Here is a 72089-nt window from a genome sequence, read left to right as displayed (position 1 = left end):
CCAGATAGGACTTTAGAGCCCCCTCATCAGCCAGACGGTCTAGTAGCCGCCTAAGGCTGTAGCAGCCATTGGTGTCATAGCCGATGTCCTCATGGAATTGATAGTACTTGCTCTTGTCCCAGCTGTTGATGGGACTCTTCATTGCTGCCGGTTTTTCAACGGTCAACCGGTCTTTGATCTCCATGAGGATGGAGGAGGAGTCCTTGTTAAACTCGTACGAATTCAACTCTCTCTTTTTCTTCTAAGACGGTTGACCAGAATGGTCCGCCGCCCAGACCTCTTTTCATTTCTTTTCTTGCTCTCTTCTTTTTTGGCCGGCTGAGCAGACCGACTCTCTTTCTTGTCGGACCTTTTAGGGTCCGACGAGTGCTTGATGGAGCAGAGCTCCGTCGCATGTATGTAGGCTTCGACTTCCATCATCGCCTCTTGGAGGGTAGAAACCCTCTTTCTGACCAGGTCAAACTTAAAGGTCGACCCGTCTTTCAGACCCTTGAAGAAGTCTGTATAGCAAAACTTCGTCAGACAACCCTTGGATCTGTATTCTCATTAGATTGAACCGCCTGACATAGGACCTTAGTCCCTCCTTGTCTCCCTGCTGAATAGCCCCTAAGTCGGGACTTGTCTTTTTGGCAGGGATGTTCATGGAGAAGTTGGACGCAAACAGGTATGCTAGCGTCTTAAAGTTGTTGATGCATCCGGTTGGAAGATTTCCAAAGCATTGTTGGGCTATGCCCTTCAATGTTGCCGGGAAGCATCGGTACCAGGCGGCGTCATCCAACCCATGTAAGTACATGAGGTTGGTGTAAGCCATTAGGTGGTCTTCCGGGTTGGTGGTACCGTCATAGGTACCGACCAACACATTCTTAACCTTAGTCGGCTAAGCCGCCTCGGTTATCTCCCTAGAGAACACTAACGGTTGTTCCCCAAGGTTCAGCAGCCGGAGTTGCCAGTCCATGGGCTGGACTTGCTGTGCCGCCTGACCCCCAAAGAGGGTCAGTTGCATGTATGGTGATCCATACGGCATGTATGGCTGTTGGGGCACATACGGAGCCGACTGGATAATCTGAGGGCCAGTACGTGCGGACATGTCGCGTGACTGACTTTCTCGATTTGTCTCCGAATACTTCATTGAAGTATTACGGAAACTGTCTGGGTAAGTCGACGTTGAGGCCAACTATACATTTATTGACTTCTCTTCTCCTAGATGAACATCCGGGCGTCAGAGTAAGTCTCTTTTGACCCATCCGGCTGAACTTGCCGGATAGCCTTCCTTTTCCCTAATTCAGGAAAACGAAGTCTGGATAGGTCGATTAGGGGCTCGTCCGCCCCCTTTGGCTTAGGGTGAGGAGTAGGCACCTGATCTTTGAGATGCTTCTTCCCGGAGGGAGAATGCTTCTTGGCCGACTAACCCTTGTTGGAGCCAGTTGACTTCTTTATTATGTCTTTGATTTCCCCTTTGAAACTCGTCATGAATTTCATGAGTTCGTCTCTAGTGACGGGGGCGGTACCCTCCGCCGCCTGGGGTTGCCCAGCCAGCTTGCCGGTTGGGTTGCTGGGACCAGCTTTGTCTTCATCCCGTTCCCTTGTTTCCTTGGAACGGGTGCGTCTAGTTCGGAATGACCCGTCTGGGGCCACATAGGTGTCGACCTCAAAGTCGTTACCACTATCTTGGTCCGTATGGACCTCAGGGTCAGCCATAGGTCGTTTGCCCTCACTAGGCGGTGCAGAATCGAATGCCATCTCGGAAGTACTCTCCCCACTGACGACGCCAAATGTTTCGGGGTTTTTGGAGTCCTTCGGGAGAGTTACAATTCCGGGAATGCGCGCCAACCGTTTGTACCTGCAAAACCACGAAACTCCGTTGGGTGGAGTTCCGCCTCTGACGATCAAGTTAGAACGTTTCCAGATGTATAAATGTGCGGAAAGTAAAGGATTTTCTCTCTGATTCAGAGAAAATTATGCAATTAATATTTCTCGGTTTCTGTGTTTGTATTTATGAATGTTAATAAATGAGGATTTTCCTCTATTTATAGTGGAAGAGGACCAGTTCCCCTTTTAGGGTTAGGATGCCACGTGTCAACAGGGGATTGGATCCCATTAGGCCTCTCTGAAGCTGACACGTGTTAGCATGCCATTGGGCCACGTGGCATAGGGTAATTTTACCCTAAACATAAATCACATCAAGAAACTCCTTCTCTGTAGTAGCATAGTTGACTTGAGCTTCATCCAAAGTTTTACTTGCATAATAAATAGTATGCAGAACTTTGTCCTTTCTTTGTCCTATCACGGCTCCTACTGCAAAATCACTAGCATCACACATAATCTCGAAGGGGATATCCCAATCAGGAGCACATATGATAGGTGCCGATATCAAAGCCTGCTCAATCCTATTAAAAGCCTCAAGACACTTGCCAGTAAAATCAAATGGGGCATCCTTGAGTAAAAGCTGAGTCAGTGGTTTAACAATTTTAGAAAAGTCCTTCATAAAGCGACAATAAAACCTCGCATGACCTAGGAAACTCCTAACCCCCTTAACATTAACTGGTGGAGGTAATTGCTCAATCACATAAACTTTAGCTTTATCTACCTATATACCCTTATCAGAAACAATATGACCTAAGACCACACCTTCTGTCACCATAAAGTGACACTTTTTCCGATTTAAGTCCAAGTTGCATTCTTCACATCTTCTCAAAATTTTAGTGAGATTAGATAAACATGCATCAAATGAAGACCCATACACACTAAAATCATCCATAAAGACTTCCATAATAGACTCTATACATTTAGAAAAAATTCTCATCATACAACGTTGAAAAGTAACAGGGGCATTACATAGTCCAAAGGGCATCCTACGATATGCAAAAGTACCATAAGGGTATGTAAATGTTGTCTTCTCCTGATCTTCAGGGTGAATCGGAATTTAGAAAAATCCCGAGTACCCATCCAAATAGCAGAAGAATTTATGATTAGCTAACCTTTCCAACATTTAATCAATAAAAGGGAGAGCGAAGTGATCTTTTTTTGTTGCAATATTTAATCTACGATAATCAATGCACATACGCCACCTTGTTACAGTTCTAGTGGGAATCAATTCATTTTTACCATTTTTAATCACTATTATCCCACCCTATTTAGGAACTACCTGCACGGGACTTACCCACTTCGAGTCAGAAATTGGATAGATAATACGTGCATCAAGTAATTTCATAACTTCCTTCTTGACTACTTCCTACATGTTAGGATTCAACCTTCTCTGGGATTGAATACATGGCTTGTGATTTTCCTCTAAATGTATCCTGTGCATGCAAAAGTCAGGGCTAATACCCTTGAGATCATCAATACTGTACCCAATTGCCCTTATGTGGGTTCGAAGAACCTCTAGAAGTTGTGAAATTTGGAAATCATCAAGTGCAATACTAATGATCATTGGGTGCAGTTCCTGCTCATCAAGAAATACATATTCTAAATGAGAAGGAAGAGGTTTTAGCTCAGGTTTCCTTACCTCTACAGGTTTTGATTCCTAAACTAAATTTTTCGACCTTCTTACTCTCCTTAGGATCAAGCTGTTCAATTGCGAGAGCTTTTTCAATAACATCCACCTCGCTGCTCCTAATACTAGCATCACCTGCTGTAAAATCGCCATAAAGCACTTCCTCCAAGGGATCCCTTGCAAGGACCTGTGATAAGCTATCATTGCAAATAACATCAATCACATCAATACTATAACAGTTTTCCTTTAACATAGGACCTTTCAAAACTCTCCTTAAATTAAAGGTGATATTATCATCCCCAATAGAGAGAGTGAGTTTTCCATTTTTAAATCAATAATGGCCCCTGGAGTGTGGAGGAAAGGTCTACCTAGTATTATAGGAATTTGCGTATCCTCAGCCATGTCTTAAACAACAAAATCAACAGGGATAAAAAATTTACCAACTCAAACAGGAACAGCCTCTAGAATACCTAAGGGGTATTTAACAGAACAGTCTTCCATTTGCAAGGTAATATTCGTAACTTTTAAATCACCCATATTAAGCTTTGAACTTACAGACGATGGCATTACACTAACACTAGCACCCAAATCACATAATGCTTTATCAATGAAAAGATTTCCAATATGACAAGGTATAGAAAAACTACTAGGATCCTTTAATTTTGGTGGAGATTTATTTTGCAATAAAACACTACATTCCTCTGTAAAAGCTACAGTCGTCTCTACCTCATTAAAGGCTCTCTTCTTAGTTAATATATCTTTCATAAATTTAGCATATGTAGGAACCTGTGTAATTAATTCTGTGAAAGGAACCTGTTACCTGCACATTCTTAACAACCTCCAGGAACTTACCAAATTGCTTATCCAACTTACTCTTTAAAAGTCTATTAGGAAATGGAAGTTTGATAGCTGGTCTCCACACATCTTCGTTCTTATCTTGAGTTTTATCCTGCAAAGAATTATCAGAAGAGTTAATTTTATCCTGGGGTCTTGTAGGTATAGTAGCAACATCATTTTGATATAACAGATCAGGATTAGCAATTTTTGTAATGATAGGTTTATCATCTTTGGGTATAGAAGGCCCATTATAATGTGAACCACTTCTCAGGGTAATTGTATTTGCGTAATCTGTAGGTTGTACTGGCTGCGATAGTAGCGCTCCCTGCTAGCGAGTTTGTAGAGTAGAGGAAAGTTGAGCAATTTGAGTATCTATGATTTTATTATGTGCTAGCATCGCGTCAATTTGCGCATCCTTACTCTGCATCTGCTTCTGCATATTGGCTAACATCGTTTTAATTTATGACAGGGCAGGGTCGGTAGATGGAGGTGGAGTTTGTGGTTGGGTTCTCTAGTTAGGGGGTTTGTAATATTTCTATTGTGGTTGTTGTGGTGCTTGTTATTGTGGAGGTGGAGGATTTAGCACATTAGTACTCCGGTAAGAAAGGTTTGGGTGATTCCGGAGACCAAGATTATAAGTGTTAGAGTATGGGTTATTTTACTTATAAGCTTGGAAGGCATTAACTTGATCCACGGGGCTCCTACAATCCTGTGCCCAATGACCTACAATTCCACAATTTTCACAAAAAACATCAGTGATAGTATTATTAACAGCAGAAACATTAGCTACGGAAGATGGAATAGCAGTACTAATACTATCTAATTTCTGGAAAATAGAGGTTAATTGAGCTTGCACAAACGATACGGAGTCGACATGATGTTTTCCATTGTTTGCAAAACCTCTAAAATTCCCATATTGGGAATTATGAATTTCCATCTCTTTAATAATTGTGTCTGCTACATCCTCTTGAAGATTCATAAATCTTCCGTTAGCCGTAGAGTCTAGGATTGATCTTGAAGAATTTCCAAGCCCGTTGTAGAAGGCTTGGACCAACTGCTATTACAATCCCATGATGAGGACATTCTCTCTACAAATCCTTAAATCTTTCCCAAACTTCATATAAAGATTCATCAGCTTTTTAGGAAAAATTTAGGATCGAACTTCGTAATAAAGCGGTCTTCTCTGCAGGATAATATTTATTATAAAAATTCAAAGCAAGAGAATTCTAGTCAGTAATACCAAGAGCAGTTTTATTCAATCCATTAGACCACAGTTTAGCTTTACCACATAAAGAAAAGGGTAAAAGAATCTCCCTGATTTGGTCTTGCGTGACTCCATCTTGTCTGATGGTATTGCAATATTGATAGAAATCCAAAATATGAAGATTAGGGTCTTCATTCTTAGCTCCACCAAATTGCTTCCTTTCGATCATAGTAATAAACTGGGGTTTAATCTCAAACTGTACTCCCTCGAGATCTGGTGGAGGAGCAAGATGTGGAAGATCCGTCAGGGAAAGCTGCGAATAATCGCTGAGCTTGTGAGGTGGTTAAGCAGTCATCTCTGATTCTTCTTCTAAATATATTTCTATGTCACTAGAATCAGATGGAGGGTCCAAAGGAATGTTACTCCCGGAACCTGCCAGTATTTGTTTGTAGAGATTCTTTTGTCTATGAAAAGAGTGCTCGATCTCAAGATCGAATGGAATATACCCTGATTTTGAACACCTGGGCATAAACAAAGAACTAAACAACATATATGAGAAATTGTCCCAAAGAACTTACGTTCTTAGAGATGAGGGAAAATAATCTAGACTACAAAAATAATTAGAAATAAAAATAAATTTGTTTCCCCGAAAACGGCGCCAAATTTTGATAGGTTCTAGTCGTATCACCAAATCAAAAGTAATTCCTAAGTCCTCTAAGTAAATAACTAATATGATCTAAATAATTAATATAATCTAAGTACACAGGAAAATTATGTCTTTCTATTCCTAAAAATTAATATAATCTAAATTAGCATGTAACCAAATTGTTTTTGTGAGAATTAAACTAAGGAGAATAAATAAACTAATGCGAATAAAAATAAGGGGAATAACAATAAATCAAAGCCTAGGGTATAGGTTCACCAATAAATAATATTCTAGGGTAAAACACAACAACCAATTATCAATGTATCAATTAATCAGATCATAAAGGGCTTTCGCTACGTATTACAATAACAGAATTAATCTAGCGGTATTAAATCGCATCTCTCAAATCTTGACTTAACCATTTATAAATTAACCTGCCTATTGAAACTAAGCCTAAATATCAGTTCCCATCTGTCGAATCTCGAATCAATATTGCATAACTTATCCAATTAAACCAGGCCTAATCTAGTTGCATAACATTAAATCAATCAATACAAAATTAATCAAGTATTGTCAATCAACAATAATAAATTACCCCTTCATATTATTTATGGATCCCCACAAACCCTAGAAATAAACTAATCACACATATTGAAATCTTAACTAAGAAAAACAATAAAACAAGACATGATTAATCAAAGCAATTAAATTACTGAAAATTAAAGGGAAAGAAATCGTTACCAAAATAAACAGAAATAATGAATTGCATAAACCAAAAGTGTTGAGAGAACAAAAATACTAATGTAAGCTTAAAACTAAAATCTAGAAATTAACTAATGAATGGTGTCCCTTGTTTCGCTTAACAAAAGCGTATTCATACTAAGCTAGAAAATCCTAAACTGAAACGAAGTTTAATCGTCGCAAAACTCCTCTTCAATACACGCGCCCTATCGGGCGCTTGACTGCCTGGCCAGGCCCGCCTTCGGTGGTACTCCTCTCTCTCACTCGCTCGGCAGGGCGTGCCTCTGGGTTAGCAGCTGTTGTTCTTCTTTCTTCCTCGCCCGGCCAGGCGCGCCTCAAGGCAAGGGCACTCCCCGATCGAGCGAGCCTCCGGGCAACATGGACTTCTTCGATTAGGCTCCTTCTTGGCCCAATCCGGATCTCCTCCTTAGGTCTTCATGACTCAGTCCATTGCCTCGGTCTCTTCTTCTTCGTCGAGCCCTTGATCATCGATTTGATTAATCTAACGTGGTCTTAGGCTACGAGAACGGTCATATCAATGCGAACCAAATCCAATGCTCGTAGTGGCTCAAATAAGTCCGGAAAAATGCTCCAAATCTGCAATTTCCTATAAAGCAATACCAAAGCTACGAAACACTAGAAAATGCATATTAGTGATAAAAATAGCTCCGTAGAGCCAAAATCTACTCCTAAATATGACTAAGGGACGTGGTAAATCACTATATAAAATGGACATATCACTCATCATAAATCGTAAACTAAACAGCACCAAATCGTGTTATTTCGGTTTGGTTTGGTCCGATTTCAATACTAATATGGTTTGGTTTGGTTTGAAAAATTGACCAAACCGTATTTTGCAGTTTGGTTTGGTTTGGATTCAAACCGCACCAAATAGACTATGTTCATCCCTATTGAAGACGGGTCAATATCATATTATCTCAAAAGATGTATAAAAAATTAGTGGGAAGAAGACGAGTCAATATTATATCATCTTAAAAGATGTATAAAAAATTAGTGGGAAGTTGAGATACTATCTGGGCATCCACTCCTTTAACTATACCAAATTAATCCTAATGATGAAATAGACAGCTACATGTTCCCAAATATCTTAAGCTTTGGAGAACTTATGTGTGACTGTGTCCGTTTAAGTAATGCAATAGCATGCGTCTCTAATTTTCTTATTGAAGAAAAGGAGAAGGGTAGAATACTAAATCTGATTGCCACACACTTAGTCTGATACTAGACACATTTATGATGTGCCGCATCAATTACAGCATGATGACCAGGCACAAAGTCCGACATCCCCGATTGTGTCATGGGCGATGACCCAGTCAGGTCAACACACTCATCAAGCCCCCCATCCCATGAGTAAAGTGAGAGGAGGTTTGTACTACCCACCACACAACTCAATATCAACTTCTTTACTTGGTAAAATCTTAGACCAGTAGCAATCATTTACAAGGATGTCATGAAAGAATTATGTCGATGTTTAATACCAACAACACTAGCACATTATACATCATGGTATCCATAGATCTCCAAAAAAATCCTGGTGCAAGAAGAGCACGACTTTGATACGAAAAATAAGAGGACACCTATAGACACCTAAAAATGTCTCCCCGATCGAAACCCGATGATCAGTAAAACCTTTCATCTCCATTTGGTTCAAGTAAAGTATTGAAATAAAGGAACACTTGATTATTGCTAATAAATCCATATCATTTCCAATTATCATTTCATAAACCATTATAACCATTTCAATATCCCAAACACTTTTCTTAGCCCAAAATCCACATATCTTATCCCATTTTCATCTTATAATTACTTTAGTTCTAAATTCGAGTAAATCTAAAATCCTTACATGGTTGGATAGCCCTTGAAATAAGCTTTCCAATGATATATCATAAGCCCAATTCCGAGCTATAAAGAAAATGATATGATCAAAATACCAAACTATATCCAAAACCAACACTCTTGCACTATATGGACCATATCTTTTGATATAGATAAGATGTTGACTTAATTCCAATTGGGTTGGAAAGTAGACTTGCAGAGTTTTCCAACGATATATTATTGCTTTAATTTGACTTTAGGATCAAAAGTTATGATAAAAACAAATACCGCAAAAACTGGAAATCTGCCACGGGGCGCCATAAGTGCCACGACGCGACGGATTTTGTCGCCTAGCGACACGACAATGGCTAACATGGCGCGATGGTTCTCTCATTTTGGACGATGTAATTTTTATTTTTCCCGTTATTTTTTTCTATAAATGATGTGGCCTTTCGTGGGTTACGGGAACGGTTTCCTACTCATCTTCTCTCTAAAAGTCTTGTTTTATTAATCTTCCATCCTTTTAAAACTTTCAAAACTCCTCCTTTAAGTGCTCTTAGACTAAGGGTTTCAATCTAAAATCAATTTAATTTGTTTTCTTTAATTGAATTTATTTCTTTTGATTTAATTATTTAATTGAATAATAAACTAGCCGTTTATTCATGATGTAGTTGCAAGGTTTTGCAATCAAAGTAAGTAGATTTAATTAATCCTTCGTTTAATTAATTCTATAATATTTGTTCTTTCTAGATATCATCATGTTTAGGGATCATTATTTTTAATTATTAGTATCATGCTTAGGCATTATATTAGTATCATGCTTAGGATTTTATTTATAATTAATTAGTATCATGTTTAGGATGCTTTAATTCGTTTCTTTAACTATTATGATCTAGTTGCTTTCAATATTTTTATGCATGCTTATTATTTAATATATTTGATTTATTCTATTTGTGTTGATCACCTATATTGCATGTTTAATTGCTTGGGAATATGTAATTATAAATAACGCCTAATAAGATAATTTCGACAACCGTTTTAGGGGTCCAGTAATCTTATTGCTTAATTCAAGTTATCACAATAATTAGATTTATGTGTGCATTAAATATTCAACCAACTTAGCTTAATTAGTTTGGAGCGAATTGAATCTTGTTTGTATGTCTTTTAGGTTGCAATTAATACATGTCACTATAAGAATCGAGTAGCGGCCAATACGGGCGACATTGGGTTCATGACTCAATCCGTATAATCATCCCCGAATATCCAGTTATGGTTCAGGGACCACTATAGAGTGTAAAGAGTATAATCTCATGGATTGTGATGGGGTGTAACCTTCATGGATCAAATTGTTGTTGCCTTTCGGTTTGTCCCTTTTCGAGGTTGTCTTTAATGATCCATAAACGGTTAAAAAGTTCCTTAAAAACTTGTTGGCGGCTTCCTACTTTTTTGTCCCTATTGTTATATGTCAAATCTGACTTCCTGTGATTGCCAAGCATATTCACCTAGGCTTCACGTAGGCGCACTTCGAGCGACGCCTACTACACCCAACCGGAAACATAGCACACAAGCAACGATAAGTCTTACTGTTCATCGTCTAACCTAAACCTTATATCGGAACTGCCGTAAGCTAATCAGAGGTGCGATCTTCCTGCTGAGATTTCAATAAAGTCATCTGCCGTGTGGATCATGAAAACGCGGATTTGGTTGTTTTTGTAACTTGTGTGAAATATATATATATATGTGTGTGTGTGTGTGTGTGTACATATATATATATATGTGTGTGTGTGTGTGTGTGTATGTATGTATGTATATATATATGTGTGTGTGTGTGTGTGTTTCTTCATGAGTTTGGGGGCAGCGATCTCACTTGAAATACTCAAAATGTCAGTCTCCATAGTTTTATAAAATTGAATCAATGCACCATCAAAGGTAGGTCTAAAAGCAACAACACCAGGCTGCCGAAGAAGCGTAGTCTGCAAACTAGCAAATTGCAACCACTATACAAGAAAAGCATAATTCCTAATATCACCTGTAGAATAAACACTAAGCTCCCCACACTACAAGAAAACAGCTGGATTCCGACGGAATTTTTCCGTCGGAAACATAACAAAATCCGTCGGAATCACCACTTCCGACGGAATTCCGTCGGAAAAGGTCTGTCGCAGCACCCCTTGTCGGAAAAGGTTTGTCGCAGCACTCTTGAAGCTCTCTTTTACAAAGTTAATCTCAATGCTTAGAGACTTTACTAATGATAATCTCTTACAAATAAAGCATGTACATGCTTTCAATTGAGATTTTTACTTTGGTGTAGTATGTTTAATGTAGCTTTCAATAGTTTTTATCTAAAAAAAATAATGATTTTGAGGTTACATCATAATCCGTGCTTACTTTCGTTTATTTTTGTAGTACAAACACTAAAAGATGCAGGAAACCCGGCCCTAAAATCATGAAAAACAAAAAAAAAAGAAAAAAATCAAGACACTTCAACGTACCACATAGCAATCGTGAAACAATGTTCGTAATATCATCAATTTACTTAACAATTGTTTTGACAAACCTTTCCCAATTCCAAAACCCATCAAAAGATACCCCAATCCAAGACTTTAAGTATTAACCCATTTAAAAAAAAAATTAAGCTAGATAGATTTTTCGTTACAAAAATACCCAAAGAATTGAACCCATAAGATCTGATCTGAACTTATTTTTTTAAAAATAAGTAAAAATAAGTTGAACTAAACAAGGTCTTAGTAGGAAAAACTCCATTGATAGCTTAATCTTATTTGAACGCATGTACATTTTCAATACACATTGTGTTACATCATCATCGTCTTAATTCAAATATTTAACGAAGATAGGCTACATTTGATTACAATACCATAAAAAAAAATGATGTTATAGAAAAAGATTATCCCTTTTATTATTTAAGATGAATTTAACATAACTATAATTAAATTAGATAACGTTTGACAATATTCTAGGGCTAGTTTGAATGGAAAATAGGATTGGGTAACAATTAACAAGTTAGTAGTACTTTTAGACTGTACTTTGCAATTTTTTGAAAGATCTACCATTGACAAAATATATATACTTTAAATGGATGTAATTGACAAAATTTTCAGGAAAAAAAAAAAAGAATTGATGTTAGGTCTTACGTTCAATTGTTCAAAATTGACTTTGTTATAGTCACGCGTCATGAATACAATTATACAACCAACAATCACGGGAGCGCTGCGGTACAGCTTTTTTCAGCATTACATTTTTATATTTTGTGAACAAGTAAATGGAAATAAGTGGAAGAATTGGAGAATTGCTTAACAATCATCATTATTATACATGTATTTCGATATTAAAATCATTTATAAACTCATTTGCATGGTCTCACAGATATGATTTTGTTTTAGCTTTGCTGTTAAAGTTTTACCTAAAGAAAATTATTGAACTATCATAACACTAGAATTCCAGAAAGTTGCATTGTAATGCATTTTAATAAACAATAACGTACTTTTGGATGATTTTAACTTATAAGGAAGGAATATTTGATAAGAATAAACTTTAAATCTCTGTTATCTACATGCACCTTAAGTCTTGAAACTTCTATAAAACAAAGCATTTTAATCCATTTTTTTCTCCATCTTCATCAAAAGGGATGAAACAGATGTTAGTCTTCACTTCAAAACCTCAGAAACCAACGTAAATTAGCACCAACGTAACAACCAAACATAAATAGAGGCTAAAATTAGCAAAGTAGTACTTCCTCCGTTTTCTTTTAATTCCTACACTTTTCACTCACCAATATCTTATATTATTAATGTGTAGAAATTATAAAAATTGATATTAATAGAGTAAACCGAGACAAATTTAACAACATGACTAAAACTATAAATCATCAAATATAGTCAAAGTAAAGTATATAAATAGTGTAAAAATCAAAGTGTTACATTTAGAAGAAAGAGATGGTATTGGGTGCGTACGGTCGGACCCAAATTATGCATGCGACAGACTTGGCTGATATGTTTCATCTGTTGGCTGATATGTTTCATTTGTTGGCTAATATATTTCATTTGTTGGCTGATACGTTTTTTGTGTTGCTTGACATAAGTTGACTGATATGTTTCTTTAGTCGGCTGATATCTTTATTTTATTGGCTAATATGTATATTTTAGTTGTTGGCTTATATGTTTCATTTTGTTGGCTGATGTGTTTATTTTGTTGGCTTTGCTGATTTCATCCTTTTGTTGGCTGATATGTTCCTTCGGTTGCTTGATATGCATCTTTTGTTGGATGATATGTTTCTTTTGTTGGCTGATATATTCCTTATGTTGACTGATACATTTTTATTGATGTCTGATATGTCCCTAATATTGACTGATACAGACATCAATTGACTGATATGTTCTTTTAATTGGCTGATATTGGTATTTTGTTGGCTGATATACATAATTAACCATTTCATCCAACAAGAACCAATTTCATGCGAGTTTGTTAAAAGTTAATGAACTTACCACTAACATTAAACAAACACTAACATGGAACAACATCATTGCTCTCCCCACCACCACTAGCAGCCTCAATTCAACCACAACCACAACCACCACCACCACCATCACCACCACTTATTTTTTTTTTTGAAAAATTGGGGAAACCGTGACTGAGCTGCTGCCCAGCCACGTCACTGTCGCTGCCGCAGCCAGACTTACATCCCAGCCACCACAACAGCCTGCCACAACAGCCTGGCACAAGCCTAGCCATTGCAGCGCCGGCTGGCGCAGCCAGGCCACAAGCTCAGCCACGCAACCAGCAGGGTAGCAGCTAGGACGTGCAACGTTTGCACCGTCCAGCCACCACCCCTCCCCTAAACACACCTACTACCTCTGTGCATGAGCACCCTTCCCAGCCACACCGCAGCTCCTGCCGTAGCCACGCCGAAGCCCAACCACACTTCAGCTCCTGCCGCAGCCATGCCGAAGCCCAGCTGCATCCACGACCAGCCGCGTAGCTAGGCGGAGTGCCCATCCATGCAAACCAGCAGCGAACCACGCAAACCAAGCATCGAACGTAACAAAGGAGATTGCAACAACAATTTCGATTCAATAGCAATTTCGATTCAATCATCAATTTCGATTCAATAGCAATTTTGAAACAATATCCCCTTTGGATTAATTATGATTGGATTAATTCAGATTTTCATCGTCATCGTCGTCATCCACCATTTTTGTCGTTATCGTTGTCTTCATCGTCTCCTCCGCCGCCGCACGAAACATATTGGGTGCGGACCGCACCTAATAGTTTGTGTAAAAGAAAACGGAGAAAGTATTAAACTACTCCCTCCGTTTCGTAATAATCGCAACATTTTCCTTTTACATTTGTTTCATAATAGTTACAATATTTCCTAATTTGGTAAAAACCCACTACTATTTATTATTTCTCTCCTACAAGCCTCACTTATACTAGTTTTTTATTATTTCTCTCTCTTACAAACAATTAAATATATCTTCACTAACTATACTTTATATTATAAAATTTACCCTATCATCCTTACCCTATAAAATTCCTAAAACTTTGTGCAAGACCTATTATTGCGATTAATATGAAATGGAGGGAGTATAAATTAAACGGCATATATAGGTGTATAGTTTATTCATAAGCTCTTTGACAATTAATAATTAATTAATTATCACGTACGGAGTATTAAATTCCTTTCTCAAAAAAAACATAAAGGCCTAAAAAAGACATTATTACCCTTGGGGTCCCAGTGAATAGTAGCGTAAGTTGAGGAAGGATCAAATCACAACTTATCTAAATGCAACGGTGGCCTCGGCGCAGGTGCCGTATGCGCACATGATGGATCATGCTGGAAGAGTAGTTGTTGTGAATTGTGTGCATCTACTACTTGTCTACTTTCCCTATTATCATTATTTGTTCATGTCTTAATATTTAATTTCATATCCTGGAATAATTTTTATAATTATTTAATGAGTTATCTAAACTTTTTCTTCCATTATTGTATGCTGCATTATTTTACCTAATTAGCCATTATTATAAGATTTTATTTGAGATGATATATTATTAACTATTAGATTTAAACTTGTACGTAATTAGTGGAAAATTTATTTGAATTTGTGGCTTATATTTGGAGAACAATTAAACAATAAAGTTAAGATCTTATTTCAGCAGCACCAATCAAAAGAAGCTAATAGCATCTCTAATAATAGGCTAATTGTAAAATAGGCTTGCCATGCCACTTAGAATTTTAAGCTTTTTTTTTTTTTTTTTTTTTGGTAGCTATTTTGTGTCCCAATGGTTAGTAATTGGCTAGCTATTAAAATGAGCTTAACTTTCTCAATTATCTTTATAAATTTAATTATTAGTATATTAATCTCTAAACTTTGAAAAGTTTTTCTCCTTAGCAAATTAGCTTGTTAAGACTAATTTGCTTGGGTGAAAATACAAGTTTATCTCCTTGATAAACAATGGCAAAATTGTAAATAAATCAACAATTTTTTGTTAAAAATGAACCCCACACTAGTTGATTTACTTACAAATATGCCATGATGAATAGAAAATAGATCCCACAATAGTTAATTTATTTAGAGAAGGTATTGGGTGCGGCAAGCCGCACCAAAGAATTCGTGCAGCAAGTATATATGATATATTGATATGTAGTATTTGGTGGAGGATATGTATTATTTGATATAGGATATATACAACTTGTGGAGGATATGTGTTATTTGATAGAGGATACGTACAGTTTCTTGGGGGATATATATTATTTGTTGGAGGATATGTACAATTTATCTTTGATAGAGGATACATACAGTTTGTTAGAGGATACGATGTAGTATTTGGTGGAGGATATGTGTTATTTGATAGAGGATACGTATAGTTTGTTAGAGGATATGTAGTATATGGTGGAGGATATGTATTATTTGATAGAGGATATGTACATCTTGTTAGAGGATATATGTTATATGTTATTTGATAAAGGATACGTACAGTTTGTAGGAGGACATACATTATTTGTTGGAAGATACGTACAGTTTGTTGCCGCAAGAATTCTTTGGTGCGGCTTGCCACACTCAATACTTTGTGTATTTACAAATATGTCATGATGACTAGGCAAAATTGTTGACTTATTTACAATTTTGTCATTTGATAAACAAATTTTATTTATCAAAGAGATAAATTGAGGCTTCCTCCTTGGCCAAACTAATTTTATTTTTTAGCTCCAGTGGTCAAACTAATAGCTAGAGACTTTTGGGAATTGCAAGTAAGTCCCTAGTTATAACCACTAGAGTTCCTCTAATAGAGCTAAGGATTATGTAGCCTCACTAGGTCATTAGATAGTCATCAACAAATAGAACCTTATTTTTAGACAGTAAAATTTTCTATACCTTAATTCTGATAGATTTGGTATGAGTTTTGAGAGAAGAGGGACTTAATTGTAATTGTATATATATATATATATTTTTTTAAATGTGATTTAAGTTTTTCTAAGTTATTTTTAAAGGGAAAACCGGGAGAGGGGAGCTTTCATTAAGGGTGTTGTTAAACGTCGTTCGCAAATTACATAGCGTCGCTCGCATTTTTTACTTGAATTTTCTAATTTGCCCCTCGTATATAAATACTCGCGAAACTAACTTACGAAACTTACAAGTCATTTCACTACTAACAAATTCTCTCTCTAAGATTTTATCGCTCTAAAACCTTATTTACTGTCCAAAAAAAAAAAATCAGAAATTTTGAAAAAAAAAATCTGAAAAAAAAAAACAGAAAATTTGAAAACCATACAAACACCAACGAACACCATCCATCCAAGGTTGATTCCGGCAATGGCGGACCAGCGCCGCATAAGGCTCACTTACGGTGGTCATGGGGGCGGCGAGCAGGTAAGATTTGTTTTTTGTGGTTTTTAAATTGAAAAAAAAAGAAACGTGTTTTCTGGGGACTTTCGCCGGAAAATTCCGGATGTTGGGTGGAACATTCGGAAATTTCAGGCGGATCTGGGTACTTCCACCTGAAATTTCCGAAAGTGTAAACCCCCATATTTTTCTTAGTAAATAATAATTATATATTTTTATGTATACAAATATTTTATAATAATTTTATACTTGTATAAATATTTTGGAAAGATTTGACAGAATAAAAACAATAACTTATATTTCAATAGCATTTTACTCACTTTGGGCTATGATTATCATTCTAATTCTAAAAAAAAAAAAAAAAAAAAAAAAAAAAAAGAGCTCAAACCCTCATTTTTTTTTAATTAAGTAAACTTCTCCCAAAACCCTCATATTGCTTCCCCTTCTCCTTGCCGCCACTGCCCAGCCTCATTGCCGCCTGCACACCGTCGCCGCTCCACCACCGGCGACCCCTCGCTGCTATCCCGATCCACCACAGCCGGTTCCCTTCATCTCCCCTTCTTTCCTATCTTTCTTTCCTTGTTTAATTTCCTTAAAGTTTCAAGCTTTATATGAATTTTTCAATGATTTATAGTTATTATGGTTTGATTATGCTTATGAGTTTTAAGAGATTGTAAATTTACGAATTATACTTTATTTGAATTATGGAATTAAATTTCAGATTTAATCTATGCGAGAATTGGGGGTTTTAAATGTTGATTTTTCGTGATTTGTGGGTTTAGAACGTGAAAATTGAATTATCTAATTATAATATGTGCAAATTATGTTTGAATTCAAATATCTAGATTAAAAATGAAATTTCAGATTTGGATTATGTATGTTTTAGAGTTTGAAATCGTGATTTTTTGTAAGTTTTGGGCTTGAAACATGAATAATCAATTTAACTACTTACTTTGTGTTTAAATATAATTTTATCTTTAATTTTTGATGGTGGTAAATAATTTTCAGATTTTTAGAAAATTGATTTTTGGGTTTAAAGCAGGAAAATTAATTATAGTATGTGTAAAATTATGTTTAAATACGATTATTTTGATTGTAGATTAAATTTCAGATTTTGAATTATGTATATTTTAGAGTTTAAATCGTGAAATTTGAAAGTTTAATCGAGCATTTGTGAACCTAATTGAACCCTAATTACATATTCCAAGTTTAAATATTTGCATCCCTATATTCTACTACTAAACTGAAATTTCAAATTTTAATCTTAACTTTAAAAAGCTTTAAATCATGGTTTTATGATGGATTTTTAAGTTCTCAACACACTAACGTATTGTATAATGATTGTTTCAAGTGGAAATGTTTATGAAATTGTTTTGCATGCTTAAAATGAATTTTCAGATTTATAACACTACTTTAAAGTTGCTGAAATTTTGCTATAAGCCATATTTTTTATGATTTTAGCATATAAACTCATAGTTGAAGTACTAAATTATTAACTGTGGCTATTGGGAATAATTTAAGAGAATTATTTCAATATTTTAAAGGATTTTTAAATAGTTTGGTATTGCTGTAAAATAGTTTGCTTGGGTATTAATTGAGCTATTGTTGTTTTGTTTAGGAGAGGACTTCATAGAAGGTGACTTCTAGCCTTAAAGTGGCCACCCAATTTGTGTACTCAAGGTACGTACAAGAATACGAAGAACCTTGATTTTAGGAGCATGCTTAGGACTTGGAAAAACCTAGAATCATGCTAGGGAACTTGTGGATTGGTTGAAATTGTTTGGTAATGAGTTGATTGATGATCAATGTGATGATTGCTTTAATTCATGTATGAGAGATTGCATTGATTTTTCCTTATGAGTATTATTTATGCAATACTTTGCAAGGAGAGCTTAGAAGTAAAGCTACAAGTATACATATGGAATGAATCATTTTAATTACTTATTCATCTGTATTGAAATGGAATGAGTAAAGGAAGAGTTAAAGTCTTATAAGACAAGATTGTGGATATGAGGTGCCTTATGCACTTAAGGTGTTTATACACCGAGGTAGTTAAAGGATTCAATAATAAATGTTGTTTGTCACTAATAAATTAGAATTAAATTGGAAACTTGAATGATTTGAATGATCGATGTATGATTGGTTGTGTTGTTTTCATATGAGTCATCACCAAATTTAAACTGGTAAATCACGTAAAGTGCAAGAAGGATGAGCAATAAAACTCTGGATTTGTGCACATCTAGAGTAATGACAAACAGGGGTTGGGGTTCACGGGGTATTAGTCGTGCACTTTTCAGAGGCCGTCTGATCTACGAGTCTCTTGTTTTAAATTCTTTTAAAATTATAATGAGTTAGATGAGATCTCATACTAACTATGGCCACAAAGTCGCGCCCGTCTGCCATTGGATGTTTATTAATGTCTTCCGAAAGGAGGCATAGGGTTTTCTTATTTAATGTTCCGGAATGGAGCACAGGGGGACAACCCGGTCTATTGCTTAATCCAATTAATTAATGAAGTGATCAATGCTACTTAAATAAAAATTTAGTAATGAGTAACTATTGAGTCATGTGTTCGAGTCAATGATAATTTTATGAGTGTATGGAATGCTTGATTGTATCATGCTAAGACTCTTTACTATATTTCGTAGCTTGTACGTACTCAGCGTTGCTGATTGCGTGCTTTTGTGTGTTTCTCTTGGTCATGGCCTTCGCCTTCAATGACCTTGTAATGATCCAATTCTTACACTTGTAATATTGGGGAGCAGATTAATCACAGGTTTTTGCATAAACTGATTTGCATCAGGGTGATGGGATTTGAGCGGCGCATTGGTTAATCACTTAGCTTATTTTATATCATAGATTGAATTTTATTTTAGTTCTAATTCCATTTACTTCCTATTATACTTGATTTTGAATAAGGGTCGTTATGGTTCCAACTTGTAAGACTAAATTGAGTTTTGACTTTTAGTTTTGAAACTTATATTCCTTTTTAAAACTAAGTTAGTTTTTCGCTGATGATTTCTGAAACTAGCCTTAACGTTTGAACACGTGGTGGTAGCACGCCAGTAATTCTCTCTCACAGGTTATTAAAAGTATTTACAGGTTACTACAGATTATACAGGTTATTACAGGTTAATACAGGTTTTAAAGAGAGAATTATTAGGGTGTTACAAAGTGGTATTAGAGCCAGGTTAGATTTAATTACCACTAAAGCCAATTAGTATGTCTTAGGCGCCTAACTAATCGATTAATGATTTTGTATTTAAATGTAAAAAAAAAATGATTTTAAGTTTAACTATGTTTGAACTAATCGTTTTAAATTTTATAAAATAATTTTGAAACTTGAATTATTTATGTGGTGAGATTTGGGTAGAATTAGAAAGGGCATGCATGCATATTGATTACTTTTCATTTATTTAATTGTTGCAAGTTTCTTAGTTAATAAATTGTGTGATAGTGTTCTAATTAACTTTCTTGATGTGTTCATGTTATGCCTTTCGAATGCTTGTTATGTTGGGATAACGTAGAGAGATGGATAAAAATATAGTGAAGGTGACTCAGCTTAAGCAAGAAGAGGAGACCGATTACAACACAGACTCTTGGGATAAGTGGACTTTGCATCCAAATCAAAATGATGAAAGAGAGGTAACATACCAACGTTGGTATGAGTCCAGGATGACTAAGAAGAAAGACAGAAGAAGGTATTCAGAGAATCCTTAATGAGTTGTCAGATGAAGAGGAGAACTTAGAACCACCAAAACCACAAGTTGGGAAGAGGACTACTAGGAATCTGAATCCGCTTTACAAAGCTGTTATTGAGGACTCCGAAGATGAGAATGACCCTATTTTTGATACTAATACTTATGAGGAAGAGAAAGACAAGAACTCTAATATGGCCCCTTAAATATTAGGCTTATTAGAGTATAGCTAGTATTAGTAAGGTTTTGCTATCAATAATGGTTATTAGAACCTCACTTAGTTTTGACTTTGACTATTGAATTTTAATTAGTAGCTAGAGCTACAGAGTTATGGATTGAGATTAATACTTTTATTGGAGATATACTAAGAGTTATTATTCTATTATTAGGATTCCATTTCTGATAATATGTTTGATTCAAGACCAATATAAGTTCTGTGATTACATATAATTTTGAGGAAATTTCTTGTTTATGATTAAGTTGAGTAAAAGTAGCGCGGGATGGGGATTACTTTTCTTAACTTTATTTATTCCTGCGTGTGTATTGTGCTATTATTGTTCGATTTTGCTTGGGACGAAGGGGTGCAAAGTCCAAAGTACCCTTTTGAACCAATTTATGTGATAAAACGTCATATTGTGATTGAATGAATATATGCGCACGATTTTTGAATTCTGTTTAAGCTAGAGTATACGTTTACCTTCTTTCAGGCGTAGAACTAGAATGGAAAATAATGCTGCATTAGCTGAGGCCATCCGCATGTTGGCTGAAAATTTGAATCAGAATCGAGCTGACCAACTTGATCCCCATGCTGAGATGTTCAAGAAGTTGGCCCAAGTTAGGCCACCAGTTTTCAAGGGAGGTGCCGATCCTACCTTCTTGGAAAACTGGGTTCGAGAGTTTGATAAGCTATTTGTGGCACTGAATTGTCCTGAGGGTATGAAAGTTGACCAAGCTGCTATATACCTTAAGGATGAGGTCGATATATGGTGGAGAGGTAATGCTGAAATAATTAGGGACAAACCAAACTTTGGGTGGGAAGTGTTTAAAACTGAATTGAGGGATAAGTTTACCCCCCATCTTTGAAGAAGCAGAAGGCTCAAGAGTTCATTAACTTAGAGATGGGCCGAATGTCGATTTTAGAATACTATAATAGGTTTATGACCCTTGCTAGGTTTGCCCCTGAGGTTGTCCCGACTGAGGAATTGAAGGCACAGAGGTTTGAGCAAGGTTTGACTAAACAGTTGCAGAAAGACCTAGCTGGGAAAGTCTTCAAGACCCTAGATAAGGTGTATGAGAGAGCTGCACACATGTACCGTTTGAATTCTAGGGATGTGGAGGAGAGTACTAAGGTCGGAGAGAAGAGGAAGGACTTTAGGAACTCTAAAAACCAGGGTCACTTCAAAAGGTTTAAGAATGGGGGCTCATCTGAGAGGAATAACCAGAACGTTAGCAGATTTGCTAACAATGGGGAGAGGAAGTTCAACTGCAAAGGTGTAGGAGAAACCACCCTGGAAGAGACTGTGAAGGAAATTTGGTGACTTGTAGGTTTTGCAATAAGAAGGGGCATAGGGAGTATGAGTGTTACACCAAGCAGAACCAACAAGGAAACGGTGGGAATGGTGGGAGCACCCAGTAGAGGCCCAACAACTTTCATAACCAGGGAGGTAGAGGCAATGGTCAGACTGGGAAGTTCGGGAATGGTAACAGTAATGGCAGCAACAGACCTGGAAATGGCAACAAAAACTCAGGCAATGGCAACAATGGTCACCAAGGAAAGAGCAACACTCCCGGGTGTTTGTCTATGATGAGCAAAGGACAGGCTGAAAGGTCCTCAGATGTAGTCACTGGTACTTTTTCTATTCACTCTGTTTCTGTCAAAGCCTTGTTTGATTCTGGAGCAACTTACTATTTCATCTCTACTTCTGTTGTGCGCAAATTAAACTTATCTGAGTCGAGTCATGTCGATATGTTGGTCAGTCTGCCTACTGGCAAACTTGTTCATTGCAATAGATTATTCAAAGGCTTGCCTTTGAAAATAGGAGAAGCTGTTTTTCCACCAAATCTTATTGAGTTCAACTTGGGGGACTTAGATGTCATTCTGGGAATGGACTGGCTAAGTTTATACAAGGCTAAGATAGACTGTGAGATACAGAAAGTGCACCTGAGTGATACTTTGGGTAAGACGGTGTCCCATAGACGTTTTGGGGAGCCGAAAGGCATTGGGATCATTTCTGCTCTAAAGGTTAAGAAGTTGGTAAGTAAGGGGTATCCATTGTACTTCTGTTGTGTCCAAGATTTGAGTAAGGGTGAGAATAGGCGGATTGAGGATGTGCCCATTGTGAACGAATTTTTAGATGTCTTTCCGGATGAGATTTCAGGGTTGCCACCTAAAAGGGAAGTTGAGTTTACCATTGACTTAATTCCAGGAGCTGCACCTATTTCTAAAGCGCCCTATAAAATGGCACCAGCTGAGATGAGTGAGCTGAAAGTTCAATTGCAGGAGTTATTGGATAAGGGGTTTATTAGGCCTAGTGCATCACCTTGGGGAGCACCAGTCTTGTTTGTGAGAAAGAAGGATGGGAGTTTGAGGCTATGTATTGATTACAGAGAGTTAAATAATGTGACCGTGAAGAATAAGTACCTTTTACTGAGGATAGATGACTTATTTGATCAGCTGAAGGGGGCGAGTGTGTTTTCAAAGATCGATCTGAGGTCGAGGTACCACCAGTTGAAGGTTGCAGATAAGGACATTCCAAAGACAACCTTTGGAACTCGTTATGGGCATACGAGTTTAAAGTCGTGCCATTTGGGTTAACCAATGCACTTGCCATATTCATGGACCTGATGAACCGAGTATTTCATAAATACTTAGATAAGTTTGTGGTTGTGTTCATTGACGGCATATTGGTGTATTCGAGGAATGAGGAGGAACATGCTCAACATTTGAGAACCATTCTGGAAACTCTTAGAAGTAACAAGTTGTATGCCAAGTTTTCAAAGTGTGAGTTCTGGTTGGAAAAGGTTGCATTTCTAGGGCACTACATTTCTAAGGAGGGTGTATCGGTGGATCCTGCCAAGATCAAGGAAGTAAGTGAGTGGCCTACTCCTAAGAATGTGACTGATGTCCGTAGTTTCTTAGGATTAGCTGGGTATTATAGAAGGTTTTTTAAAGACTTTTCGAGAATAGCCAGACCCATGACTGCTCTTATGAAGATGCAAACTAAGTTTGAGTGGAACGAAAGTTGTGAAGTAGCTTTTCAAACCCTGAAAGAGCGACTAACCACTGCACCAGTACTAGTGTTGCCCGATGGGAGAGACGGATTCGAGGTATACCATTCTTCAAAGCATGGTCTGGGATGTGTTCTGCAGCAGAATAGGAGAGTGATTGCCTATGCATCGAGACAATTGAAGACACATGAGGTTAAATATCCTACACACGACCTGGAGCTTGAAGCTGTTGTGTTCGCCTTGAAAATTTGGAGACATTATCTTTATGGTGTCACCTGTAGGATTTTTACAGATCATAAAAGCTTGAAATACAATTTTCACCCAGGATCACTTGAATATGCGACAACGTAGATGGTTAGAGTTCCTCACAGACTACAATGTACACATCCAGTATCATGAGGGAAAGGCGTATGTTGTTGCAGATGCTCTTAGTAGGAAGTCGAGTCATAATGTTAATGCTTTGATTGTGGATGATGAATTGTGTGAGGAGATGATGAGATTGAACCTTGAAGTCGTTCGTCAAGGAGAGTTAGAAGAAATATTGAGTGCTTTGAAGATTCAACCATCCATATTCGAGGAGATTAAGGAAAAACAAAGGGAGGATGAGTCATTTCAGTGGATTAGGGATAGAGTGACTAGCGGCGCAGAGACCGAATTCAAGATTCATTAGGATGGGAGTCTGAGATACAAGGAGAGATGGTGCATACCGTAGAAGTGTGAGGATATAAAAAGAAGAATCATGGAGGAGTGCCATAACACACCTTACTCAGTTCACCCTGGGGGAGATAAGCTGTATAAGGATTTGAAAGAGTTCTACTAGTGGCCGAATATGAAGAGAGAAGTTGCTGAGTTCGTGTCTAAGTGTTTGACATGCCAGAAGGTGAAGATAGATCACAAGAGACCCATGGGGAAAGTGCAACCATTGGAGGTACCAGGATGGAAATGGGATTCTATTTCCATGGACTTTGTAACAGGATTACCAAAGACTCGGAGTGGGAATGACACAATTTGGGTGATTGTAGATAGACTTACTAAGTCAGCGATGTTCATTCCAATCAAGGAGACCTGGAAAAAGAAGCAATTGGCAAGTACTTATGTGAAGAATGTGGTTCGTTTGCACGGAATTCCCAAGGACATTGTGTCGGACAGGGATTCGAGATTCCTGTCTAAGTTTTGGCAGAAGGTGCAAGAAAACCTTGGGACTACCTTGAAGATGAGCACTGCCTTTCATCCTGCGACGGATGGCCAGACTGAGAGAACCAACCAAACCATGGAAGATATGTTGCGAGCTTGTGCCTTGGATTTTCAAGGGAGTTGGGAAGATAACCTTCCCTTGATTGAATTCTCCTATAACAACAGTTATCACACGAGTATCAAGATGGCACCTTTTGAAGCATTGTATGGAAGAAAGTGCAGAAGCCCAGTGTGCTGGAATGATTGCAGTGAGCGTGTAACTTTGGGAACAGATTTCATTGAGGATATGGTGAGCAAGGTGAGATTGATTTAGTCAAGAATTAAAGCAGCACAAGATAGGCAAAAGAGTTATGCCGACCTGAAGAGAAGAGATGATGAGTTTAATGTTGGGGATAAGGTCTTTCTAAAGGTCTCACCAACAAAAGGCGTGATGCGGTTTGGCAAAAGGGGAAACTAAGTGCTAAGTATGTGGGGCCATATGCAATTCTTCAACGTGTGGGAAAAGTGGCTTATAAGTTGGCTTTGCCAATGGAGTTCGAGAAAATGCATGATGTGTTCCACATTTCTCAATTGAAGAAGTATGTGCTAGTGAAACCCATGTGTTGCAACCAAAGACGATCCAACTAGATGAGTCTTTGACATATGAAGAAAGACCAGTGAAAATCCTAGATCACAAAGTGCAAAGTACTAGGAACAAAGATGTGAAGATAGTGAAGGTCCTTTGGTCTAAGCATGAGTACGAAGAGGGCACTTGGGAGGCCGAAGAAGAGATGAGAAGGAAATACCCCGAGTTATTTGATGAGGTGAGTTACGAGGGCGTAACTCTTTTCTTTTAAGAGGGGTAGAATACAGTGTGATTTCGCGTTTTACCTCATTTATGCCATTTATTGTTTTAAGTTTACATGATCTTGCTTATTATTGCCAAGTATTGTTGTGTTTGCATGCTAATAAAGTACATATGACTAAGTACGAGTTTGTTAGGTATATATGATTGAGAAACAAGCAATTTACAGCAATACAAAACGTAATAGTTTTAAGAAATTATGGATTTTGGGTTAAGTTTCGAGGACGAAACTTCTTTTAAGAGGGGTAGATTGTAAGCCCCCATATTTTTCTTAGTAAATAATAATTATATATTTTTATGCATACAAATATTTTATAATAATTTTATACTTGTATAAATATTTTGGAAAGATTTGACAGAATAAAAACAATAACTTATATTTCAATAGCATTTTACTCACTTTCGGCTATGATTATCATTCTAATTCTAAAAAAAAAAAAAAGCCCAAACCCTCATTTTTTTTTACAGGAAGTTCCCCTAGACATCTGGATTTTTCAGGTGGAAGTCTGGGTTTTTCGAATTTTTTTAACTTTTTTTTTTCTTTTTTTTTTTTTTTGTGTGTTTTTCGTGATTAATATGTGTTCAAATATGGTTTTTATTAATTTTGGAATTTTTTTTCTCGTGATTATTGATATGTATTTTTTTTTTGAGTAATATAATTTTATTTTTTTTATTGTTATTGTTATGTATTATTGTTATGTATATGTTTTTTTATTAATTTTTGAATTTTTTTTTCCCTCGTAATTATTGATATGTATTTTTTTTTACTAATCTAATTTTTTTTATTGTTATTGTTATGTATTATTGTTATGTATTTTTTCGTGATTAAAATTTTATAAAAAAATTGATTGAAATTATTATTGTTAGTACTATTATTATTATTATTATTATCGTTGTTGGGAATATTATTATTATTGTTGTTGTTATTAGTATTATTACCATTGTTATTATTGTTGTTGTTGTTGTTGTTGTGTTGTAATGTTGCCAATTTTGTGGTTTATTATTGATTTGATTTGGTTCCTGGAAACACTTCTCTCAATGTCGCACATAGCCCAAGCTCACGGTCTGTCAGAAATACCGACGGTTCCTTATCATACCCAATCAACTCTCTCAGTCTCTGCAAAACCCAGCGATAGCTTGCTGTGCACTCGTTGCGCATGAACACATAACCGACGAGGAAATTCTGATTTGTCGGTGTCACACCAACTATCTCAAAGAACGGCATCCCGTATCGGTTGGTCTTGTAAGTGGAATCCATATCGATCACATATGGGTACGTCCGTAGTATGTCTACCTTGACTGGGTGCAATATAAAGGCATGTTGTAGAACGCTGAGATCATCAGACATGACCCAGTAAAGATGCTGACTCTGTCTCGCCAAATGAAGAAATTGCTTAACTCCTCTCCCATCAGACATCTCCGTTCTCAAGTCATTCCGGCAGTTGTAAATGTGTCTGATGTTTGGATGATCATCAGGAAATTGCTCTGCAATAGTCGCCATGATGTTACGTGGTGCAACCTTGGACTTCGTCATGTCACGCACAACCTTCTTCGCATCCGGGCTCAACTTACTAATTTTACGATGACCCTCCTGATACACAATCATTGGATGGTTATGGGTCTCAGTTGCATCATTTTTTGCCCGGATCTTCCAACTATCGGTGACAAACTCGTAGTATATCTTGATGTAGAAAGGACAACCATTAGCTTTGGTCTTTGTGTCCTTTCGAATAGCGCCCTCCAAATCTCTCGGCTTGCTCTTTCGTCCCCGATCTTATCTCAAATACCGATAAGGCCTCCCATCTCTAGTTTTGTTGTACGACGACTTAACCAAAACAAATCCAAGATTTATGGAAACAGCATCCGCCCATCTCACTGCATCTTTAAACATTGAAAAATGCGTGTCCGTCACAAAATGAGCACTATAATTCACACCGTCACAGCCGTCTTCAAATTCCGCATCCTATAAACATAAAAGAAAACAAACAAAACACTCCATTATTAGTATTTTAATTACAATATTAATAACAATTTTTTTGAAACAACAACAATAATAATAATAATTACAATATTAATAACAATATTTATAAAACAATAATAATAATAATAATAATAATAATAATAATAATTACAATATTAATAACAATATATATATAAAACAACAACAATAATAACAATAGTAATAATAATAATAACAATAACAATAATAATAATAATAATAATAATAATAACTACTATTAACTAATATTAACTAACATCAACTAACATCAACTAACACTAACATTAACTAATTTCACAACATTAACTAAAATTAACTGACACTAACATTAACTAATATCACAACATTAACTAATATTAACTAACACTAACATTAACTAATATTAACATAAACTAATACTAACAAAAATAACTAATAATAACAATAACAATAACAAATAATAACAATATTAATAACAATTGCAAACCACATTTTTTTCGCAACCCAATTTATGCTCACCAATAATAATACAAAACAACAACAACAACAATAATAATAATCAATAACATTAAAAAAAAAAAAAAAATGAAAAAGGGACATCCGCCCAAAAAATCGGTGGATACGGAAATTTTAGGCGGATCCTTCATGGAAGATCCGGATTTTTTGTTCGGATGTCCCTTTTTCAAAAAAAAAAAAAATTTCTACGACTTACAGATTCTTCCGAAAATGCCTCCGGTGTACGATCGTCGCCGTCGTTCATCGTCCAAAACCCGTCAGTAAACCTTGATAATTTTTGTTTTTTTAGAAAATTTAATATTTTTGGTGGTGGGCCTAGGAATTTTCGGACTCGGGATTTTTTTAAGGCAAGTGGTGGGTCAAAGTGCTCGGGAATAATATTCAAATGCTCGGGAAACTATGTGACAAAGTGGTAGAGCCTTATAAAACCCAAATTCGCACAAGGAAAAAACGGTAACTTCACATTAAAATGAAAGCGTCGCCTTGTATAATGGGAGCGACGAATAGCAATTCACTTCGTTAACTAGTAAATTGAGTTATGACTAGATTATGATACCTTGGTTAAAAAGAGTTCACATATACATGCTCGCTCCACTCTATTAGAGAAATAAACTAGTATATAATCTCACTGCTAAGTGTGAAAGGAAATTCCTACTCTATTCACATAAGAACAAGAAAAGGAATTAAAGCATAAACTACAGAGTAATACACGAGAAGTTAGTTACAGTAAGAAGGAAAAAAAAAAAAGGTGTATAAATTGTTAAACAGTATTATGTAAGGAAGATAATAATTAAGGAACCCGTTCATATTACTACCCACTTCACGTTATATTCGAACAACATTTCTACCGTTGTTGACAATTACAATATTCTTTAATAACATGTTATGCGTTAATGTCTTAACGAGGATCGGTGAACTGTAAATTGTAATCCCTCCGTTCCCTTTTATCAACACTTTTGCCATTTTCGACGCTCCTAAATGTTTGTCACATTTTATGTTTTCATATTTATTAAAATACATAAAAAAAGACTTTTATATCCTCATTGTCCTTATTAAATTCTCTTCCTAATTTACCCTAACATTTGGTATAAAAATTGTGCCAACTATTGACTAATTTAATGTTTTACACTCTTGAATCTTTCAATTTTCCTTTCCCATGTACTTTAATTATTTTTATTACTTTATTGGTTGGGAATTTCACTTTCCCATATACTTTTATTATTTCACATTCTCCATCTTAATTCCCGTGATTTTCCTTCAAAAGTGACAACATTTAAAGGAACGGAGGGAGTAAATCATTTGAAGGATGTTCGCTATATGTGAACATGGGTTGTACGGTTATGGTTTTAGGGTTAAGGACTTAAGGGGTTAAGTAGAGCATAATTTTCCTATAATGTAAAACAAATTTCATTTATATATAATTTGGCATACTTTTTAATAACATTAGTATAGTACCTGTTATTTGACCAAGAATCAAGATTGTACAAGTTTGTTGGAAGACGTGAAATCATAGACTCTCCTTTCACCTCTGTGATATACTGAGAGGGGTTTAATTTTCACCCCAAATATTCTTGTTACAAAGCTTTTTTCATAGGCAAATATAAAGATAAAATTAATATTCTTGTGGTAGACCCTATTCTTAGGCAAACATAAAGAAATTATTTTTCTGTATTCCTGAAAGATTTTAACACTAAATTGCACATGCTCAAATACAAAACTTTATGTATTAATGTAAAAGAAAAACATCAAACTCAGGATCAACTACAAAAACGCAGCTAAAAAAATCTTAAAATTATTTGGTCCCAACATAAAACATAACAAATGATCTAAAGATATTCAGGACCCAGCACCAAACACATGGAATCGGTTCTTGAAGTATCTGGAACGTAGAAAAAAATTCATTAGAGATTGTCGGCTCAACTCCCAAGCTTACTTTTTCCGAAATATTTTTATTTTCTTCATGTACTTTTAAATTTATAAGACCAACCTCCCCGTCAAAAAAAAAAAAAAAAACACCAAAACGAAAAAGAATTATAAGACCAACCTTTTTCATTGAATTACAACACTTTCATTGAAATTAAATCAATTCTCAATTTCTCATTAATTATTACTAAAAGAAAAAAAATTAAAATAAAGTTGAAAATTGTAAAAATTATGTTCCTTTATTCTTTTTCACAAAGTTTCATAGATTGGCCACACCTGGGTTACTTGGTCCCATTTATTGGTTACATTTCAACTCTTTTTATTTCCATTAATATTTTTTTAACACATTTTTCGTCATATGTACATACTTCATATGTAACTATTCTTATTTTCAATAATATCTAAACTATTACTACTACATTTCTTATTATCTGCAACAAAGCGAATTTTTTTGTATAACAAATAATACTCTTTTGTTGCAAATAATAAGAAACAGAAGTAATATTTCTTTTTACCAAGAGTACAATATTAACTTACAAAGCAAATATTCCCATTTTCCTCCATTGACTTAATATTTGATATATATGACATCTAATTATTAGTTTTTAATTTTTTTTTCTTTAATAATCTTGTAATATCATCAAACGTAAGTGCGTAACTAGAGTTGTCAAAAGTTGACCCGAATTGAAAATTTTACCTGAATCCGATTATGAACTGACCTGTTTGAATCCGGAAAAATGGTGACCCAAAACCTGAGTATTTGAGACTTGAACCCGAACATGAACTGACCTGGAGATAACCCGACCTGAATATAACCTATAAAGACCTGAACCTAACCCGACATGAACCGAAATTGACCCAAACCTGTTTTAACCAGTCAAAACCCGAATGTAACCCGACTTATTACTAACCTGACCCGAATTCAACTTGACTTGTTATTGACCCAACCCAAATTAAAACCCGACATATTCTTGACTCATCTCGGACTCAACTTGACCTGTTATTGACCTGAACCGATTTCAAATTTAATTTATACCACCTATTAATATATAGTTACATACTCCTTTCTAAATTATTTCTATTAAGAGTAAGATGTTCGCTGCGCAAATAAGAATATAAGATAATATTATATGAAATAAATGACAAGATGTGTCATTTGTGTGCTTGTGCAAACGAGTTATTATGACTCTATGGAAAGTTCAATAGTCAATAGTTCAATACATACTACTTCTTAATCCTTACTCAGACAAATTATAGCTATTTGCTCATTTATAAGTGTTAGAATATATTAAGCATATGTTCCCTAATTATTGTACACAAAGTGTATCTTTATTTAGCTAGTTAATATTTGATTACCATAGTTCTAGACTTCTAGTAATCAGTTCGCTATTTTAGTTAGTCAATATTTGTTACCATACATTTAGCAATTAGTTACCAGCTAACTGATTGCTAGAACTATGGTAATCAAATATTGACCTGACAAGATATGACTCAACATAAAACCAACCTGAGACCTGTAACCCATGGTTTTGGGACCTGAACCCGAAGACTTGAATAAAACTTGCAAATTATTAAATTGCACCAAACTCAACCCGAACCTGAGAATGACCCTAACCCGTTATAATCCGTTGAAACCCGAATTTAACCTCACATGTTATCAATCCGACCTAAATTCAACCTGACCTGTTATAGAACCGACCTGAACCCGACCCAAACCCAATAGGATGCATGACCCAAACGTGACCCGATCCGAACATGACCCGAATCTAACCCGACCCGCATAGGTAATGCTATTAACCCGAATTAACCCAATATAAACTAACCCGACCCACATTGGCCCAACTCAAACCTGACCTGAATACCCGAATTGACACAAGTATTAGTAACCATCATGCATAGCTTGCACATTAAACCAGAATTTAGAGATGACAAGATCACAAGACAAAAATGTCCAATATGATGTAACCAACAGGTGTTTATTGGACAAAATATTTCCATGTCAATGAAAATCTTAATTTAACAGCTCATTTGATTGAATCTAACTTTCTAAGTTGCTAACAAAGTTTTGATCTTAATTAATACGAGTCTACTCTGTTGGCCCATCACTAATTAAAGTAATTATTCCAAATAACTCACTAGTCAAAGTACATGTGCAAAGCTGCTCAGTTATCAAATTCAATTCGAGTTGAAACCGACTTGATCCTTACTAGGAAAACGTCCAATACGAATCTGTTTTAAATAATCTGAATCCGAATTCGAGTAAATAGATTCAAAACCCAATAGGAGGTAGATCGGACTTGGATCTTGCACAAACTCGACTTTGAATTCGACTAATATGATGTAAGAAATGAAATTTATTAGAGAAAATACTAGCAATTATTAGTATATCACACAAACGGAGCGAATTTTATCTGATGTTCAAATAAACGGACCATATTCGAATGCTAAACATTACTCAAATTGGACTCGGACTCAATTCAAGCAGATTCGGATTCGAGTCCATGATCCGATTATCAAGCGGACCGAATTAGGATTTAGCCCCATCCGACACAAATTTGATCCATTGCGGTTCATAGTTACACCTCAACTCTTCAACTACTTTGATTTTAATTATTACCCTTCAATTCCACGATAAAAGTAGTGTTAGAGGTGTCAAAACTCACCCTACTTAAACTAATGTGACCCAATTTAAAAGTTACCCGATTTAGAATTTAATGCATAATGATTTAGCCTGACTCAACTTCAAACTACCCCTGGCCTAACCTGACGCTATTGAACTCAACCTAAACTTCCGAATTGACACCTCTATGTTGTATAACATTTGAATACTTGACTGCTTGACTGGTACAAAGTTTTGGTATAGAATTTTAATACTTCCTTTGTTCTTTTTTTATCGCATCACTTACTATTTTAGGAAGTTTATTTATTATTGCATCATTTCCTTTTTAGGATAAAAAATATCTACGTTCATACTGCAAATACCCAACATACCCTTACTTTTTCACACTTACTTTTTATTTTATCTTACATTACATGGACAATTTTGTATTTTTACGTTTCTCTCTCTTACTTTTTCCACTATCAAATTTTGCCTCCAAAACCCCTACGATGCAATATAAAAAAACGGAGGAAGTAAGTTAATATGATAAATGTATCATTTTGATATATATAAAAAAGGAATCAAAACTGTTTTCTCTTTTCATTTCAATTGTCAGCTCTAAAAGACAAACTAATTAACTAAATAATACTCCGTACCATATATACGCTGTATGGTACTGTACAAAGGAACACTATGAGGAAAAAAACAAAAGAAAAAAAACCAGACTAACAAAATTTCTTGCTAACGTTGCTACAATGGCGAGACATAACTCTGTAATGAACCAAAAAAACCATACGTTACACTGATTTCCGGGACAATGAAGCAGCAGATTTGATTTGGATGTCCTTGGTGTATATATTTGTCAATGCAAAGAGCAAAAGCACAAACACGACTTGTGCGCTCATTATACCAAAGTGGCTGATGCTGTTCCCGATTTCCATCCAACTTCCAGTATTTCGAACCTGCTCCATCGAAAAGTTTTGTCATCAGTGAAGTTTTGGCCATTCAGAATAGTGGTAAACATCATTCTTTTAGCAACTTTTAGAAATCAAGATATAATAGCAAAATCAAAGTTGCATATTACCAACAGTTCTCACAATTAGTACTATAAGACTAATACTTGACAGCTGCTTGACAATCAGTCAATCAAGGGAGAGATTCAAATTTATCAACCAAGTGATGAAGGCTTAAGGCAGACAGCTAATTTTAGCATAGTTAACAGTTGAATGGCCAAGCAAGCATGTCGCCAATGCAGCACCATGTAAAGAACATTCAATTAGTCACATCAGCCACTAAAAAGATTGTAGCGTGGTTGACAAGTTGAAAAGGATTAAACTTTAGGGTATTGCTGATATCAAATATGGCTTTTGGGAGCCTTCAAACTATTATGAACGCTTTATTATGTACTACAAGATTCACAAAACCTTCAAAATTAAACTTAAAAAGTAATAATTTGGTGGTAAAGCAAGGAAACAAGTATCAACCGCAGTTTTAGGGTTACTAAGGGTAAGAGCAAACAGTATGACAAATAAAATAGGAGAGAAGGGTCAACGGGTGACATACCAGGAAGAAGAAATGAATAGTCATAATGTCCGAAAACAGTATCACAAGAAAATACAATCCCAGACGTGGGACTCGAATCAGTTTGGTTATGGCGCTGAAGGCACAGCTGTGTACAAGATAAGAATTATCAGTGCCTGAGCAGAATACTAGACAACAGTAAAGCAACAATATAAACTTTATTTCAGTATTTACAGCTCCAGCATGGAAGGATAAAGCTAATTATGCAATCCCAAAGTCTTCACCACATGCAAAGGTTCATTTCGATACATGTATCAGAAGACAAAGTCCAAGAGGCTTCTCTTCTTCCATGAAAATTTCAATCATACTGAGCACACATTATAGTTGGCAAGATCAATTTACAAAAGGTTCACTATTTACCATTGCTGCTTGATAATGACCAGGTCAAATGTTCAAAATAAATGTTCATTTGAAGAGAACGAATACTACCATCACAAGGAAAAATGTGTTGTCATGTGGCACCATTTAGAAAATAAGAAAGTGCAACCAAAGCATGATGCCCTAACTCTAAGATAGATGGGCCAAGTTTTAACAAGTTAATACATAAGCCTAATTCAATCCATAGAACAAAATCAAAAACATTTACTATGATACTACTATAAATAAATTTGTGGCCTTGTACCCTGCACACTCTAACAAGAACAACAATAACACAGCAACTAAACTACCTTCACCTTTTTTTTTTTCACATCTCAAAAGAGTTGGCACATATGCAACACTGTCATGAGTCATCACAACCAACAAAAAAAAGTAGGAAGGCAGCAAGACGTATTGCACATAGAGCTTATGGAAGAATGACTTACATTACAAGCATGAAGGGAATAAATAGCTTGAATATCAGAAGGGCTGCCATCAAGAAAGGCTGCAACACATCAACGTTAGAACAGTTTGAAAAGCAAAGTCAAGCAATTTTAAGGGTTCATTCCTTCACTTACACTGAAGACGGTGATGAAGCGGTACACAGATGATATCTCAAAACTAGCGATACTTGCAAAGTTACCCGTGCCAAAAAATGCAACATTGAACAAGACCATCTGGATAGCAATCATTGCTCATGTTACTAATGGTAGAAAAATCCAAATAGAATGTAAACTTCACCAAAAAAACTGATAGGTCATATAATGAAGGCACTCCAGCAAACATACATACTAAGCCATAAAAACCTATCTTACTGCTTTAATCAGGCACACATATAAACTAGGGCAAGCAACCAAGACAATGTTACTTAGTTCACCTGACATGTCAGGTTAGCTAGAAATGCTGCCAGAAGTTGAGGGATTGCCAGTCACAACTCACAAGTATCTGATACAGGGAACTAAACAAACAGAGAGCTTCAGCGTTATAAGAGTGATGCTGAGCATTAAGGGCAAGGTGATATTATCTTCCAAAAGTTTAGTCAACACATGAATTTGTGAAGCCAATATATCTTTACTTGAAGGTTCTCTAATTTGGCTGGATAACCCAACTGTTCTCTTTTTGAACTAATAAACTACTCAACATGAATGTTGCGATTTAGAAAATAGGAGCAATTAACTGAAAGTGTTCCTTCTCTTGCCTATCATTGGCACTAGGAAAGTGGATCTACTTTGTCTACAAATGCTAGCTTGTCAAGTCATTTCTTCTTGTATACACCAGAAAAATGAGGCCTCTAATTCTACAAATAAATTGCATAGTCGTAGCCAAATTTAAGGAGCAACAATGAATTTATACCAATGGCGGATATCAACCAAATGCAAGACTCAATATTAAAAATTTACAATTTAGGATTTTCGGGAAAAGTAAGGAAACGATAACACAAATAGTATTAATTTACGTATAACTTAAAGAATGGCCATTAATTCATATTTATTTCAAAAATCTGAGCTAGAACAAGATTTAATGAAGCTTATAAAAACTAAAATAATGGTTATTAATTTATATCTTTATTTTAAGAATCCGAGCTAGAACAAAATTCAATAAAGCTTATAAACAAATTTGTAGATTACCAGAAACAAGTTGTTCACAAGCATATACAAATAGAGCACTTAGTTATTTGAGCTAGACTACTTATTAATCAAGTTCCGCATTCAATCATTAGGATGTCTCCTCCATTGAAAATTCTTATGGACAATTTGTACCCAACTTACATTAAACACAAGACAATAGCATAAATCCTCTTACATTTAATGCAAGACAGTAGCATAAAAAAAGGGTATAGATGAGAACATACAGCTAAAAGGTAAGTCTCAAAGTCCATGTGAAATTTTTGTTTTTAAAAAAAAATACCATACCCTTCATCAAACTTTATCTGGGGAAAAGGAAAATAAAGTGAATAAAGGTGTTGAATCCTGAATGCACATCATCCATTAGGCTTTGTTTTCATAGTCAGCTTCCAAAGCTCCTACCCATCTGGAAATGAATACTAGAGGGGCAACACACAATCAAAAGACAAACCCCTCAACCTTGGTATTACAATCTAATTTAATAACAATGGACCCCTTTTCCATCCCTATACTCGATAAGAGAACTCCCAACCACCCCCCCCCCCCACCCCTCCCCCCGGCCACCCCCTCCTCCCCCAACCCCCTAACATAGTTATCGTGTCCAAAATTGTAGACAACCATGTAAGCATATCTAATAATCATGTTTTTTCATTATCAGTTGTTTTATCTAGATTTGAAACACTGTAGGAGTGGACACTTTTTCTTGTAATAAAAACTACTATATATGGACTCATCTCCTTTCGACCAGTAAGAAAAGCATAAAAACAAACTAAATAATACTTCCTCTGTTCTTTTTTACTTGACCTATTTCTTTTATCACGCTTGCCAATGCAAAACTTTAACAATCAATAATTTTAATTCTCCAGAAGTAAAAATTGTAAAAGTTATATATTATGATATTACTTATTGAGAGGAATTCAAAAAGATCTCACATGAATATGTTTTTCCTTATATATTATTCACAAAAGACGGTCAAAGGAGGGGTGGTGACTAGTGTAAAAGTCAAAGCGGGTCAAGTAAAAAAGAACGGAGGAAGTAGCACATAATGATGGTTTGGTCCTATAATTCTATTATAGTAGTAAATATTATCATATACTAACTACTACTCCCTTCGTTCCTAAAATTTCTTCTCATTTTGACTGTGCGCATTTGTCAATGCATTACTTTGATTATAAATATCGTTAGTTTCATTAGTAACATATATGACAATGCAATATTAATAAATTACTCAATGAGACATACATAAAAATATTTAACATGAAAATATTATGTTGTATATTAGTACATATTGTAAGTAATTTAGAAGATTCCCTCATATTTTGAATAATGTCAAGATTCCAAATAGGAAGAAAAAAAAAGGAACGAAGAGAGTAGCAACTGATTAGGGGATTTTTCCCCACCAATCACCATCTGACAAGTGGACCAATCAGGTTCCGCCATGTGTCCGTCACATGGGCCAATAGGAGTCTGCCACGTGTCAAGCAATGATCCGTCTACTATGGACCAATTACGAAACGACACGTGTCCTTCCCATGACACCTGGGATAACCGGTCACCTAGGCCCAACTTCCGAGGGAAGCCCAATCAGCCCAAGGTTAACCTAAACCTAGATTGACACGTTTCCCGAGGTTATAAATACCTCCCTTAATCCTCATTAAGGGAGAGAACACTAAAAACGCAGATTACACACATTAAACACTCTCACCTAGAGAGACCCAATCACTTTAATTTCCGCATTAATTACTCCTTAATCAAGTACTAACTTGACCGTCGGAGGCGGATCTCCAATCATCCGGAGCATCCGTTTGTTTTGCAGGTACAGGCGTCCGGTTCCAGTCTCGGAATTGTAACTCTCCCGCAGGACATCAGAAAACCCCGAAACATCTTGGCGCCGTCTGTGGGGAGAGTACTTCTGAGATGGCATCCACGTTTGTACCGGCTCCTGAAGAGAGACGTCCCCTGGACGACCCTCTAGTTCAGTCGGACCACGATACTGAGAATGAATTTGAAGTTGAAGCTCACACAGCTTCAGACGGGACCCTAAGGGCCTGACGTGCCCGTCATACCGAAAGGAGGGAACGGGAACATCTTCAAACTGGAAGCGAGCCAGCAGGCGCACCGCCTGTTCGGCAGCAGCCGACTGATGGGTCTGCTCCCATCACAAGGAACGAACTCATGACCTTCATGAGGGACTTCAAGGGAGAAATTCAAGAGTTGATCAACAAGAAGCCGCCTGCTCTGGACAAGGAGCAGTCGGCTAAGAAACCCTCCACTTCACAGAAGAGGAAACCAGTTCAAGGGCGAGAGGCGACCCCTCATCCTAAATCTAGGAAGTGGGAGCCACCTGCCCTTGATTTCACAAAATACCGTTTTCCTACTCTAGGAAATAGGAAACCTGTTCGTCATATTCAGGCGGACGGGTCGAGGAAAACATACACAGACGCTCGGCTACTGCTAGAGCAGAAGAAGAGTGACCGATTGTCAGAGTCGGCCTCTACTTCAAACTTCCAAGACAGTCTGCGAAATACCTCGATGAGGCATACTCAGTCGTATCATGAGAGTCAGTCAGGCGGCACCTCCCGTCAGTCCGGCTTTCATAGCGACCAGGCGGTACCAAACTTACCGTTTGTACCGCAACAACAGTATTTTTTACAGCCACCTCCGTTTGGTGGACATGCAGCAAAAAATGTCCAACCTATGGACTGGCAGCTACGGTTGCTTAGACTTGGTGAACAGCCGTCGGCCTTCTCCAAGGAAATTACTGAAGCCGCTCAGCCGGCCAAAGTGAAAAATGTATTAGTAGGCGCCTATGAAGGCACTACTAACCCAGAAGACCATCTGATGGCATTCACCAACCTGATGTACCTTCAAGGGTTGGATGATCCCACTTGGTGCAAGTGTTTCCCAGCGACTCTCAAAGGAATCGCACAACAATGGTTCGGCAACCTGCCGACTGGTTGTGTAAATAACTTCAAGACGCTTGCTTACTTATTCACCTCCAACTTCGCCATGAACATCCCTGCGAAGAAGACGACCCTTGATTTAGGAACAATTCAGCAGGGCGAGAAGGAGGGGCTTCGTTCTTACATCAGGCGGTTTAACCTGATGAGAATACAGATTCAAGGGTTACCGGATGAAGTAGCCTATACTGACTTTTTCAGAGGTCTCAAAGACGGGTCGACCGTCAAATTTGATTTGGTCCGAAAGAGGGTGGCGACTCTTCAAGAGGCCTTGATTGAAGCGGAAGCCTATATAAAAGCGACTGATCTTTGTAGTACGGTAAAACAGTCAGACGGGAAAAGGTCCGACAAAAGAGAAGGACGACAGAAGCAGTCGTCAAACAAAGACGAGAAGAGAAAAGAGGTCTGGGCGGCTGATTCCTCTAAACAGCCGGCCCAGAAAAAGAAAAAAGAATTCAAACCATACTCCCCAAAGTATGCGTTTAACAAGGATAGTCAATTTATCCTAAAGGAAATCAAGGGACGGATCTCAATTGAGAAGTCGGTCCCCATGAAGGGTTCTGCAAACAACCGGAACCAAGAAAAATAGACGCCTGTTCCGATTCACAATTGATAGTGAGTCAGTACAATGGCGAATACGAAGCAACCCATCCGGCCATGATTAAGTATTTACAGGCGGTCCGACAAGCAGTCGGCTCCCTTGAGGATTTCCATCTGACCCAAGTGCCGAGATCAGAAAACCCCGAAACATCTTGGCTACTTTTGGCCTACTTTAGAAGCAGATGCGATGGTGATGGTGAAAAAATGTGACAAGTGCCAAAGGTTTGGCAAACTAATTCACCGTCCGGCTACTGACCTCACTACCATTCATAGCCCACTACCGTTTGCTAAGTGGGGCATGGATATTCTGGGTCCATATACGCCTGCTACAGGCGGAAGGAGGTACATACTTGTTGCCGTCGACTACTTCACTAAATGGGTAGAGGCGGAGGCTGTAAAGGGAATCAAGACGAAGGATGTAATTTCATTCATTTGGAAAAATGTCATCACTCGGTTCGGGGTTCCCATGTCTATGGTTTTTGATAATGGTCCCCAATTTGAGACGTCTGTTCTCAAAAGCTGGTTGGGTGACCAAGGAATTGCACACTACTTTGCATCTGTCGGCCGTCCACAAGCAAACGGCCAGGTAGAAGCCTTTAATAAAATCATCTCAGACGGTCTCAAGAAAAAGATTGAACGAGCAGGCGGCCTATGGGCGGATGAATTACCACATGTTCTCTGGGCCATTAGGAAGACTGAAAAAGGGGCGACTGGAGAAACTCCATTCCTCCTAACTTATGGTGCGGAAGCTGTTCTTCCAATAGAACACTACGAGCCGACTCTTCGAGTAATGCTATATGACGAAGAGGCAAACTGGGAAGCCATGCGCCTGGCATTAGACTCACTTCCTGAAAGGAGGGGCAATGCTGTCTTGCGCCATGCAATTTACCGCCTGAGAATGACTAGATCATACAACAAAAAAGTACACAGGCGTCCACTCAAAGTGGGGGACTTTGTACTTAGAAAAATGGAAGCAGTTGGTAGGGCTAATGAGTCTGGCAAACTAACTCCCAACTGGGAAGGACCCTACCGAATCTGTGAAGAGGTCAGAGACGGTACCTACCGTCTGGGAACACCAGACGGACAACCGTTGCCTCGAACTTGGAATGTAGATAATCTTAATAAATATTTCTTTCGAATGATGTAAATAGTCAAGGGCTACTTAATAAAAGTTTGCATACTTAATATTCAATTTTGTACTAAGAGGGGCACGCCTACTAACAAACAGTCGGCTACTCTCTATACTCAGTTTTTATTCTATCTTAAGAGGGCCATGCCTGTTGACAAACAGTCGGCTACTCTCCATTGAGTATTTTACTCTATCTTCAGAGGGGCATGCCGTCTGTACCTTTACAGTCGGCTACTCTCCATTGAGTATTTTACTCTATCTTCAGAGGGGCATGCCGTCTGTACCTTTACAGTCGGCTACTCTCCATTGAGTATTTTACTCTATCTTCAGAGGGGCATGCCGCCTGTACCTTTACAGTCGGCTACTCTCCATTGAATATTTTACTCTATCACCATAGGGGCATGCCGTCTGGACATATAGTCGGCTACTCTCCATAGAAGAGGGCCGACTGGTTCCAAACACACAGCCACCCCCCTTATACTTAACTAAAAATGATCAGGGCCTGGCCGACCCTGTGCCTAAACAGGCGGCTACCCTCCTTTTACTTAGCACCTACGTTCACCAAGAACTAACCAAGGCCACAGGCCGAATGATCAGTCCAGGCGCCAAGCCAACTGATCCAATCTTCAAAACTAATACGACCTGTCCCAACATCATAGCAGGCGTCCGGCGGCATCCCTCCGGATGAAATTCGTCGCAGAGAGCAGCTCCCTTTTGGGTGGAACATTGCTCTATAAACTAATTACACGGCACCTATACGACTGTCCCCAAGGGCAACCACGTAGCCGTTTTTGAGACAAGGATAACTCTATCACTAACCAAACCAGTGGTAGCAGTTGACATCTGAGTCAGATGACCGCCTGTATTACTTGGGATAAATGCAGGGGGTACCTCTTGGGTTAATAGCCAACAAACATTGGCGAATCAAAAGGTTCAGCCGGCCTCCGCCGCCTGGTACCTTTACTACTCAAGCAGGAGTGACGGCGACTGAGTAACTCCAAAGTTAACTCATAGTCACTCTCTCAAACTTTGTATGGAGCCTAAAAGGTATGAGTCGTCCGCCTGTTTTTAGCAAACAGGGGCTCTCAACCACTACTCCTGCTAGGTTAACAACTTATGAGTTAAAAGCCAACAAACATTGGCGAATAAAGGGGAACAACCGATATCCACCGCTTGATACCTCTACTACTCAGTTACTTGGCGACTAGGTAACAATCATGTTTACTTGGTCACTCCTTAAAAATTTTAGTATGAAACTAAAAAGGTGTTCATACAACACCTGTTCACACTAGATTAAATATGGCGGGAAACAGTCGGCCTAGACGGCCTAAAGTCTCTAGCCTAAAAGCATGACAAGTAGGAAACAACTTTCCTACTTGGTTAATTTTACAAATGACAGGACCGCCTGCCTAAAGGGGATCTAGTCTTTAAAATGGTTCGAATACCGATTGGATAAATGGCCGACTGATCGTCTAGCCTGGAAACAGACAACCAGTCGTCCAGGGGCATAGGCGGCGTGACTAACTATCCGTACCTGTCTGCAACTATCGGCCATGTAAAACAGTCGGTATAGTGTAAATATTCAATACTTAAACAAATTTGAAGCAAAACAAAAAAATTCATTAAAAAGAAGCCGGTCATTAAAGACCGGCAAAATATTCAGAGCCCCGGCCCCCTGGCCGGGTAAATACAAACAAACGGCACGCAGGCCGTGGAAAGAAGACATAAAGCTTAAGAAGGGGGCAGATCTTCAATATTAGCAGCTGCCGCCTGGTCAGCACTCTTCCTGCTGGACTCGGCTTCAGCTGCATCCTTCTTTGATGCATTACCCCCAAGCGGCACAAGCGCCATTACCGGCTGCTCCTCCTCCTCCTCCAACGCCTCTTCCTCAGCTGCCGCCAGGATCTCTTGATTATATCTATCAGAACACTGGCGGTACGTTTTTTCCCATGAGGCAAAGTCAGCATTGGGGAAGAGGCGGCCCCAAGTCATGCGCTGGATTTGAGCAGAGTCTTCCATCATCTCCCGGACCAGCTCTTTCTTTTCTTGCTCGGCCTTTTCCGAGAGCTCCTGAGTAAGACTCTTCTCCTGGGACACCAGGCGTACCTTTACGCTCGCCAAGGATTTCTCCAAGGTTTCGTATGAGGACATCTTTTGGCGAAGAGGTCTTAGCTCGGCCTTGAGGTTGTTGATGGTCGCCTCCAGCTCGCTATTCCTCTTCTGAGCCGCCTCTAACTGAGCCCGGATAGCGGCGGTAGCCTGCGCCTGATAATAAAGAATATCAATGGTCAGAACTTCATTTTGGGCAATTTGAAACATTGCCTTATCACAGTCAGAGGCGGCCATAGCTTTTGCAGCCTTTACCTCTTTGTTCTTCCGGTCAAGCGGCTTGCGAAGGCCGTTCACTCGGAGCAGGGCCTAAGTAAAAAGGGGAACAGGCGTCAGTTTCCAAACAAAAAGAAAACAGGCGTCCTGGAATTCAAATACTCAAAAATATGCTAAGTATACCTCAGCAAGGACCCCTGCAATCCCGTCTAGGTCAAGGGTGCCGACACCCCTGACCGCCTCCCTTTCAGCTGGAGGAACGGCCTTGATCATAGACTTGGCCACCTCGACCAAGTCAGGCTCCTGAGGGCCGGCTGCATCAAGCATAAACAAACGGATTAGACCTAGTAAAGAAGGGAGCAAGTCTAAAATTTACAAGAACAATTTCATACTTCTAGGTGGCCCAGCTGGAGTTTTAGAAGAAGTGGCCGGTTGTTTCTCAGCCCTGGCAGAACCAGGAGAGCTCGCAACAGTCGTCCTCCGGGCCTTGGGGTCCGGCTGTTGGGAAGAAGAAGCTCTTGGAGCGCCCGTCTAAAAAAAAAAAAAAAGAAAAGAGTCAGTATATGCATAAACACAACTCCAAAAAGAGGGTGAAAGGTTCGAAGCCCACCAAGGGTGCCCCCTTGTTGGGGGAGTCGGTTGAAGACTGTTGCATGATGGAGGCCCGCAACATGGCCGCCGCAGTCTTGGAGGCGGTAATTTTGCTCATGGCGTCCGCTGCAAAAACAAATAACAAAGTTAATAAAAGTCATAACAAGAAATGCACGGCACAGAGTATTCGACAGGCCGGCTACCTCTTGAGCACAGACTGCTGAGGACACAGGCGGCCAAAAAGTACTCGTCGTAGAGCCATTTGAAGCTCGGGACGCAGTGCAGGGGTACTTGCTCTCGTACCCCTGAAGTAGAGTTCACCTTCGACTCTACTTTGAAGAGTCCTTTATCTAGGATCTCTTTCTTAGCCTTGGGGGGAACAGGCGGCATGCTGCGGCCGCCTGCAAGAAGGGGCGGATTTCTGTTCCACCTGTTGAAGCGCTTGTTCAGCTCTGTGTCTGAACTCTCAATGATGAGGAAGGTGCTCCGCCAGTCCTTCCATTTGTTTGCTTTACCTCTCGTCATGAGGTAGCCCCTGTGGCTCGTCAATTGATACCAGCCGGTACCGCCTGCCTTAGGGGTCCGGCTGAGGTAGTTCATGTGGGCGAAAGCCTCGAAGCTCGGCTCCACCCCGTGCAGTTCGCACCCGGCCACATAGCCGAGTACGTTGACCCAGGAGTTCGGGGCTAACTGCCATAACCCCAACTCATACCCATCCAAGATCCGCTGAACAGCTGGATGTAGTGGGAAGCGCAGCCCAGCCTTGATGGCCGCCTCGTAGCAGCCAAAGCAGGCGCCATCATAACTGGTACCAGCCGGCCATACGACTGTGTCTTCTGGATCCGGCACGAACACTAAAAAGTCGGGGCCCATTGTGTGGTTTGCGATAAAGCTCTCCACTTTCTCTTGCATGGCCGTGATCCGGCCCCGAGGTACCGTGCAGTAGTAGGGGGTATTTTGCTCTCGGTGAGAGGCGGATGGCTCCGCCCAATCATCCCCCTTCTCAACTGCGTGAGAAAGCCTCGCCTCTTGTAGGCGACTGTTTTTCTCTTCTGTGTGCAGGGAAGCATGGCCAGTAGAGCTAGACTCGGAATCGTCCTCTGACGAGTCCGAAGAGGACGACTCTTCCCCTCTCCCGGAGGGGCCCGCCTCCTCTCCTTTAAAAGGAGCAGGAGAGAATGTAGAATTGTCAACTGTAAAATGGGAAGGGGTCACTTTGACTCCTCCCTCAGAACTGCCGGCTTTCAAGCCGCTTTGTTTCACTTCCACATCTGGCGCCTGGTCAGATGTTTCACTAATCGGCACCCTGTGGGAGGAGCCGTCTGAGTTTGAGATCCTGGCAGTCTTTTTTGTTCTGGCCATCATGCTCTGCATAGACACAGATACAGTCGGACTTTGTATAAAGGGCAAAGATGGGTCCAGAAAAGGGCAGGCGGCACTCCTAGTCCTAGATTCAGCCGTCCCCGGTGACCGGCTGATCACTAACCTAGGTCGTGCCGTGTGCTTCCTTGGTGCCATTTCAAAAAAAGAATAAAGTAAAGAGAAAATTAAGAGTAAGAGAACCGACGGTTACCTGAACGAGTGACGATTGATGAAGTTCTAAAAATTCTTTGCAGTCGGCTTGTCAGAGCAGGCGGTAGGCAGAAAGGGTCCAAAATGTCAGAGCAAGTTCAGGGGTCCGAATGTTCTCTCACAAAGTTTTTCAAGTGTGAAAATGACCGAAGTCAACACTCCTTTATATAGGCGAAGTGAGAAGGCGAAGGGTCACTTCCAGAATTCAAAATTTTGGCGGGAGAATCTCTCGGCCTCTCGCCGAGTGACACCTGTAGCAGGCCGTCGCCTGTTACAGGGCGATACCTGTCACAGGTAACACGTGACCAGTCACGTGCCACCTGTGAGGGGCAAATGATTAGGGGATTTTTCCCCACCAATCACCATCTGACAAGTGGACCAATCAGGTTCCGCCATGTGTCCGTCACATGGGCCAATAGGAGCCTGCCACGTGTCAAGCAATGATCCGTCCACTATGGACCAATTACGACACGACACGTGTCCTTCCCATGACACCTGGGATAACCGGTCACCTAGGCCCAACTTCCGAAGGAAGCCCAATCAGCCCAAGGTTAACCTAAACCTAGATTGACACGTTTCCCGAGGTTATAAATACCTCCCTTAATCCTCATTAAGGGAGAGAACACTAAAAACGCAGATTACACACATTAAACACTCTCACCTAGAGAGACCCAATCACTTTAATTTCCGCATTAATTACTCCTTAATCAAGTACTAACTTGACCGTCGGAGGCGGATCTCCAATCATCCGGAGCATCCGTTTGTTTTGCAGGTACAGGCGTCCGGTTCCAGTCTCGGAATTGTAACTCTCCCGCAGGACATCAGAAAACCCCGAAACAGCAACTACTTTGTGTATCAAGCAGTTATGCTACCAATAAAGGTGTAGCATTGCACACATATTTGACTTTTCATTGATAAAACTTTACAAACATAATGGAAATCAATCAATCAATCAAAGCCTTAACCTCATAAGTGGGGTCGGCTACATGAACCAAAAAATATTATTATTCCGTATAGTCATCAACAAAAATCTTTCTCCTCCACCCCTTACGATCAAATACCTCATTCCTCATGCAAATCCATATGCTTCATAATAGAAATTGCACAAAAAAGCAATTATCATAACATGACTAATTTTTTGCTAATAATCCAGAGAAAATAAGAAACACGAGCGTAAAATCTTTTGCAGATAGATTGTACACCCTCAATTCTCTTACAAGTGCAAGGTGGAGGGGATGCACGTTGTTTCAGGAGAGGAGAGATGTAGAGAGTAATTAAAAAGGGAATCTACATGATGAGGAGAGAGATAGAGAGAATACTTGGCCAATTTAGTAATGGCACAATTAATTCGCAACTTAAAAAAAAAAACCCATTATATACCATGCAAAAAGACTGAGCTGTCTATGACTTGAATTAGTAAATACCTTAAATTTTCTTGATAAACATGAAGGAGAGTGACTTACAAAGATCAAAGCAATTCTTGCATCAGACAACTCCAAAGATCTATTCCCATTCTCAGTAGGGACCTCTTTAACCACACTATTTGAAGAAACTGAATATCTTCTTGCCTTACTTAAATTGAAAATTGTATTTTCAAATAGTACCCATGCCACAAGTACTAGACCAAGTGCAGCATAAAACAGTGCTTCATAGCTACAATTTTCAAAAGTTGGAAAAATTAATTACTGCTTCCAAACATGGTTAAGCACAATAAGTTGACTACAGTAGGTTTCATTGCATATATGGAGAGAGCAGATTTACCCAATTGATAAAAGCAAAAACGCTGGTGCAAATCCAAGAAAAATGGACGTTAATCTAGACAAAAGGCAAGGTGCTGAAAATAAGGGGAGAATCATTGAAAATCCTATCAAATGAAACATGAAAAGTGTTAGCATATGTCTCGAGGCCAAAACACCTCCAGAAAATTCAGAACAGTAACATGTAGGTTTTTTTTTTTTTTTTTTTTTTGGATAGGAATTGATGTACCAATCGCGAAACCACTATTACAACTAGACTTAAAACACTAATCACACAGTAACTAGAAGAAAACAAATAAAGTATTAATCTACTACACCTTGTCTAGAAAGAAAGTAAATGTAAATGATTTGTCTCAAAATGCAAGAATTGGGCAAAACAACTTCAGGAGATCCCTCCATATTTGTCGTAGTAAGTAAAACATTTTGACTGTTTGCACTATTCACCTAATGCACTTTGACTAATGTTAGTTATATACATAACAAAAATTATAGTATTGTGGGTACTTGTTGGAATCGTCTCAGTGAATAGATTATTAACATTCAATTGTTATAATTTTTACTTCTCATTAATTATAGATATAATGGTCAAAGTTTTGCATTAGCATACGTGCACATGAGAAAAGTTTCACTTACAAAAATATGGAACGTGTAATATTTGTAGAGAATTTCATTTGACAAAGAAGAAACTATGAAGTTTGAAGATTAAGCATGCCAGCTATATACAAACATCAAAGTTCTAATGTCATTAATTTTTTTCTTCTAATGTTCAAAGTATCAAACTAATTAAGCGGGTCATCATTCTACTATATTGGTAACATATTAGTCACCTCAAATTTAAATTACTCCAGCATATCAGTAAAATAAGGTCACCTCAAATTTTAAATTACTCCATCAATCTCTTAATATTAAGACACATTTCTAATTATTCTACTTTAAGACATCCAAACCTCAAATAAAAGGCCACTTTCATGATTCAGCAAGTTAAAGTTTGGACTTTGGACTTCCTGTACTATCCTTAATAAACCTAAAATCACATGGAAACAGATGCAGAATTTAAACAATGAAGAAATACAATGATATATATTCACTCAAACGCTTAGAAATGAACCCCAATCAAACTTGGCTTAGTTAGGGACGGATGCAGTACAAAGTTAGTGCAGACCCATTTACTACAGACATGAGGAACAAGAGTGGCAACATCGTTTTTTCAGTTTTTCTTTTCTTTTTATCCCCTTTTTTTCATCAGTAGCAAATCAAGGAAAACTTCCTTGATTCGAGTTCTTTAAATACATATAATGAAATCAAATAGCATAATCCAAAATACAAATTACAACATAAAATTTGGGTTTGTACATGTAAGAAAAATTTTACAACTTCCGGAGTCACTAAACAGACACAACGAAATCAAATAGCGTAATCCAAAATAGGTATGCACGTATTACACAAGTTACAATTAAATTCGACATCTCTTCATGTTTTGAAAGCAATATATTACATCATCATCTTTAACTAGAAAAATATTGATAAATGTGACAAAATCCAATGTCAACACAGGGAGCTTAGGGAGTGATAGTGAGACAGAGGAAGATGTTGGAAATCGTGGAAAGTTAGGCTTTGTTGGTATTTTGGATAATGGTTAATTCCCTAAAAAGGATGCGCATTGAGGCCGTTGATATATTATGTAGTGCTCCTACTGCTGGGCTGCTAAAAGTATTATAAAATAATATTCGTATTGATTTTTATCTAATTACTCAAAAACCCTATTAGATTTTTTCCAGATCCAGTATGGGTTCAACTGAAAACATACTGGATCTGCCACTGCTTTTCAGTACTTTTGGGCTCATGTCTCAAAACTGTAGGAAAGGATGAAGATGAAAGAAAGATCATACCTGCCACAGACCAATTTGTTAGCTGATGAAATACAAGTAATTCTTGCTTTTGAGTTCTGTGTGATGTTGATAGAGAGAGCATCACTGACGATAAACCCACCAAAACAGCCTATGTTTTATGAGAGAAGAAGCATCAGGGGTCTGTTCATGTTAGTCACCAAGGAGAAGAAAGAACCTGGTGAATAAATTCATATCAATGAAACTAGCATTACTATAACAAATATCTATGTACCTGCAGAGGAAAAAGCATTGGTAACTGCGGCTTGGTCAATTCAGGATTTATGATATTCTGCCAAAATTTATTCTCTCCATAGCACAGTTCTAACCATCTTGCAGCTAGTCCAATTAAAATTATCATAGCTCCACTAACAACACTGTAAACAAGTAAAACAGACATCAGCATCATCTTGTACCTCATAACCAACAAGTTAAACCCAGGTTTCTGATTCCAAATTTGATTGTCATGATTTTATTAATGTGAGATTCTAAAATATTAAAGTTTAGTCGTTTAGAACATGTTTTTCAATAATAAAACATTAACATATTTGCTACAACCATATACATGGATTATGGCATCATAGCAAACAAATACTATTTTTATTTCCAATTAACGTATCTGCAGTTAAACATGCCAAAATTGAGCATTTGTCTTAATATTTTTCAATATATAACTTAAAGTTTATCTAGAATCAGACATACAAGTTCAGTTAACTACTATTTATTCTCATAATTTTTTTTATTTTGCTTTGTATATCCTCTATCGAGTATCAATATATAGCTTTCTTTTAACCATATACTTCCTCCATCTCATTTCAGTTGACACATTTCCTTTAGGCACGTTTTCCGAAGCATAATATCAATTTTAATATCTTCAATTATCTATCACTAAATATTATAAAATTTTAATATTTGGAAAATTGAGACAAATGTAACAAGACCACACACACACGCACACGCACACTCACACACACGTACAAAGAAGGAACCAAGGAAAGTGGTGGTAATGGAGGAAAGCCAGGGAAGGGATGGAGAGAGAAAGAAGCGAGAAAGGGAAAACAGAGAGAAGTGGGATATTTGCTGTTGTTGTTTCATTTTTTTTTATTTATTTTTTTTTGGTTAACTTTAATTAACATAATTAAAATAAACAAGGTGACACATGGATTAGCAACCAGTTGTAATGGGTAGGCAATCGGTTGCTAGGGGAAAATGGGTGGTAAAGGTTTGATTATTCAGAAATAATCAAAAAGTAAAATTATTTTGGAGAACCAAGCAAAGGTTGGATTATCTTGTTAAGTTTTCCTAAGTTATCATATTTTATAAAGATTATCAATATTCTAAATCTCAAAAAAATAATAATAAAAAAATATTTAAATAATCAAATAAAAGCTATGTTTCTGTGGAAGGTCATGTTTAATGGGAATGTTAAACTATAAGGAAGCTAAATTAACCATAAAAATATACACTTGCATGTTTCCAAAGGTTGGAGGATAAATATCCACAAATTTTCTTAAGTTTCTAATCTTTATAAACTGACTCTATATGGTAAATATGGTGTCTTATAGGAAATAAATTGGACTCAGTAGTTTTCAAAAAAAAAAAAAAAAAAAAAATTGAACTCAGTATGTCTCATTCTCTCCCCTTCCTCTTCCCCCAAACGCAGACTTGGTAAAAGATTATCTTTATCAATAATACAAGGCAAGAATGGTTTAGAAACACACACAAGGCTTCTAAATGGAACCCAAAAAAAAAAAAAAAAAAAACCCAACAAATAGATAGGGATGTGAGAGAAAAACTTACACTAAGAATGTATTATCAGGAATTTCTGCAGGCATCAATGTGAAAATTGATAACGACCAGCATGATACACACACAAATCCTGGTATCCATGATTTCCACGGAATTGCATGATAAAGATATAAGGGAGCTACACTACCAACAATTAGGAAGCACCAGGTGTACAGCTTCCTTTCTGTAAAGCTGTGTACCTACACAAGGGGCAAACTGTTCAAAGTAAAAATTGTGAAGTTTCATCAATCGTTTAAAATTTCAATGAATAGCTTGTTCAATTTGTTTAGCTAAAACCATACCAGAAATTCAAGAATAATCAATGACACAATGCCATAAGCTAGAAGTTTGACGAAGTAATCAAATTTCTCCTTCTGAAAGCTTCTCAGTAAAGCATTTAAAAACTGGTACTGACTTAAAATTTGTGTCCAAAGGAAAACAGTCATTGCAGTGTAAGCATGATAGAGAGGAGGAGAACGCTCAACAAGCAGTATTATAGAAAATGCCCCCATCAGCAAACTTCCAAGTATATAGACCTGCAAGAAATAAATATTGTAATAATATTACATAAAAAGCAGCAAAGAAGGTTATTGACATCGTTAACAGAAAGAAATACGATTATTCTTACAGATGAACTAACAAGAAAATAAAGTATGACGTTTCAAGACAAGGCATTTGGAATATTCCAAAATGCATGACATAATGCAAAACAAGTTAAATGCTTGGATCTATAAACATTAGAGCATAGCATATGTGTTGAATGTTGAGTAATGTTGACTCGGAAACAGTAGGACTCAATATATGTAAATATCAATTTTTTTTTTATTTTTTTTTTTTTTAAAAAAAAAAAATCAATCTATTGAAAGATAGTATCAATTCAAATAATATGATGCTTTTTCATACCATCTAGTGAATTTAATGCAAATAATATCAAATGACCAAATAAACCCATTTTAGTACCTAGCATTTCAGTCATACAGAAAACAGAAGTAACAGGACTTAAAATAAAGTGACAAAGCCCAAATTCATCACAGATAATATCAAAGCTACAAATTAATTTCTTGCAACAAGGTAAATAATCACCAGAAGAAATATTGAAGAATCAAAATTTTCCCTAAGTTCATTTTGCTACATTTAAGCCATACAACTAAAACTTAGCTATGGATTATTCTCATAGACACTCCTAATTGTGCAAGTCCTTGAAGAAGTTACTACACAAGCTGATTGTTTGATACATAAAATCAAAATGGATTTGCGACATAAGTAATATTTAAAGGAACACTAGAACATTGAGAGTATGTTTGGAAGGAAACTCATTGATTTCAATGAAAATGTTTGTGTACAGAAACTTAAGGGGTACAGACGGACAGTTCTGACTAAAGTTACTAAGCTGAGATAAGAGCCTGCCATACTGCAAGGACTATACTCTATTGGGTTGTTATGGTAGAGCCAAGCTGATTAATTTAGCAATACAACTGACTTTTCAATCTATTTTATTGGAAACTACTCTGAAATAAATTTCTTCATGGAATGGTAGAATTTCATTATATGCAGTTAGACACAAGCTAAGTAACTTATTTCTTTTGTAATTGTTAGTTTTCTTCACGTAAAATATTTCACATCAACATTCTTTCTTTACAATTTCATAGCGTTCTTTTCTCCTAACACATATCAGTTTCTCGCAAAAAGAGTAAGTTTTACATGAATAGACATCAGTTTTACATGACACATAGTGCTCTAGTTGTAAATTAAAAAATCAAAAATAAAAAACATTCACAACTCCACAAGAATGGAATACATTCTGCAGACAAATTATGGAAGTAGAGTGCTCTAGTAATAAAAAAATATAAAACAATCACAACTCCACAAGAATGGAACACATTCTGCAAGTAACACAAAATTGGAGAAAAGAAACAAAAAAGAGGCAATCAGTAGGCATGTATTTTACACATACCTTTCCCATCTTTTTGTCCACTTGACAAGCTTCCTCTCTGTACATTATCTGACCAGGCAAGCTAGTATATGATTGCAGCACGTGGATCACTAGATAAAATATCCAACCAATATATCCAAGAATCACTACTGTCATGAGCATCATCCAGTCATAGGTTTGAAAATAATGAAGTCCTTCAAGCGCCAGTTTTCTGAGATTTTCAGATAGTTCCATCGCACTATGATAGTCTTTAGTAGAGATAAGCTCTTCAATCTTATCCAGCATTGCTGAATAGTTGGCCAGAGGCTTGAAAGTCTTAAAAATTAAAGAATGTGACTGTTTAACATCTAATTATTGTCAAGGAAAATAGTACTACCCACTAGATGTTACAGTCTACTGCAAAATTATACGGAGCACAGTAAACCATGAACAATGAACTATTACACCTACAGGTTAGTAGCTTTAACATTCAAATATAACAACACAGAGTTCAGCAGCGATAAAATTACAAAACAACAAATAAAAGAATAAAGAAAAAAGAACTATGACAAGAAGAACAAAATTTAATAATCCTAGCAGTAGTTGTAGCAACAGAATTACTTCTCCTCTGTTTATATGAGAATATGAGATTGATGGTCCTAGATACATTGCACAAAATTGAGACAAAAGACAAATTACAGTGACAATCCGGGACCGCAAAATAATTGAACTTTATAAAGAAACATCTCATGGATAACTTGCATACGAGGCTGCCTAAACCCTTTCCCTCCTGTATAAGACTAAGACACTGTCAACTTATATTGATTGGCAAACTAGGTCTCAGCTTGTAACCCAATAGAAGAGAGGGAAAGGCCTGATTCCAGCTTGTAAGTTTAACACTTCACCTATTCATAAAAACTCACATAATACAGCAATCACTTTTAAATCCACTTAGGGGGCGTTTGTTTTGTAGATTTTAGGTATGAGGTATGGGTTTGCAATGAGGATAGCCCATACCTTTTGTTTGTTTTAGAGAATTTCAAATTTTAAATCCATACCTCAAACCCATATGGTATGGGGTTAGAAAACCTGCGGAGGGGGGAAAGTGTATAGCTCATACCACACCTCTATGTTTCAAATAAAAAGAAAAAAAAATCATTCCACACCATCAACCAAACACAAAGGTATTAAAAATCAAGTTCCAACCCCATGCCATCATTTTTCAGTCTGGATTCCAAACCCATACAATCACACTCTACCAATTCTTGAAATTTTGAATTATGAGATTGTTGGATAATAATGGGAAAAATGGAAACGCACTTTTATTAAGTTTTATGCTCAAGATCACAAAATCAGCTAGTACAGACTGACTTATTTCTCAGTACAAAGCATACCAAACACCACTATGCCAAGAAGTTCTACCACTTGCTTTTGTAGATCCAGTATTCATAAAATATAGTAACAAGCTCTTTTATTTAAGAATGCAGGCAGCTAGTATAGACAACTTATCTCCTAGTATTAAGTGTAACATAACATCACTACGGCAAGTAGTTCTGCTACTTCGTAAATAAAACCTAGTCTTCCCAAAAAGTAAGTAAGCTGTTATTTTCTTTGAGAAACAGGTCGTGATAACTTAGACAAGAAAACAATATAATATGTGCAGAAAATGCAAGAATATTGACATGGAAAGTAGTCACAGCAAAAAGGATACATGACTTGCGGAGAAATTGGTTTAAAATTTGTTTGGTATTAGCAAGGACAGCTTCAACTTCTTCAGCCTGGAAACTTTCAGTTAGTGGAATAAAGTTACATACAGAAATGACAAACAAACAGAAAATATCTGCCATACTGTTAAAGTATAGTGAAACAAATAATGTCGGAGCTTACCTCATTGAAGTCAATGTAATCAAGAGGTAAACTTCCAACTGAGTTTACAGGACATGACTGACCAAGTAGAGTGGACTGTTAAGAAGACAAACAAGAAATGAGAATAATACAAGTAAGCTATAAATAAATAAAGAGGCATCAAACAGATGATCAAGGAAGATAAAACAACCATCAATGGCGAAATATCGGCCTGATTGACATCTACCCTCTCTATGCCATCAAGACCCCACTCATTTGGTGTTGGTGTGTCATGAGAATGCTCATCAACAAAACGGAAACCGCAATCAGAATGGTTGCTTGAGCTAGGCCTGGGAGTTTTCACTCCTGCTCCCCAAGCAACAAGGGGAGTATCAGTGTTTGAAGGATGTCCATCCCCATGACTACCTATGCATCAGCTTCAACAAGTCAAATGAAAAGCATAAGCACAATCATATCAGATTAAAGTATGCAGCATATCAAAGTTATTGTCTCTGCTGGAATTGCAGCTTTTGATAATCTAGCATGCCTGATCTATTATTTCCTTTCCTCTATTTTGCCTACTCATTAACCAGCTCATTATAGTCCATTAGGCAGTGTTTGGGAATCAGTATTTGATTTCAAAAAATTCATTTCAATTCTTGGAAATGAAATTCTAATATATAATTCCAAATATGGTGTTGGAAAATTGCTAGAATTTCAAATTCATCTTGTTTATGGATAGACTGGAATATTAATTTCACGATAGGATTTCTCAATTGATTTTTTTTGACAAAAAATAAAAAATAAAAATAATAAAAAATTCATAAAACACTACTGTCATCCCTTCTAAGAACTCCAATGGTAATTCAACAATGGCGATCGACACTGCGAGCTCCAATGCCAGTTCAACAATGGCAATGCGACATTATAACACTTCAATAATGACGACAAAGTGCAAAGATGGAGATTTTATAATAGGAATAGTTAGTGAAGCTCCAGAGGGAGGCTTCATTCGAACTTTCCGCGTTCATTGAAAAATTAATGTTTTTCTTCTACGAGGTTAATTAAAGAAATTAACTATCAGGGAAATAGAGTCAGCTGGATATCAGAGGAGTTTCCGCTCAAATAGCCTACTAAGTGACGCTACATAGTAATTGAACTAGATATCTTGCCTGAGATTCTTTTCTCATTTGTTGGGGTGAGTTGATTGCAAATCAAATTTAAATACAAGATTGAATGTTTCAATGGTATTGTACTTCTCTCTATCCAACTATGATGAGAAGAGGATAAGAAAGAGGAGAAACAAACTGCAAAACAGATGAGGGCTCTATGGTTTTAGTTTAGCCATCCATTCTTGGAAAAGTGAAATGGTGAACAAATTATTCACTCCGGGAAACACAACAAACAAGCAAGCAATTTGTAGCTGTATTAGGAACTTAAATAAGGTCTAAGGCTCTAAGCATATTTTGTTATAATATTGATGGCAATATAGGTAACGAAGCACAAGGAAGAAATAAGAACACAGGAAATAGAAATGAAAGTCTTATATTGTACTGATCTCTTTTGTACGTCATAAACAACGAACAAGCTTCCTATTTATACTAAATAAACTCAAGACATTACCTTTGTTTTTTTCCATTCCACATTGCTGGTTACGTTTGCTATTTTTACGCGGTTATTAACGAAAAAAGATAGTGGGAAGCAATGATTAGATGTCACATACATCAAGTACTAAGGTATAAAGTCAACATTGAAAATGGAATTATTTGCTTTGAGGGTAGGTAAATATTTTGGTAGATGGGAATAGTTGCAATGGAAATACGTAAATAGAAGGGAACGTGTGTTTTATTAAGGATACCATTGAAACGTAACCAACAATATGGAACGGAGGGAGTAACATTAATAGTTATCTAACAAATAGTGTATGTTGAAGGTGTTACAACCAACTTAGTCAATGGATGTTTTATAAATTATTTGACATTATTGGACCTATTTTTCCATTGCTTTTGTATCTTTTGGGTTTAACAGTCAGTCATAAGACAGACTGCTCTAAATCTAATAATTCAGGGCAAAAGAAATCACAGGCCAGTGCAACCACGTAAAAGATGAAGAAGATCGTGAATTTGCTAAGATTTAGTCAGCTTCATGAGCCCATCTAGATCTTGCTCACCCGCAGTAAAGGAAAATAATCAGTAAAAGAAAAAACTACTCTTTGGTTTGGTGCTAGAAAGAGCTCATTCCTATACATTTATTTATATCATTAAACTGTTTAGACTTTAGAATTTAAAAAGAAAAGGGGAGAAAAAAAAAAAAAAAATTCAAAGCCACCCCCCACACAATTCCATAATCCTAGTCAACACCACAATGTCCTGCATTACAGTACTGCTCCCTCACCAACACCAACTATTTACACCTCGCTTCCTCCAATACCATCCTCCCACTTCACCGAAGCACCAGCCTCCCTGTCATCTATTGATAGATTTGATACTAATGACATGGAATTGAAAAGATTGGGAAGGTTTAACCATCAAAGCTCCAGAAAGCCTTAATGGTCAAATTTAACCACCATCGTTCATAGTTTAGGGCCTTTTGGCAATTCTATTTCCCTGATCTCAATATTAAACAACTGGTGGCTTGCTTCAAAACGTGGGACCCAAAACCAATTTATAAACAGGCTAAAAGCGAACCAATGCAACAGGGTTTCATTATGCCTTAGGCAAGTGCCACCTCTAGGTTTGGCTTTTTAGGTGATGGGAGCAGTAGTGAGGTGCGAAGTAGGGTGATGACAACAGCAGAAAATGTTGGTTGGTTGGGAAGTAGGGTGGTGCTTAATTATAATGGTCATGGTTAAAGTTTTTCCATTAAGAGCATTAGCAGACAGGGACTTTAAAATCATGGGGACCTGGAATTGGAGATAACTTAAACAAGGGTAAAGGAAATTGCTATGTTGTCAATCAAACATCAACTAAGGGAAATCAGGATATTGATTCTCAATATAATCCCTTGTTCCAGTACGCCTCTTAAAATAAAACAAAAAAGGAAATGAAGGAAAAAAAATGCTAATGGAAAAGATAACAATATAAACCAATAAGAGAGACGATTTTTAATTTTGAGTCTCTGACCTTTGTCACTCATCCCATGGTCTGCTGTAAAGATGTAAGCAGTTCGATTGTCCTTGAAATGACCCTCCATTAGATTATAAACTCTCTCAGCAATGCTGTCCACAACCTTAACATTATTGAGATAGATAGACGAGAATGGACGATGAGCATGACCATTTGAATCACAACCCAAAAGGTGCAGAAAAATAGCGATGTTGTCCTGCTTAAGTAAGTGCTCCAAGTTCTGGTCTTCCTTAGAATTGTTCAGAAGGCTTTGAAACTGATCAAAGGACCATTCATCCAAAAAGGACGCATCTGCATAAAATAAAATCAAGCATTCTCATGAATGTCCAAGAAGTTATTACAAAATACCATCAAGATAATTCATTAGTCACTAGTATAAAGTGGAAATTCAGCCGCATTGACACAACTAATATCAATAGTCAATATGTATTCTTATTGAAAAATATCTTTGCTCTCTCATTACATATTGAGTTGAGCTAATCCAAATATCTGACTTCAACCTCCCCCCACCCCCCACTGCTGTCAAAAAGGGTGGCAATGTTGTTGTAACTTCACCAGAAATTACACCAGACCTATAAAAACTTTAAGTTCATTTTGGTACACAGGTACCTGTTAGAAGTAGCTTTTAACAGATTACTGCAGTAGCACATCAGACTCTTATCCAAGCTGAACAATAAGTGTAGAGTCCATACACATCAGCTCAAAGATAGTACATCTAAGCAACTGCCGAAAAGAAACTTCAAGGGACATAATCAAAACAGATGGAGAAAGTACCAGTAGCAAAGTCCTCAAACTCATGAGGATATGTTTTCCACGTGCTGTGAGGCAATGCGCCACAGAATATTGGCACAATATCAGGGCTGCCGTATGAAAATGTATGACGGCTGCGGTTAAATACTGAATCAAATTCAACTGGATTAGCTTTCCACCCTGCATCAACGAAGAAGACAGATTTAGACATACAATGTTGTCTAGAAGCAACCTCACAAACTTTATTTTGAAAAACAAAGTGATCAATTTGAACAGAAGAGTAAGTTCAAACAAAAAGAGGACAGAAATTCAGTAAATACCTTTTGTAACAGCACTAGGATCCTCATAAAAACCAGCAATAATAGAGACATGTCCAGGTCTTGACTCTGTCGGAGGCCTAGCATGGGACACACCCCAACGCCCTCGTTCTTTTATCACACTTCTAAGGAAAGGTGCTCGGTAATTCCCTTCCTCATCCGGCTCATAGAATTTATCAGCCCGCAAACCATCAGCTGCCATGTTCATTATAAGGGTTTCCAACTTTCAAATTACATCATGCATAAACTGATAGTCATTACTCATCAAACCTCATGTAGTATTCCAAACCCTTCCTATTAAACACTCAATTGGTTTCACAACTAGAAATTAATAAACAAGCATAAAACTGCACTTTCATGATGAAAGCAAGATCAGCAACACTCAGAACATATATCAGAACATAAATTAACGAACCCACTTCAAAATTAATGCAAACCCAAATCATAATTTCTAACAAGATTAACAACAATGCAAAATAAAAACAGCTAATGATTAATCAAGCATTAAACATTGCATTATAGAAGCACAATCATCTACATTGAACATTCATCTGTTCTCAAACAAATAAATTGCTACAAACCCCAGATCATAATACCTAACAACCATCATTATAATCAAAGAATGCTACTCCAAAGTAAAAATTAACGCAAACCCAACTCATATTATCCAACAAAATATCAAAACAAGCTATACAGATTAAAGGGTAGTAAAATAGTAAGTTACCAACAAGAAGAACGAGGCGTTTAGCAGGAGGAGAAAAGCGGGGTTTGACTGGATCCATGCCATGAACAATTGGAGATTTGAAATAAATATCGAAAATGCTTAACATATAAACAGCATGAAGAACAACTCCCAGAAGTACTAGCCATTTCTCTCTCCTCTTCACCCAAGTTTTGTTAATTTTGGTTTTCTTTCTTAATCTCATGCTTTCTTCACTGCTCACATTGTCACCCAGTATACCATCCCTCCTCATTTCTCTCTTCTTCTTTCCCTTGATCTTGAATTGGGCAAAGGGTCTTAGGCTTCTAAACAAGCTTATTCGTTGACGTTCGTGTTTGCTCTTCCCTCTGAAAAGAGAATTATACGGTTTGGGTTCGGAGGTGACAAAAGTTGAGCAAGACCCAATTTATCACTTGATTTATGTGTTATTTAGTTGGAGGTAAAAGACATAGAAAATAATGTGTTATTTGGTTGACACAAAATTATTAAATTAGGGGAAATATAATTTTTGAGGGTAGGTTTAATTCCTATGGAACATGGGAATTCACTTAAGCCCCCCTTGTAAGTCACATTTTCCATACTTATCATTGGACCTACTTGGATTATTAGCACTATTAATTTTGTCTCTTTCTTTCTCTCTCCAAATTAATTTACTATAATAAAAATAATTAAAATAACTAAGGAATATTTGTCAAGAATAAACCAACCTTTGCGTGATTAGCTTAAAATAAGTCAACATTTCGATTAACTCAAAATAAGTCGATTTTTATTAGATATCTTTTCAAAATGAGTCAAAACCTGTTAGATTAAAATGTAACCGTTTGTTAAGGTAAAATATAACGAGTCTCATTATGTGGTTGGTCTTTTTTAAAAAAAATTAATTACATTTTATTTTTTGATTAATCATTACAAAATCAATTTACAATTAAATAATATCATCAAATAAATAAATAAATAATAAAAAACGTAAAAACAATTGAAAAATCCCAGCCACCTAGCCCCCTCCCCCTTCCAGCGATCGGCGACCACCTCCTTCCCCCGTCATCGACGACCCCATCCCCTCCCTTTCCCATTCCCGTCCCTAAACTCAACCCCCAAATCCTAAATCAACCCCCGAAACCACCATAAACGACACCCAAACTCGTTTCTGGTGATTTTGGGGTGTCATTTATGGTGGTTTTGGGCTGCCGTATTTTAGTAGGAAAGGGGTAGGGGGTCTATTCAGGTGGCGAACGAGGGGAGGGGCAGTTTCCGATACGGGGAAAGGGGGAAATGGGTGGTGTCGGGGTATGGGTGGGGGTGGGGGAAGCGAGAATGGGTAAAAGGGAGGGTAGGGTGTCGTGGGTGGGGGAAATGGAGGGGAGTGGGGTCGCTGGCGCCAGGGAATGGATGTGGTCGCCGGCGCCGGCCGCTGACAGTGGTAAGTGGTTTAGGGAAAGGGGATGGATGGGCTTTTTTTTTTTTGTGCAATGTTTATTTAATATAATTTTAGTTAAATTACTTAATTAAATTTAATAAAGTATTTTTAATTTAAAAAATGACCTATTTGGTAGGTTATAAGTCGCTTAGCCTATTTAAAAAAATACCCCTTAAAAGTCAAGTTATTTTGAGTTAATCGAAATATTGGCTTATTTTGAGCAAACCACATAAAGGTTGACTTATTTTTAACAAATTTTCCAATAACTAATAAAACATAGGAAATCAATTCCTAGGAAATTTAAGTTCCTATGTTATCAATCAAATAAGTTTAGGTTATTTCCTAGGAAATGGGAAAGGGAAATTATTTCCCATGAAATATAATTTTCTATGGGAACTTATTACCTATGGTAACCAAACAATACATTACTTGATTATCAAAGTAAGTAAATAAGTTGCATTGAAATTTGTGTTTGTTTATTAAAAAAAATACTATCTTTGTTTCATTATGTTAGTCTCATTTACTTATGTCGATACAAATCTTTAATCGTAAATATTTTTAATCTCACACTAGCAAAAATTATAAAAATTATTAATAATATACTCATCGAGATGAATAAAACTAAATCTCATTTGATTATGTTTGTTCTTGTATAAAGAAATTTAGAAGATTCTCTCTAATTTTTAATAGTATAGATTCTAAATGGAACCAACAATAGAAAACGGAGGGAGTATATATTTATTATTTATGAGCCATTGTGGCAATGTTGACAGAATTTTTGCAATTTAAAAATTTTAATATTGAAGATAAATTATTTTTAAAAATCTGAATATGAACATCTTACTTAGTTCAGGTTTTTTTGGAGCCAATAATAACACCATTTCTTAAAGAAGTTGGACCTATGTCTCTTTAAAAAATAAAAAGTTAGTAAAACTTATCATATTTTGACTATTGATGAATTTAAAATTTTATGTTGTTATATTTACCAATGACCGGAGATGGTGGAGTTAATCCTAAGCTAAATGCTTTTCTAATATTGTTTTCAAACGAAGATTGATTCATAAATAAAAAGTCATACGGCATATACAAAGAGATTTATATCAAACAATACATGACAATTGAATCAAATAAAAACATCCTTTCAGCAAAGCCACGATCGTTCTTGCAAATCGTACATTTTTTACCCTCTTTCACATCGCTGTGATTTACAGCCACCTTCGACGAGGGAATCTATCGATCTGCTGTAGCCGTGAAGAAAATTTTTGCCTGATTCGTCTGGTTGTAAATGAAAGATTAACCTCTTTTTCGATCCCGCACAAATTTTTACCCATGAAACAACTCTACAGCAATCCATGAAACAAAAAAGAAAATCCTCCCTCAAAAGAGAGAAGAAAAACCTTTTTTATCGAAGGAGAAAAATTCTCCTAAAAGAAGAAAAGCCCTTACTTTCGAGGGAGAAACGTTCCTCCTAAAAGAAGAATAGTTATTATAAATCTAGAACAAACAAAAACAAAGAGAAAAGGCACACAAAAAACAAAGATTGGGGCTTTTCACCGGTAAAAACCGATGAAAGCCCCTCCAAAAATGCTTTTCTTATATCATACTCCTGTTATTTCTCCTTTTCTTTTATGTTCTTTTCCTTTTCACTTGCTTGTATCATATCCTTCAACTTATGCAATGGCATTCAAGAAATCCTCTAAGCTACAGATTTTTTCATCTTAGCTTAGAACTGATTGTTCCCTTACCATCTTACCCAAATAAATCTTCATTAACTTTCTTGACTAAATCATTTTCAGGAAATTTTTCCTTTGCCTTCACCAATTTGTTTTCAATAAGTCTTGCGTAAGGCAGACGTACGCTAATTTTATTGTAAGACGGTCAATTTAAGGGTAACTTTAACAATTTTTAAAGTAACTTTAACCCCGTTAAGGGTAACTTTTAATTTGCATAAGTTTGATTGTATTTTAATGTGTAATTTCTAATAAATACATGTTGTGAAGACTAATATTATTAATCTAATATATACATTATAAATATTTTTGTAAGGGTAAATATTTTGTTATAAAAATGGTAACTTTTGTAGTATAAAAGGGTAATTTTTATATATTATTACGGTAACTTTAATCCATCTTACAATAATTTAATGAAAGTTCGCCTTAATCAAGAACTAGTTGTTTGCCCGAGCAACACTCGGATATTCACAGGAAAAAATTAATTTTTATATATTATTATAAGTTTGTATTTGTTTATAGATTGTGTATACATTTAAATATTTATTTATGTTATCAAATTATTATATGGATGAGATACATTAATGTAGAGTATCTCTATTTTGTAGGGAACGAACAATGCATTTTATAGATTTTTAATTAAAGATTCAAGAGAATATACATTTTATAGATTAACGATTAAAAAATTATTTTATTTAATTAAAGTTGCTGTTATTGTTCTATTTTTGGATTGTTTAGGGTGCATATTCTCTATCTCTCTTTTTTTAATCAATTATCCTATTGTTTAAGGAAAATATAAAAGAAAAAAAAAAGTTTTTGGTGGGAAATTTTTTGTTGTGTACGTAACACATGTACTTTTGGGATAATTATGGTGATTACTTTAGTATATAGTATTGATTTGTGACTAGATGAACCCCGTGCGATGCATGGTTTGTTTGTATTTATTCAAATAAACTATTTTACTAAATGTATGTTTATCTAATAAACTTTGTGACATTCGCTTGCTTAATTACTACTTGAATTTTTTTATTAACTATTAATTTTGTTTATCATATTTAGATAAAATTCGTAATATAAAAAGATAATATTTTATTTCACAAAGTTCATATGTGGCTGGTCACACCGTGTGGTCGGGATTACTTGGTCAGGAGTTACTTGGTTGATCAAGAGTTATTCAATCGATCAGGGGTTACTCGGTCAGTGTTTGGGTTTGTCTCAGCCGGCCACGCCATATGGTCAGCCACACAAAAAACGCGCTGATTTTATTTTTATAATTAATATAAAATTTTTGATCTAAAATAAATTGCAATTCTTTTTTTTCATTGGCTAAAATATACATTTTCCTATGTGACGCTCTAAAATTAATCTTACGTGGCATAATCCTATTGTAGCGTTTTAAAATTATTATTCCTACGTGCACTAGGCGAAAAATGGTAATCAGTATTGGTTCAAAACCCCCATTTAACACCGGTTTTGAACTGGTGCAGATTTGAGGGATGCCAAAAACCAGAAGATTTTGCATCGGTTCAAAACCGGTGCCAATTCTTAGATTTCGCACCGCTTCTTGTTGTGAAACGGTGCTAAAAATGGCCAAAAAAAAAAACCGGTTCTGTTTCAAAACCGGTGCCAAATATGCCCAAAAAAATTGAATTTTTTTTTGCATTTTTTTTCACTTAAATTGTACCAAATACTTATATATAATCATAATATACATAAAACACATATATTTTTTTCAATAACTTGTAATATTACACTTTAAAAAACTGAGAAAAAAAAAAGAAAGAAAAAAACTACACAATCAAAGATAGGAGGCAGTAGCAGCACTAAAGTAGCAGCAACAGCAGAGGTAGAAAGTCATCCTCTGATATAGCACGTAAACAATCATCCTCTGATACTGGTTCACGGGCATTTTTACGCTTCAAACCTAGAAGGTCTAATAACTCCTGCAAGTTTATCAAGCCTCCATTGAGCGATCTGGTGGCCAAACATATTTCAACAATTTGTACCCCTTTCTAGGCAACAAGATGTATCAAAAAAATACTAGACATGAATAAAAATGCATCACACCAAAAGCAAAGGCAAGTAGTCAAAGCATCATAATATATACTTGTAAAATTTAGCAAAGCCACAGTAAATATACTATATTGAATGGTCGACAAATGAATCATACAAAAGAGCTAAGACAGCATGACACTCACCAAGTTCATAATAAAAGTCACCAATTCCCAAATGCTCTCCAAAAACCCTTGTTTAAGGCAAGAGGATCCACCATTACTTTAGAGCACATCTCATGAAATTGAGCTCTGAATGTCGGGTTTTTCCGTATATCATTCTGTAGAATAATGAAAAGTGAAAAATAGAATTACAATATCATCTCTGCTTTATGCCAATTTGCACTCTTTAAAAGGATTCTTCTGCTTTTAAGTTTTAATAGCTCAAGGTCCCAAGTATAAAATTTTTTGGTTACCTAAAGCTCAAGACCATGTAAACAGTAATCCTAATGTCTACTTAGTCAATCAATGACAGTACAGTGAATGATAAAGAGAGGGGCTTGATCAATTGCAATTATTGAAACAAATTAACAAAACCCTAGATCAATCGCAATAAAACTAAGTTGTGGAATCTGATTTCAAACCCCAAAACTTACTATCAAGTCTGCTAAGGCTACTAAAACCCAATTAAACCCATAATCTAAACTAAGTGAAAACACCTAGATATCAAAATTACAATAACATCGAACAAGAGGGACAAAATCAAACTCAAAATTAAACATCACATACAAAAAAAAAAAGAAATTCAAATTGGCCTTAAGCTTACTCGAGCAACAATCTTATATGGTCTTCAAGAAAGCAAATGAAAGAATAGGACATATATTCAAATCATTAAGATAACTATGTTCCCAGATGTATACTATATGTCCAACGAATTTCAAAAAACCACTAGCGCACGCAACACGCGAACAATTCATACATATCAATCTACTAGTAGTTCAAAATGAGTCCCCTCATCATTTGATTAACTATGAATAACTAAGAACTGACTTATAGCAAGTAGCAGTAGTTCTCTCTATATACTTGGTCATTGAGAACTAACATGTTTCGGGGGTTTTTGGAGTCCCTCGGGAGAGTTACAATACTGAGTATGCGCGCCTGATGTTTGTATCTGCAAAACCACGAATCTCCGGTTGGGTGGAGTTGCGCCTCCGACGATCAAGTTAGTATGATTACGGATGGGTAAATGTGCGGAAAGTAAATAGGTTGTTCTCACTGATTTAGAGAGATTCCTCAATTAATATTGCTCGGGTTTTGTGTTTTTATTTATGCGTGTGTAATAAATGAGGAGTTTCCTTTATTTATAGCAGAAGAGAATCTGCTCCCCCATTAGAGGTACAATGCCATGTGTCAGCATCCGATTGGATCCCGTTGGGCCTCTGGTGGGCTGCCACGTGTCATCATGCTACTAGGCCACGTGGAATAGGGAATTTTTACCCTAAACATTTGCCCCTCACAGGTGTGATGTGGCGTAGCCACATGTCACCTGTGACAGGTGTCAAGCACAGGGGAGGTGACGGTTGGTCTGCTTCCCTCCTTTTTTCTTTGGAGTTTGAATTCGAATGCTTGAGGCAGAAGGTGGCGATTCGCCTTCCGGGCTTGTCTATAAATAGAGACACACCCCCTCTCTCCTCTTCACTTTACAAATTTTGCAAAAATTTCTTCAGAGCTCTAATACCGGCTGCTTAATTGTGCAACCAGCTTCTTCTTTCCAACGCATCCGGATACCGGTTGAGTGCTTCTTCAATAAACTCATTTAGGTACCGTCTGACTCTTGATTTTATCTTGATTTGAGTAGAACTACAGACGGTCTTACACCGTTTGGGGCACCTTAAGCCCTTTCTTTCATGCCTTGCATTTGGTAGACCTACAGACGGTTTGGACCGTCTGGGGTATCTTCAAACCATGGTCTTCAAAAACAGATCCTCAGACGGTAATGGACCGTTTGAGGTATCTTCAAACAATGGACTTTCCAATAATGCATTCCATAGGCCCACAGACGGTGATATACCACCTGTGGCATCTTTGAACAATAGTCTTCAAGGGGTTGCATTCAAGAGACCCACAGACGGTTACATGCCGTCTGGGGCATCTTCAGACAATAGTCTTGACATTTTGTATTCAATAGACCCTCAACCGGAAATATTCCGCCTGGGTCATCTTCAAACAATTGTTCATCACAACTTGCATTTCATAGACCCTCAGACGGCTAGGAACCGTCTGGGGTACCTTCAAACAAAGGATCTCCAAATCTAGACCCACAGGCGGTTTTGGACCATTTGGGGTATCTTCAGACAATTGCTCTTCCAAACTAGACCCACAGACGGTTATGGACCGCCTGGGGTATCTTCAAACAAGTGTTCTTCAAGACTTGGATTCCTCATACCCTCAGCCAGGCTTATACCGTCTGGGGGATGCTCGAGCAATTTTCTTCATAACTCGCTCATGATCTGCTCTTGTAAGACCCTCAGCCGGTTCTTATGCCGTTTGGGGGGTCTTTGAGCAATTCTTCACGGATACCGCTTGAGGTATCCTTGAGAAGTTCTTTAAAACCATTCAATTGACCCTCAGCCGGAAATGTTCCGCTTGGGGCATTTCTGAGTAATTTTCATTCATCATATATATATATATATATATATATATATATATATATATATATATATATATATATATATATATATATTTTCTTTTTTAATTTGCATTCATAGGACCCTCAGACGGTCTTATCGCCGTCTAGGGGGCTTTTGAGCAATCTTCATCGATACCGCCTGAGGGGTTTTTGATCAATGGTCTACAACCCAATTCATTAAACCCTCATCCGGCCTTTATGACATCTAGGGGATCTTTGGGCAAGCTTCCTTGATACCGCCTGGGTTATCTTTGGGGCAAATTCCTCTTATACCGTCTGGGGTATCTTTGAGCAAGCTTTTGTGATACCGCTTGGGTTATCTTTGGGTGATTTTTCTCCAAAGTACCTGACTTTGTCTTTATGCTTCAGATTTTCATACGCAACTGGACTGCTCCGCATGTGGCCTCTTCAAGCTACATGTTGGAATCTCAGTCAAGTCTTCTACAAACGTATTCACAAATTCAAGGTAGCACCTTTGCCCCCTCGTAACCTTTTGAGTTTACCGATTGTATAGGTTGTTAGAGAATAATGGACTCTCCTAACACACACACGGCACGGCCTAGGGTAGCTGTCAACCGATCACCGGATACGGCTGAATCTAGGACAGGGGATGTCGTCTGGGGGTGTATGGACCACCCTTATTCTTCTACAAATCCGAGCGTCTATGTTCATGTGCAGGACAGAATGGCTTGGACAAGAGAGACGACTATTGATCCTGAGTACCAATCAGGTGATTCAGCTGTCACTCCGGCTGAGGATGTTCCTTTTGACCAACCGGGCGTCCCGAGTACGCCCGGTGATGAGATTCTTGAAGAATCTGGGAGCTCAAGCGGTGAGAAAACCGATCAGGAAACTAGATCTACTGAGTCTACCATGACACCGGATTCCCCTCAAGATAATGAAGAGGTATACAACTGGCCTTCAGTAAATAATCCATTGGAGGCGCACATGAGCGCTGGGATGTTGTGACGCTAAACGCCACACTCCCGACATTTTTGGAAAAGCGCCCGGTAGGAGCCGGCTGGGAGGTTGGCGTCCCGCCTGCAACCGCAACCGTCGTCTGGGAAGATGTCCTGGAGCATGCCGACAATTATTTCGGCTGCTATGAGGCGGCATTCAAAGCCGGCCTCCGGTTCCCCCTCCATAGAACAATTAAAGCCATTCTACGGAGTCTGGCAGCTCACACCCAACTCTTGGGTGAACATCATTGGATACATAGCCGCCTGCCAGATGCAGGACATGACACCTAGCTGGGAGGCGTTCACGCACATGCACTACCTGAGCCGTGCCCCAGGCGGCTGGAATGCGTGGTACACACTCACCACGCATCCGGAATATATGATGACCTTGGAGAAGCCCTCCAAGTGGACTAGCTGGAAGAGCAAGTTTTATTTTGTCTCTTCCCCATCTACGACTGCTAATCACCGGATGCGCCGCTACAATAAAAACCCGGCTCTATTGGGATAGAAGTGCGCCTTTCCAAGGGTGCCAGCTGATGCTTGGGATGTTATTATGGAGCCGGGACTATTTAAGAAAACTACTCAGCCACTGGATGATGGGACATAAATCATTGTCCCTAAATTCTGGGTCCCTCATCTGGACTGGTTCAAAAACGAGGCGTTCCTCTCCGCTCGCGGTCTTAGCACCTTTTGGGACAAAGGTTTACTACTTAACCGACGATTTATGCCGCCTGTATGGTGCTTGAATGCTCTTACATTTTTTCTTTTGTTATTTTGCAGAGAAAGGACTAGAAATGACTCCTCCGGAAAAGACTCCGGCTAAGTCAGCTGCCGAGATAAGGAAGAAGCAGCTTGAACAAAAAACGAGCCCTACTTGCGGCCCGAACGAGCGGAGTAAGCACTGGCTGATCTTATGCCGTCTGTATATCTTTCAAATAACTTTGATACTGACTTGTTTTACTGTCTTTTATAGACGGGGAGCCAGAACATTCCTCGCTCCCTGCGTCAGATGGTGAGAAGACCAGGAGAGGAACTCCCTCAACCTGCTTCTCAGAGGCGAAGTGCCTCAGGCGGCTCTGCGCCATCCTCAGCCGGTGGACTGCCAGCTCCAGATAGACCCACAACAGCAAGCAAGAGTCTGCAGAGCCTAGGCCTAAGCTCATGTCCGGCTGGGGTATCATCTAGGGAGCCTGAGGTTCCTTCGAGCCGGGTGCCTACTATTGCATCCGGCTCACATGCGGCTGGGGGTGGTGGCACCCGTCAGCCTGATAACCAAGGTATGGACTTCCCTTTTGACCCCCCCTGGCCGCTTGGGCCAGTTTGAGTCAAGTAGTCTCATGCTTCTCAATCAGGAGATTCTTCCGGCGACCAGCTGAGTATAGGAGCCGCTTATGCCCAACACTTAACAAATATATCTCATGATGCAGATACTACTTCTCATTGGCCGGATATGCAGAACTATGCCAAGAGAATGCTAAGGACCCTCACCCGGTCCGAGAGGGAGGCTGTGCCGGGTATCAAACAGGTCAACCTTGACCGGATCACCTCACTGCTGGCTGAGGTAAGTTACCGGATGGGGTATTTTTGTGCAAGTTGCTTATTTACCGGATGAGGTATTTTTGTGCCAGATTGCTAGTTGTCGGTTTACTTATGACTGAAACTAACTTCTTTTCCGGCTATCTCTGCAGGCGTTGCTGAGGGTGGATGGGTTGAAAACCCCCTTGCGGTAGAAGCAAGAGGAGGTAAGGGATGCCCAGAAACGAGGAGCCGAATTAATTGATGTATGTCAATACAACTCCCTAATGCTTGAAATCCAAACTAAAGCCCGGGAGATGAAACAGGAGGAACTCATTTGGGAGCTGACGGCTGCTGCCAATACAACCAATAAGACTGCTGCTGACCGACAGCTCAAGATTGACCAGCTCAAAGCCGACATCAAGGCCATGAAGGATGCTGAGAAGGAGAGAGCTGGGTTGAGGGATGAAGTCACCCGACTGAGGGAGGAGCTGGACAAAATCAAGAACGAGCTGGTTAAGTCCAAGAAGGAAGCTCAAGACCAGCTGTCGGCTGAGCAGACCCGGCTGGTGACCGAGAATGAGCGTGACTGCGAATCCCGCATGAAGATGGCATGGTCCATGATCCACCCGGACACCGACTATGCCTTCTTCGACTTGAGGTACAAATACGCAACAAAGGTATTTGATGCTCAAGTCCTCGGGCTTAAGCAGCCGGCGCCCTTCGAGGAGTGGGCCGGCATAGGGGATGAGCTGGCAGAGGAAAAAGTGTCGGGTGGGAAAAGGAAACCCAACCCCAGCAGACCCAGGATGCCCCTAATGCCGGTCAGGGACAGCAGCCGGAGCAGCAGCAACAGTAACAACAGCAGTAGGATCTTTACAATTCTTTCTTTTTACCGGCCTACGAGCCATAGCTTTCTATATCACTTTTCTGGACGAGTGTCCAGCTAACATTTTGTATTTAAAATTTCAATATATATATATATATATATATATATATATATATATATATATATATATATATATATATATATATATATATATATATACCGACTGTGTTGGTTTGCTTTGCATATTTTCATCTCTTTTTAATTTTTGCATTCTTTACTTTGCATGAAATCTTGTGATATGCCGGATGCACTGGCTCTGCCTGCCCCTGGATGGTTGTTTGTTTATAGTTACCAACTCTAAGCAAGCAGCCGTCCATAAGCATCCGGATGAACAATTAGGCGGTTCTTGACCGTTATACAACAGGATTGATCCAAGTTGAATCTGCCGGCTGTGCCAGCTAAATTAACCTCAGGGGAGACGCTCTCCCGACTACAGGTTACCACTTGGTGCCTGTCAATGCCTATGGTGGCATTCAGGCGGCCTCGTGCCGGACGTATGCGTTTCAAATTGTATCCGGCTGAATGTTTCTTCGCAAAAGCCGGATGCATACAAAAATATAGATTACCGCCTGCACTGCCTTTGGGCAATAACCTGGTAACCCTTTATCTTGACAGGGTTTAATCCATATTTATGGAAATCATTGCCGGCAGTATTGCTCTTTGGCAACGGCCGGCTGCGGATGGCGATTGATTTCTCCATCTATATTACCTTGGGGCAATAGCCGGCTATAATGTTTAAGATATAAATTAGAAGTCAATTCAATCAGGGTTGAACTTCAGCATGGAAGCGGGGGCCGGCTGTGGTGCTTTTGGGCAAAAGCCGGCTGCTTAACAAGATTTAATTCACCGTCTGTATTGCTCTGGGGCAATAACCGGGTGTATCTTGTTTGCGATTGGTCATTCAAACGGTCATGAGTTTAACCTTACCGGTTAAAGTCATTTGAGTTTTTGACGCATAGAACAATGTACCACCCGGAAGGGAGATGTTCTCTTCGACAAATTCACCCGGATGGGCGTCGCCGGATGCCTGCTCATGGTTAGAGGAGGCGGTTTAAAATATACTGGCCTTGGGCCTTATAAATAGCTAAGTTAGGTACCTAACTTTTTACTCATTCTGAGCAAACGGGTGCCCGGTTGTGCATAGCACAAGTGGGACTTAAAAGGTGCCCGGTTGTGCATGGCACATGGGACTTAGAAGATGCCCGGGTGTGCAATGCACATGGGACTTTATACAAAAAAATTGAAATAAAGTATTCTTTTCATTCATTTACTCTATTTACAAGAATAGTTACAATCTCCTTAGAAGTAGTACTTTTTCAAGTTATCTACATTCCAGGTTCTGGCTAACTGCCTGCCGTCTGGTGTTTCCAGGCGGTAGGTGCTGCCTCTAACTTCTTCAAAATCCGGTAGGGACCTTCTTAATTTGGGGTTAGCTTTCCTTGTTCATTCGCCCTACCGGTTGCTT

The 72089-nt window shown here is 37.7% G+C and overlaps 2 protein-coding genes across 3 annotated transcripts; both read right to left on the bottom strand.

Moving 5' to 3' along the window:
• Positions 1-26577: 26577 nt before the first annotated feature.
• On the bottom strand, positions 26578-27183 carry LOC110707618 (protein FAR1-RELATED SEQUENCE 5-like). Its single transcript, XM_021885644.1, has one exon. It carries the CDS (start codon positions 27181-27183, stop codon positions 26578-26580), a length of 606 nt encoding a protein of 201 aa, XP_021741336.1.
• A 5952-nt stretch (positions 27184-33135) lies between these two features.
• Positions 33136-59842, bottom strand: LOC110707568 (GPI ethanolamine phosphate transferase 1-like). Of its 2 annotated transcripts, XM_021885590.1 has the most exons (18): positions 59438-59842; positions 58717-58908; positions 58421-58576; positions 57644-57937; positions 54733-54947; positions 54564-54638; positions 54388-54454; positions 52719-53044; positions 51067-51300; positions 50777-50964; positions 49212-49353; positions 48980-49088; positions 47095-47197; positions 46797-46986; positions 35110-35208; positions 34978-35036; positions 34157-34262; positions 33136-33555 (listed from the first exon to the last, which is right to left on the bottom strand). In XM_021885590.1, the coding sequence occupies exons 1-18, from the start codon at positions 59685-59687 to the stop codon at positions 33391-33393; spliced, it is 2970 nt and encodes a 989-aa protein (XP_021741282.1). In that variant the 5' UTR covers positions 59688-59842; the 3' UTR covers positions 33136-33390. The 2 variants fall into 2 exon arrangements, with proteins under 2 accessions (XP_021741282.1, XP_021741283.1); XM_021885591.1 differs by lacking the exon at positions 59438-59842 and having other exon boundaries at positions 58421-58532; positions 58717-58800.
• Positions 59843-72089: the final 12247 nt, after the last annotated feature.

The sequence above is a fragment of the Chenopodium quinoa genome, unplaced genomic scaffold (genome assembly GCF_001683475.1).
Source record: "Chenopodium quinoa cultivar QQ74 unplaced genomic scaffold, ASM168347v1, whole genome shotgun sequence".
In the NCBI taxonomy this organism is placed as follows: Eukaryota; Viridiplantae; Streptophyta; class Magnoliopsida; order Caryophyllales; family Amaranthaceae; genus Chenopodium; species Chenopodium quinoa.
The sequence above is the reverse complement of the archived record's forward strand: the minus strand, read 5'-3'. Positions and strand labels throughout refer to the sequence as shown.

Coding starts and splice junctions, on each gene's coding strand:
- LOC110707568 (XM_021885590.1), bottom strand. CDS start 59,687: ATGAGGAGGGATGGTATACTGGGTGACAATGTGAGCAGTGAAGAAAGC. Junction 46,987..47,094: donor TTTTTGCTTTTATCAATTGG/GTAAATCTGCTC, acceptor TGAAAATTGTAG/CTATGAAGCACTGTTTTATG. Junction 34,263..34,977: donor ATTCCCTTCATGCTTGTAAT/GTAAGTCATTCT, acceptor TCTTGTACACAG/CTGTGCCTTCAGCGCCATAA.
- LOC110707618 (XM_021885644.1), bottom strand. CDS start 27,183: ATGATTGTGTATCAGGAGGGTCATCGTAAAATTAGTAAGTTGAGCCCG.